The following is a 63,521-nucleotide window of genomic DNA, read 5'->3' as shown; positions in this document are numbered from 1 at the left end:
CCATTCACTATACAAGCCCTCTGTGCTTGTGACTTATCTGTACTTCAGCCTCTCTGTTACAATCATGTCCTCTGTAATGAAAACTGATAGTATTCTGTAGGAAGTCAGTACACAGTGATGCCCGTCCTAATGAGAATGAGGTTACTATTCACTCTGCAAGTGTGCTGATTTGCCTTTCTGCACTACCCCTCCAGAGCTTTGAAAACTCAAGTGCAGCAGGGAGACGGATTTGATTTCTATTTCACTCTTTAAGCAACCGTAACTTTTTTGAACACTGCAACTCAGCAGTAATGCTGAGTTCAGGACTTAAACACAATATATCACAGCTTCTAAAGTTAGAACTTATAAACAGAACATGACTGCTTAATGCAAAATACTCCAGGGGCGCCGGGGTGGCTCAGCTGGTTAACCATCCGACTAGGTTTTGGCTCAGGTCATGATCTCGGGGTTGTGGGATGCGGCCAGGTGTCCAGCTCTATGCTCGACATGGAGTCTGCTTGAGATTCTCTCTCCCTCTCCTTCTGCCCCTCCTGCTCATGCTCTCTCAAATAAATTTCAAAAAAGTACTCCATATCAAAAAACTGAACTTTAAACAGGCTATAAACTAACAGTTGTCTTCTCCCAAGATACTGTTTCTTCCCATCCCGTTGTAGTAATGTTTAACTTTGAGAAAATGTTGTGTATTTTAGAAGACTTTCTTTGATGAAGTGATACCATCACTGTCATGATACGTGAAATACAATTTACATAATCTGGAAATTATTTTGGAGTTGTACGACATTCATTGTTAACACAATGGTAATTTTGCTGACCGTTAGAATCACCTCAGAAGATTTAGAAATCCTGTTGCCCACGTCACACTCCGTACCAAGTAGATTACAATGTATGGGAGTGGGAGCCAGGCATCAGTATTTTTCATTATCTCTAGATTTCACTGTTGCCGTCAGGTTTGGGAACCAGGTATCTGCCATATAGATACAATCAAGGAAGGCTTTATGTCCGAGGATCTGTGTCCTAACATAGGCTTTTCTAAAATGTTCAGTGGAAAAAGGTAGTTTGAGATGTATCTATTAAGTATTAAAATGGGTTTCTGAAAAGCCTACATACTGTAGATTTCATCAGTTTAGTCTACTAAAGTCTCCTCATATTTAACATCTCTGTAAGCAGTCAGTCTCAAAGAGTCTTAGCTGTGTACTAATGCCAACAGTGCTGCCCTTGTTCAACATACTTTTGAATTGCTTCCTGGAGCACTGCCTAAAATTTAAAACACAATTAATAGAGGCAAGTTTTCTGCTGAGGAAGATTTTAGTTTTACAAATAGCCAAGTCACTTGAGGTTAATAAACCGATGTGAATCAAGCTAGATAATGCCATATTTGGTTCAAAATGAGATGTGGCTATTAAATTCACACTGGTTTTGAGACCTTCATAATGAAACTGGATGTGGAAGCAGTTTCAAAAAATTTCAACAGTATTTTTGAGCTGTGGCAGCAGAAACTCACATCGTGCTGATGTGCCTCAGCTTAGTGTTTTTAAGAAACTTCAGGGTGGTCTGATCCATTGCCTATATTACAAATAAACTGAGGTTCAGGAACAAATGGACTCCTCAGTCTCAGTCCAGCTGATCAGTGGCAGACCTAAAAACATAGTTTTAGGTCTGCCTCCCAATTTAGTTTTAGCCTCAACCTATATTCCCTCCCGTCTAAAAAAAGGCGGGGGGGGAGGACAGGGCGGCGGGGGGGGGGGGGGAAGTTAGCTATCCTATCATGTAATGATCCTTACTTTCTCACAAACTAGATCTTAAAATGTTGTAGAATTTTGCTGTGTTTTCTTCAGGTTCACCAATCTATGGAAACCAAAGTGAGATGTTGGACATGTTCCCTGTGTCCAGTCTTCCATCATCCTTCTTGATTCATGTCTGTCCATATTATAGATAATATTACAGATAATGTCTGTAATTGTATTTTGACATTCTTGTACACAAACTGTCTCCATCTAGATGCCTGAATCTGTTTAATGTAGCAAGATAATTTATACTCTATTACCAAAAGAATTTCAGATAGTTTACGTAATCTAAGTGAAAGCCAAAAAAAATAAAAAGGGTAAGAGAAAATTAGGCAAAGAAAAAAAGACAGGATGGCAAAAGACAAAAGCATACAGACTTTGTAACAACATTGTAAAGTGTCACCAAATAATTAAAATTCAGCTATAAGGTCTGGTTTTGAATGTCTTAGAAGCCAAAGCAAAAAAGGTAAGTTGATCAGTAATGAGATTCATATAATCCAGTTTACCAGCTGCTTAGAAGCAACAAAGCTTTTCCTAGCATTCTGTCAAGAGGAATAGCTGTGTCCGCATGTCTAATCATAGGTGAATGTTTTCTTAGACGTGAGCTTTCCAGAAATCGAGGGATCAAGGGCCTGGAATTATGAGTATTCTGTTTCATCACACAAAGGCAATATTTTTTACTTTACCTGTCAAAGTAGGGTTGATACCCTCTCATGAAGTTAAAGAACCAGATCACCTACAACTTCATATATGCTTGGAAGAAACATTTAGGAAAAAAAAATCTTCACCTATTTGGGGCTTAATTTTCTATTAATCCTATTTGTTCTGCATTTTCAAATTGAAAGATGATTATTCTTAGAATAGTTAAGAGTGGGTTGTTACAACATTCATGAATATTTTAAGACATCAAGTCCGATGCCCTTCCCTTTCTTGCTTTGAACTTTTGAAGCAAGGTTCATTGACTTGTATCTTATATAACAGTTTATGATATTATTTCACCAACATCTCACAAATCTATGGGGTTGACAGGGCAGGTGCGAAACAATCCTCTGTGGATGAGAGAACTGAGGCCCTAGAGGCCCTAGAGACGGAGCAACCTGTTGAGGGCCATGCTGGGCAGAGCTGTCTTCACTTAGAGCCCAGGCCCCTCTGTTTGATGTTACTTGTTTTCCCTCCGCTTGTTTTATTTTTTTTTAATTAAAGATTTTATATATTTGACAGAGAGAGACACAGCGAGAGAGGGAACACAAGCAGGGGCAGTGGGAGAGGGAGAAGCAGGCTTCCCGCGGAGCTGGGAGCCCAATGTGGGGCTCAATCCCAGGACCCCAGGATCATGACCTGAGCCAAAGGCAGACGCTTAACAACTTGAGCCGCCCAGGCACCCCTTCCCTCTGCTTGTTTTAGAAGCTCCAGTCCTCTCCCACTCTGGTATCTAAGCCCCTCTAGATGAAAGCTTGCCTGTGCTGTATTTTTATACACGTCATTAAAAAAAGCTCTTTCTGCAAGTACATTCATTTTTTGGATGCCTTTCCTTTTCTAAAACTGAAATCAATTAGGATTATGAGCATGTGTTTTTATCTTTTTAGAATTTATATCTTGGATATAAACTTCCTCAAGCCTAAAACTCATTATCTAATTATATGCAACATTCACTATTATAAAATCTTGGATGTTTTAAAAAAAATGGCTCCAGTACAGAATATCTGCATCAATTTCTTCCTCTAGTTTGAAACACTATTAGAGTAACTGTTCTTACTGCTTCCTTCTGAAAAGAAGTATGCAAACAGTAATAGATGTTCTACTTTTTAACTACTTTATTGGAATAATGGAGATCTGCTCTTTCAGCTGCGATTTGGCCTCTGTATCTTGCTTCTATTCTATATTGCATACGTACTACGAAGTATTTGCCTTATATTTGACCATTTTTCACTGGAACAGATCTCTTCCTCCCCCACGTATCACTTCTATCTCCAGCTGTACTCACTCACGGCCAAGGGAACATGTTGGTGGGGAAAGAAGCAAGCATTTTGGAGTCAAGACAGACCTAGGTCTGAATACTGGCTCTTCTATTAGCTGTCACTTTGGTCAAATGATCTGATGTTTTACATTCCATTTTAAATTAATAGTTGGAGAAAAATTAATTCAGAGTAGTTGAAAGATCGTATTGAAAGCTCTTGGAGCCAAAGGTAAGGAACTCAAATGTTAGTTTCTTCTTATGTATACACCATTATTCTTTGCTTAATGAATGAAGTGGTCACTCCTATTCCTTTCACCTTGTAGAAGGCAATCTACTGAAATAGGGCACGGAGAAAGAAAAAAAAAATCCATTGCCACTCTCATTCTCTTCGAATACACACAATTTACTTCTCTTTTAAGACTCTTCTTATGACCACGGGTAAAATATGCGATATAAAAGGAAAAGCTGAACCAAAAGGTACAGGGGGGTGGAATAAGAGAAATTCATTAAATGGAACATGCCTAAAAATTTACAATACAGATTTGTTACTTACCATTCTGCTTCTGGTTACTCTGATAGACCTAAGGCAAAGGTGTCTACAAAGACTTAAAAGGAAAACTAAAATATGAAGTACAATCCAACAAGATTTAATATACTACTAAAAATTGTTTACATAAAATGCTCACATAACTCCATTTTAAATAAAGACAAATACAAAACCATCAAACAGAAGCATACTGCCCTAACTCCAAAGGATAACTCAAGGAGAGTTCCACTGTAATTTTCCCCCTATTTCCTTAATTTATAGGCACATTATAATCACATGGTTATTTCCAGCTTTTTTGCTCATTAGCATTCCCAGCCACCCCTAGTCTAACCCTCAACCCATAGCCTGTTAATTCATGTATTGGTGGACAACATTTGAAATGCAAACATTATTTTCGCTTTCATTCTCATCCGGATTTGCTCTCTTGGAGCTGTTGTGATAGTTTCTCTTCAGGTTGGTGTACTTTGGGGTACGCAAACAATATTTAATGTCTGTATCAATCAGTATTTGGTTTCTCAACAGTGATGATGGTACCATTATCATGCTAAGATTTGAACCAAATGACAGTTGGTACAGATGTTATTCCGGCTAGCCATTCCTTCCAGGAAGCCCCAAGATTTTGTGTATACAATGTACTGAAAACCTCATTTATTTCAAAAGTAGTTCTAATGCAGAATATTTGGGTGAACCATTTTGCAGAACTCCAACCGTGATCCCTAGGGATACTACATAAGCATAGCATAGATGCCTTCAATGTGCAGCTACAGATCCACTTAAAAAATGAAGGTCTGTGCGTAAATGGGATACTGTGGGTCACCATGTTAATAGTATTAAAAGATCAAATCTACTCCCAGATTCTTTTTGGACTAAAAAGACAAGATACTAAAATCACTAGCTTTAAAAGACCATTTATTATTCTTAAATATTTACAACTCATGGGTTGAAGTATTTATCAATTTATTGCCAATAGGTTATTTGTTGGGATTTTGCTTGAAAGGGGCTTCACCTGTTATATCGTACCACTTTTATTTCTTATGGAAGAGAAGTCCAAGTTATCTTTCTAACGTTTTACATTCTTCTTTCTAGACATTTTGACCTAGCCACTTGGCTCTCTTAGATTTTAAGGATAGCCTCATTAATAGGCTTTCTAGTTTCCTATCTCTGAAAAGAAGGCCCCACTTACTTTCTTAGCTACTGCCATATAACAGTTCCTAAATAACCTAGTGTGAAAAGCACAGTCCAATACAAACAGACATTGAGTGACCTCAAATGTGTATCATAGCATTCCAATGGAAAGCTATAAATGCCTACCAGTGATTCAATAATGAAGACTATGGAATCTAAGAAACACAATAATGGGAACATGGAGGCATAGCAAGGATTACTTATGAAGAAACTATCAAGGAGACCTGATATTTCCACTTAAATAAACAAAAAACCCTGTCAGGCTAGTCCCTTTATACACTAATATTGTTAGAGATCCCAAATAAAAAGATCTTAGAGATTTAAGAAAACCACTATAAATTACTCTATAACTTATGTTTTGCATGGTTTTAAAACGTTCACAATGCTCTATTTATTTAATCTTATATGAAAATATAAAAAAATAAATATTGCCATGCATATCTTGCTGACATTTTAAAAACCACAAATAAATAACTTGAAGTGCTATCTAGAGAAATTGCTCCTGTATACTTGTTAATTATGGAGGACTCAAGCAAGTCTATTTTTATATAGCATTCTTAAACTGAAAAAGCTACAAAACAAGCCTCATTTTTAATGCCCTTACATGATCCAAATGTAATGCTAAGGGAAAGAAAATAATACAAGCCAAAACTGGAGTGCAAACACCTTCTTTGCTGTAGGTTTTAATGGAAAAGGTTTGTGGATTAATGGGATTCCTTCCCAAGGGCATGCTGGAAACATGGAAAATGACATTAAAAAAAACTGGGAATCCTTCCTCAGGCAACTTCTTATCCTATTTTGGTTTCCTGAAACATCCTTGGTTAAGACTCTTGTGATAAAAAAGACAAGCATTTATAAAAGTCCATCAGGTTCCTCATTAAAGCTGAAATCACACACTAGAGATAGGTGGTCTGAAGGATAATTAAAAGATGGTAGCCGGTTGGGTCCAATCTGTTCTTCAGTGAGCAAATCAAGAGCTGACCTCACACTTAGAGCATGTTTAGAATACCAGATATAATCCAGTGTATGCCGGCACTCCCCTGAGGTCCGGATCTTCCAAGTAGTATACGGAGGTTCTGACTGCCCGTCAGCACTCAGCAGCTTGTAGGCACTATTCAGGTTGAGGCTGGAGGAAGCAAAGTGTTTGTAGACCTCCTCTGTTGGCTCTGCATTGAAGTCCCCACAAACAATAAGGGGAATCTTAGCTCCTTGGGTGATGTTCTGCAGGTTCTGGAGGAGGTCACAGCCTTGAGCTGAGCGAAATCGTTCCCAACCAGTACGTGCTTTTAAGTGGGTGACAGCAATACAGAACTGCCGACTGGACTCCTTGCATTCTAGAGTTTGTGCAATGGCCACCTGATTGGTTTTCAATGTCATGGCCGTCAGCCTAATATTGGCACTGTTGACTAGCTTGAACCGGTTTTGGAGGAAAAACAAGGCACAGCCATCTGGTCCATTGTTGTGTTCTACATCTAGACAAGGTGACCAGGGCTTTGGGAAAAACGTGCCCTGATAGCCCAATCTACTGAGGAGTGGTTGGAAGGTATCAAAATAGTGGTCCACCTCTTGGAGGCACAATATATCGGGCTGGTAGGCTAGGATTTCTTCTAGGATGAGACATTTCCTTTCTTCCCACTTGAGTGCTTCCACAGGGCATTGTACAAAGTTGTCTTTTCCTTCTCCAAGAGCTGAAATAAAAAAGCCAGTCAGTTGTCACAGGTACTTAGAAGTCATGGTTCTATAGCAGCTAAGTACCTGGAAGTCTCCTTCAGTTTAACACTACTCAAAACCCTCAGAATGCTTTCTCTACTTCAGATACTTTGGGTGATTCTTCTCTGTCTAAACTGTATTAACCAACCAAACTGGGGCGCCTGTGTGGCTCAGTCAGTTAAGCGTCCGACTCTTGATTTCGGCTGAGATCATGGTCTCAGGGTCGTGAGACTGAGCCCTGCATTGGACTCTGCTCTTGAATGTGGAGCCTGCTTCAGATTTTCTCTCCCTCTACCCCTCCCGTGCTTATGTGTGTACACATACATGTGCATGCTCTCTCTCCGTCCAAAAAACCCAAAAACAAAAACAAAACCTACCAGCCTAAATAACCTCTTAATATCGAGATAAGGCAAGCAATTTATTTTCTTTCATATTAAAACTGTTTCGTGTGACAATATTCTAGGACAAAAAAAACTTTTAATTTTTAAGTTTGAGCCTTAAACAGTGTTCTTTGTAATTCTGGGATAGAAACTGTCAGATGAAATAAATATATTTAACTTTATATGCAAACTTTCTTTTTAAAGATTTTACTTTATTTGAGAGAGTGAGTGAGAGATCACGAGCAGGGGGAGGGGTAGAGGGAGAAGCAGACTTGCTGCTGAGCAGGGAGCCCGATGCAGGGCTTGATCCCAACACCCTGGGATCATGATCTGAGCCAAAAGCAGCCACTCAACTGACTGAGCCACGCAGGCGCCATATGCTAACTTTTTTAAAAAAAGATTTTATTTTTAAGTAATGTCTACAAGTAATGTCACATGCTCTACTGACTGAGCCAGCCAGGCGCCCCATCTATACACTAATTTTAACCCTATAAATGAGCCATATGAAGTGATATGGAACCTATCTTAAACAGGCAGCTTTTCCTACTTATGGACGAACACACCTAGGGGAAAAAAATCTAAGATTGAAAAGTCAGGGTATATGCCCTTCTTTAAAAAGCTACCTTTGTTTCTTTTTCGTATAAATTTCAACTGCTACATGAAAGGCAACACTACAGAGAGTTCAATGATACATCTTTTTAATTCAGCAGGCCTAGGAAACGTGTTTTTTCTACCACCATAACAAAGTAATATCTTAATCAACAGAGAAGTAAAGCAATATCCCTTTGACCTCAAGTTATACAGATGCATGTGGGTGGGAATCTGGCCTCAAGAATACCCCGACTCACTACCACCCCCACAGAGCTCCCATTCCTTGCAGAAAGTTCTACCTGTCACCCATTCAGCAGATTGTTTCTCCCTTACAAACGCTGTCTTAGCACGGTGGACTGGGAGTTGGAGGCAACAGAAGTTTGAGGCTGATAAAAGACAGGGAGGGTCCTTTAAACATGGAAGGTGAGGTATAAATCTTCAGGGCTGGGTTTATTCCTGGAAACCGGACGGCCTTCCTTCTTACCTCCCCCTTCGGGGAGCTCCTCGTGCTGCCCTAGTCACCCCATCCTCCTACATCTCTATCTGCCCACACCTCTTCCCTCCACATAACACGTCAGTGTTCCAGGCGGTCATAGCAAACTTCACAGCTCGGGTACAAAAGCATCAGGCATACCTTGGGCGAGGATGTTCCACTGCATGACTCGAATAGGTGGGTGGCTACTGGGGCAATCTGTCCTCAGATCCACAAAATCCCTCTGGAACCGGGGAGGTCGAGTGTGCAGGACAGCCCTGCATTCCTCAAGGAGTTCTTTAGGATCAATGGGCTCCAGATGTTCTGGGTCAGGTGACACCAAATATTCTGGGTGCTGGGAGGCAGCACTGCTGTTCAGTGCCTTGGCGAGAGCACTATAGAGTCTGCTCGTACCGTTTCCCATGGAACACACTACAGAAAAGGAAAGCACAATTATACACTCAGCTCCTTTTTCTGCCTTTCTTCCATTTTCACTCAGCTCAACTAGAAGATAAAACATTTACTGTCCATAGAAGCCAAGAACTCGACTGAGGGCAATGTCGCCAGGTTCATGTATGAAGCCATGTCCGCAGAGGTGGCTTAAAGGAGTTTCCAGGTTCTGACTTTCTACTACGACAGGTTAACTGAAATACTACTGTTAAAATTGGTCTCTGATTAACTAGGATAATTCTTTTAAGGGAGAAATACCTTGATCTTTATGGTCCCTTCTAATTTAGGATTTGTCTTTATAATTTATAAACCCAGTCTTATTATGAAAGCACGGCTCAACAGAATCCACGTTCCTTTTTTTCTAAATATTTTAATAAAAACTTGAAGGCCAGTTTGTAAAGAGCCAAATGTTAGAAAGCCCATGATAAGCTTGGAGAAAAGCCAGGCTGCTACTCTGGCTACCTCATCTATACAGATCGCTCTGTTACGGAAAGTAACAGCTGCGTTAAATCCGTATCCATTTCTCTTAGATGTTAACTATCCATCAGCGCTCTGGCTTTCCGTAGGACTCTGAACATCACGGAGCAATACAGTCTATAATATCAATTGCCAGATTTTTTAAGAATCCAGAAAAAGGGCTGGAGGTAGAAGGGGTGAGAGAGAAGGCTGCCCACCGGTGCTGGGATTCTGCAAGGAGAAATGGTATGGAGGGCAGCAGGAAGCATGCCTGCTCTGCATTTTCTAGTGCTTCACTTTTTATCCTGATAGATTATAATGCACTTAGGAAAGGAGAGCACAATCTCCCATTAATTAGCCTGAGGGAAGTTCTACCTGTAAGCAGGTAGACTGCTCTTTTTTACTCTTCATTACAGTATAAATTATGGTCAAGTTTTACTGAGAATCACCTCCCAAGATTCTGTGTAGGATGAATCGTATGGAGGAATCCTGATTTCCTTGCCTTCTCTTGATAAAGACACACAGTTTTCTTATAAAATACATTACCCGGCAGGCTGATTGACTGCATCTGAAACCAGAAGTCAATCATATTCACTGTGGCAGGTCACAAAGGCAAGTCCAAATATTTACCAACAAGTGTCCTTAAACATCAAGGTCAATAAGCATGCAAGCATGCTCTCTATTGTTCCTTTTCATCCACTCAATGTGGTTGTAGTTTTCTCCCCCAGGAAGACTGCTAGATTAAGGCAAAGAAACACACCATACACTTAAGTGTACGTTCCTCTTGAAGCAAGCCTGTTCGTTCTCTCACACATACATGCGCAAATGCATGCACACACCTGTTTCCAAAGTGTCTGATCTGAATATATTAAATTCTTTTTAATCAATCTGCTTGCCTATCTGAGTACATGGGTCCAAAGGAAGAAATTTTCTTCTTGGCTGGTAGTACAACTTTGAAAATCTTTCTTCTGTACTTCTTGTTTTTAAGAAAAAAAGAAGTTAAAAGTCTTCCTGGTTGGTTTCTCAAGTGTAGTCTCTCCAGAAGAGTAGCAGCACCCCAGCTGTAAACCCACGTGTCACACAGGCAGCACAGCAAACTCACAGGGCACCACGGGCCACCTTACATGTGAAACATATGGCATGCTTGACCTAGGTCAACCTCTAAGCACACCACTAGCCGGATGTCCTTCAGTTTCAACAGGGCTGCTCCATATCTTTTTGATCTATCTTTGTCAAGCTGAGTTTTGGGTGGTTATTGTGACAAAAAGCAAGTACGTAAAAATGAGCATGAAAAAGAGAGTAATAGTGAGGCGCCTGGGTGGCTCAGTCGTTAAGCGTCTGCCTTCGGCTCAGGTCATGGTCCCAGGGTCCTGGGATCGAGCCCCATATTGGGCTCCCTGCTCGGCAGAAGCCTGCTTCTCCCTCTTCCACTCCCCCTGCTTGTGATCCCTCTCTCGCTGTGTCTTTCTCTGTCAAATAAATAAAATCTTAAAAAAAGAGTAATAGTGTCCAACAGGAATTTATGTATTTGAGGAGTTATGTGAAGCCAGAAAAACCATCTTGAACAGCATTTCCTTCTACAAAGTTAGGAAAACCTTCACATAAAGAGAATAAGGAACAGAAAAACATCCATTTCAGACAATGAAAGCATACCAGAAAGACATGCCCAGGAACCAAATCAAAACTATCTTATTGCAAATGAGCTAAAAGTCATTAAGAAAATGAGAGAATAGCCTAAATCAGAATTAGGAAACTCAGAAATAAGGCAACAAAAGAGCATTAGGAGATAAAGCATTTGAGAGATAGTGGTGAATACTATGTGCTTAACTTAAGCAAAGATCCAATATTGGGGTAACGGGAATTCTTGTAGCAGGAAAACCAATGCAAGGAAATGAAACAAATACTAAAAACTACATGTAAATTAAGAAAACTTTTGAGAGTAAAAAATTTCAATCATGCAGGGTTGAATTAAGTTCTGGAGATCTAATTTCAGCATGGTAACTATAGTTAATATTGTATTGTATTCTTGAAATCTTTTAAGAGAATAGATCTTAAGTGATCTCAACACATACAAGGTAAATGAGGTGACAAATGTGTTAATTAGCTTGATTGAGGTAATAATTTCACAATGTATATGTATACCAAAACATGTGGTATACCTTAAATATATACTATTTTATCTGTTAACTGTATCTCAATTAAGCTGGAAAAAAATGAAATGGTTTAAAATAAAAAAATATATAAGGTTAAAAAAAGGCATGTATCATGGATATATTTAAACATCAGATAAAGGTCTGCCTTATCTTTTTATTCTAAAAAAAAGAAAAAAACTGAAAAAATTACTCAAAACTACATACTGAAAAACACATCACATACCTGAGAATATCAACCCAGAATGACCAACACCAACTGGACTGTAAAGAAAAAGAAAGAAATCCCTTGGGCGTCTAGGCAAAAACGTCCAAGTAACTTATAAGGAAAATAAAATTAGACTATCATGAGACTGCAACTGCAATGTTTTATGCCAAGAGAAAATGAAGGTACATATTTTAAATATATAACTCAAACTTTTTATATATGGCTCATCTATATGTGAACAAGGAATTTATATCCAGCAACACTGGAATACTGACTCCATGAGCCCTTCTTGAGGAAACTGTAGAGCAGGGCTGACAAAATGTAGCTAGAGGTATTTTTGTATAGTCCTCGAGCTAAGAATGGTTTTAAAGGGTTGTTAAATACATAAACATGATCCTGGAGTCCCAGGATTGAGTCCTGCATCAGGCTCCCTGCTCAGCAGGGAATCTGCTTCTCCCTCTGACCCTCCCCCATCTCGTGGTCTTTCTCGCAAATAAATAAAATCCTTAAAAAAATAAACACACAGACACACACACACACACACACACACACACACACACACACACACACACACACGGAATAGGATCACTTTTGGCCTTCAAAGCCTAAATGTTTACTATCCAGTCCTTGGCAGAAAAATTTTTGCCACTTCTGGAACTAAAGCACAAATTCAGAACAAAATGATCAGCAAGACTTAGATATAAGATGGGTGGTAAGCATTAATTAAACATACAGCTACTTAGAAAATCAAGTCTAAATGAGGTTGAAAGAGTACAATATATAATGGTTATGTGATCCCACAAGGAACTTATGAAGACTTAATACAACTGAAAAGGGGGGGGGCAGAGACCAGAATGAGGAAAATATATTCAAGTAAAAAATTTCAAACTGGGGGCACCTGGTTGGCTCAGTTGGAAGAACATGCAATTCTTGACCTCAGGGTTGTGAATTCGAGCCCCACATTGGGTGTAGAGGTTACAAAAAAAATTGAAAAATAAACTTAAAAAAATTATAAACCGTTTTCAGTGATCATAATCAGCAGTGGTAGTATTTGGGTTGTTATTCTGAAACTGTTGTGTAGATGTGAAACGAAGCAAATGGATATTCTAATTCCATCATTCTGTTGTCCTTTTTTTGGTTTAGTTTTGAAAATGCATTTATAGGCTATTAGCCACACACTCAAGGAAAACTCTTGCCAAAGCCAACTCATTTTGGACCACCAGCAGATTATTAAATTTGATCATCTTATTTGTGACTGGGCCTCTCAAAGTGTTCTGGTGGTTTTCAAAAATTAAAACTACCCTCAAAAGACAAAGCTTTGCAGCAAGAAAGATGAACACACTGTAGCATGGCTAAGTAGTAAGGCCTTGAATGGGATAGGCATCCACAGACCAATCTCAGTCCTGTTCTTTTACTGTTTCGCTGTGCACAACTCTCTAGACCTGCTTACAGACCTTTCAAATGAGGGCTTGTTAAAGGATCCTAATTTCCTCAAGAATTTTTGGGAAAAAAAAAGCAGGGAGTCTGCTTCTCCCTCTGACCCTCTTCCCTCTCGTGCTCTCTCTCTCTCATTCTCTCTCTCTCTCAAATAAATAAAATCTTTAAAAAATTTAAATGCATAAAAAAATAAAGACTTTTTGGAAAAATGCATCTAGGTTACAACAGGTGGCAACTTTAAAATAACATCTCTATTATTTGTACTAGAGACATACATATTTCTATTAAGAAAACTTGCACATGGGTGGCTCAGTCGGTTAAGCGTCTGCCTTTGGCTCAGGTGTCCCACATTGGGCTTTGCTCAGCGCGGAGCCTGCTTCTTCTTCTGCCCCCACCCCCCACATGCTCTTGCTCTCATGCACACTGACAAAATTAAAAAAAAAAAAAAAAAACAACTTGCACGTACCATTCCTCTATTTGAGACCCAGGATGGACAACTGCATGTGTTAACAGTACAGCTAACTCTGAACAACACAGGCTTAAACATGTGATCCAATTATATGTGGATTTTTTATAGTACAGTACTCTTAAGTATATTTTCTCTTATGATTTTCTTAATAGCACCTTTTCTTTAGCTAGCTTTATTTTGCAAATACAATATAAAAATAACATATAAAATATGTGCTAATCAACTGTGTGTTATCAGTAAGGCTTCTGGTCAGCAGCAAGCTATTAGTAAAGTTTTGGGGGAGTCAAAACTTACATGCCAATTTTTGACTGTGCAGGGGAGGGGTTTAGTTCCCCCACCCTCCCTATGTTGTTCAAGAGTCAACTGTACTTAGGTATGGAATACACTGAAAATAGCCTTTAAAAAAGTTTTACTAGCACAGACCTTTTGTTCTTATTTCACTGCAGATTCATTTACCTGAGAAAGATGTCATTAGGCTCAGTTTCAAATAAGAGACTAGGTAGAGGGATATTATTAAGGAGTATTTATTACAGTCCTGTCTCTGTTGCTTAGATCTTACAGGAACTAAAGGACTGGTCCCTAAGGTGGACTAATGCAAATGTGAATATCAAGTTATGCAGTAACAAAGTGACATAGCACATGTCTTCTAATACTAAAGTACCTAGGAAGCTGATTAACAAATCAACCTGTCGTATAGTGAGTCTGAATTAGGAGAGAGCCAGATGATTCTGAAAGATGTCTCTACCAGTCCACCTTCTCCCGCACACTCGAGGGCCCCCTATGTGTCAGGCTGTGTCCTCACAGCACACTCTGCAATTGAATCACCTCTACCATTCACTCTCTTGGGTGTGGCCTGGGGCAAAACTCTAATCTTCATAATCTAATTTCACAGTCCTCAGGGATCATTTACCAGCAGTATGTTGATTTTACATCCTTATTTCCCTATTCTCAGAGCTTTGAAAAGGGCACTTCATACCAGTAAGATACATGTTATCTTTTCTCTCGAGAAGTTACCAAGTATTTGGGGAAAGATTAATACACATGAACTAATGAGGGAAAAACTGAGTGCTTACTAGCATATAGAGTATAGTAAGGGTTAAAACAATCAGGACAGGTAACAATAATCAGAAAGACTGTAAAAAAAAAAAAAAGACTTAAAATATGGAGCTTTAATTCCTGAGTAAACCACTTACTCGGTCCATCACAGATAGGTAGCCACCATACTTTCTTGCCTCACTCTCCCAAACGCACATATGCACACTGGACACCAGACTAGTATTCTAGCCCACTGGAGGTAGATCAGTGAACAAACAGACTAAGATCTCTGTCCTCTTGGAGCTTACACTGCAGTGGGGAAATACAAGACGATGGTCATATGGTGAAAAGTGCTATGGAGAAAAATAAAGGAGGAAGAGGAAATAGGGAATGCTAGGGGGTGGGGAGTTGCTGATTTACGTGGGATGCCCAAGGAGGTCTCACTAAAAGACAGAATTTGAGCAGAGACCTGAAGGTGGTAAGGAAATAAATCTGGAAGTCTTAATGTAGATACAGTGGAAGAACATTCTGGAGAGAAGAACAGCAAATGCAAAGGCCCTGAGAAAGGAACATGCTTGGCAAGGCTGATAAACAGCAACACACGAATAAAACGATGAGGTCAGGGAGGCAGTGAGGACAGGGGGGCAGATTATATAGCCCATTGTAGTCCATTCTAAGGACGTGAGGTTTTATCTGATATGGGAAGCCACTGGAGAATGTTAAGCAGGAATAAGAACCTGATTTACATTAAAAAAAAAATCTCACTGGGGACATCTGGGTGGCTCATTTCGTTAAGCATCTGCTTTCAGCTCAGGTCAGGATCCCAGGGTCCTGGGATAAGTCCCACATCAGGCCCCCTGCTTGGCAGGGAGCCTGCTTCGCCCTCTCCCTCTGCTGCTCCCTCTGCTTGCGGGCGCACACTGTCAGATAAATAAAATCTTTAAAAAAAAAACCCAAAAAACGTTACACTGTAGGGAAGTAAGGGCAGACATAGAAAACCCATTAGAGGACAATTAATAATCATCCAGTGGTAGCTCCGACAAGTGATAGCAGTTAAAGTGGCTGGATTCTGGAAAAATTCTAATTGGAGCCAATAAGTTTTAGTGATACCCTGGATATGGTTTGAGAAAGAATAGCCAAAAAAAGTCCCAAAGGTTGCCAGCAGAGCAACTGGATGAAAGTTTCAAGTACTAGCTAGGAAGATTTGATGGGGTTGGCAGAAAAGAGGAGTTTGGTAATTAGATATGACTGAGGCTTAGGAGAGAGGAGCAAACTGGAAATAAATGTTTGGGAGAAGTTAGTGGACACTTGAGACTAAAGTGAGTTGAGAGAGGAAACAGGTCAAAGGACCGAGCTCTGGGGTAAATTGGGGAAGACGTGGGATGAAAATCCGAGGATGTCATGCCAGAGAAGTTGGAAAAGAAGAAAGGGAGCATGATCTTCCTGGGAACAAAGTAAAGAAAGCGTTTCGTCCTTGAAGTAGTAGTTATCTCCTGTGTCAAATGCTACTGATAGTTCAAGAAGAGTACAGACAGACCATCTGGATTTAGCAACATGAAAGACTTCAGTGGCTTTACCAACAGTGATTTCCAGTTTTTGGTGGAGTGTGGGGAAAAGAGGAAATAGGTAGGACAGAGCGGAGAGGTAATTTGAGGAAATTCTGCCCCGAAAGAGGAGAGAAATGGAGTTGTGGCTAGAGATGGAGGCAAGAGAATTTTTGGAGGCTGTTGTGCATGCCTGTTTGCTAGTGGGGGTGACACAAGAGAGGGAAAAACCACTGAAGCAGGAGGCCTTGGACATGATAGGCATGAGGAAGCCCACAAAGCCTCTCCCCCAAAGCACTATAAACCTGAACAGAACTGTCAAAACCAACCATTCCAATGCTCTGGATATAGACCAAAGGCATATAGCAAAGAGAAGCTTTTATTCACAGAAGCTAGTGAACTTCAGCTAAGAACTGTGTAATGTGTCATTCCTGCACCGGAGCTCATCCTGCCAGCCCCTCGAGCTCTACAGGAGTATTTCAACTAGGGCAGCAAAGATACTGCATTATCAAGCCCAGGCCCTGATGGCTTTACTGGTGTGTCTTATCCAACATTTAAATATGAAATACCACTCCTTCACAAACTGCCATTTATTGCTTCCCATGTAGGGCTCCTCTGGAAGACAGTTTGGCAGGTTTTTACAAATTAAACACAGACTTACCATATGCCTCAAAACTCATGCCCATAGGTATTTTACCTCAGTCAACGGAAAACCTATGTTCATGCAAAAAATATGTACACAAATGTTAAGAAGCAGTTTTAATAATCACCCCAAATTGGAAGCAACGGAGAAAGGCCCTCACCTTGTGAATGGATAAACAACTATAGTACATCCTTATAATGAAACAGTATCCAGCAAGGGAAAGGAACAAGCTGTTGATTTGCAAGCTATACCCAGGCAACATGGATGAATCTGAAATGCATTTTGTAAGTGAAAGAAGCCAGATCCTAAAACTTACATATTAAATGGTTCTGTTCATACGACCCTCTGGAAAAGGCAAAACTATACGGATTGGTAGCTGCCAGAGGATGGGGGTTGCGGGGGAGCAGTGGCTGACTAGGGGAGTTGAGGGTGACGGAACTGCTCTGTACAGTACTAGGGTGGTAGATACACACCCTACACATTTGTCAAAATCCATACAGCTGCCCATCAAAAAGAATGAACTTTAACGTGTACAAACTGAAAACCAGAAGATGGAATGATCTCAAAACGGAGTGCAGATTCTGACAAATGAATCCATTACCAATGTATGGCAATCTCACAAAAGGGGTTCATTAAAAAGGAGCTGTGACCTGAGTAATTTTGGAAAACAGCGTTTTAATGGAAACTATCCAACTCAAGACTAAAGGAACTGTATGTAGTTAGTAAAGTTTCTCACAGGGGTAGTAGGTGTTAACAATTCCCAAACTGCTTCATAACATACTGGGGTTGAACAAGTGAAAGGACAGTAGATGGTGCAAGCCATATTTCTCACTGACAGAGAATGAAGTTACAGATAATAGGCAAGGAAAAAAGGCTAGAACGAATCATGTGGTACTGAGCTAGAGTCAGAGAGGTCAGGATGAATTCATGTTTCACTTGCTATGCACACAAATATACAGATACAGAGCTAATTACAGATATGTGCATTGTAGGACTGGTTTTCCACTTGCTGTCTGCCATTAGCTAACCATTTAGCTATCTCTAAAAGAAGAAGAAAAGAAGAAGAAAAGCCATCTACCTACCTGCTTTTCTTCCCATGCCACAAACATACATCTTATATGTCCAGGATTATTGTGAGGATAAAAATAAAGACAGGAGTCTAAAACTTTTCAAAAATATTTTATTTATTTATTTGCCAGAGAGAAAGCGAGCACAAGCAGGGGGAGCAGCAGGCAGAGGGAGAAGCAAACTCCCCGCTTCTGATGAGGCACTCGATCCCAGGACCCCGAGATCATGACACTTGACCAACTGAGACACCCAGGTGTCCCTAAAACATTTTTTATAAAACCATTACACCTAGGAATTTTGCTTGGGCTTATTTATTTATTTTTGGCCCAAGGTGGTCCTCATGCCTTGTCTAATCACTCCTCAGCAGATACTGCATTTCTGCAGTGATGAACACTTTAAGTTAAAAATGTCATTTCACATGTTACCATGTGAACATATAGAATAAATGCACATATTTATATACTTATATGTATAACTTGTAAGATACATATTTTAAGCCAGTCAATGTAAAAATTCACGTGACAAAGCCAACATTCCCAACTCAGTACACACCTGTGGCATCTCTAATGGGTTTCACAAAATTACTTTTTCTACAGTGAGTATGTGCTACTTCCTATGGTATTCCCTTTCATTTTTTAAAAATGCTGGTCTTGACCCACAGAAATTCAGTTTACAACCCACTAATGAAACTATTCTAGTAGCAGTTTTCTGAGAGTACAGATATGGACCCTTGCGGGTGTCTGAGACCCTCTCAGAGGTATGCATGGCCAAAACTACTTTCATAATAATACTAAGACACCACTTTCCCTTTTTACCGTGTTTGCTATCTGTTTTACCCACAAACGTGTTAAAACTGCTGCTGCCTTAGCATGAATCAGGCACTGGCATCAGACTCAACAAGTAGCCATAGTATTCTTCACCACCACACACTCTCAGTTTTAGAAAAGTCAGTTTTACTTAAAAATGTCCTTAATGAGGAAGTAGTGTTTTTGTTAAATCTGGAACCTTAATGACATGTCTTTTTAATATGTGACAATGGAAGATACACATAAAGCACTTTGGCTGCATACCAAAATACAACATCTTATAGAAAAGCACTAGGGTTGCAAAATGAACTAGCCCCTTTTTTGCATGGAACACCATTTTTCCCAAAGGTAAACCTGACAAACTGTAGTTAATCAGATATGGAAGAATATCAGGTATTTTCACTGAAATGTATTAAGTGAGCCTGTCACTTTAAGGAAAACAAGACTGTTTTTGTGTCAATGATAAAAATTTTCAAGGGAAAACTTTGGAAAACTTTTATCTGCCATCAGGAGCAGGACAGGTTCCCAATAACTTAAAGACTTCTGACAAGATGGGTAGTATTATTAACTAATGCTGTTTTCTGGTATTGTATATTTGAAAGATCTGCATAGCCCAGTTAACCAACATTCTCCAAGTGACCGATACAAAATTATTCATGGGTAAAAAAATCCATTCAAAATACCAGACAAATCAATTGATTTTAAATAAGTCACAGAATACAAAAAGTTCATTGATACGGCACCAGATTCCATGTTGCAAATAACTAACATAGAATCTACCACAAAGTATATTTACAATGATCTAAAAACGCTGTTAAAATAACTTTTTCCAACTACATTATCTGTGAGACTGCATTTTCTTCAAAGACTTTAACCAAAACAATATATCACAACATACTGAATGTAGAAGCAGATATGAGAATCCTAGCAGTCTCCTATTAAGCCAGACTTCAGGAGATTTCAAAAAATGTAAAACAGGGCGCCTAGGTGGCTCAGTTGGTTAAGCGACTGCCTTCGGCTCAGGTCATGATCCTGGAGTCCCAGGATCGAGTCCCGCATCGGGCTCCCTGCGCAGCGGGGAGTCTGCTTCTCCCTCTGACCCTCTCCCCTCTCATGCTCTCTATCTCATTCTCTCTCTCTCAAATAAATAAATAAATAAAATCTTTAAAAAAAAAAAAAATGTAAAACAATGCCATTCTTTTAACTAATTTCTTTTTGTTTTGGAAAATATAGCTACTTTTCCATAAAAATGTTATTTATGTTAATATTGATTTTATTATACTACATGTTCTTTCTAACATATCTATCGATATGCATATGAATACATAACCCACATAAACAAAAAGTTCTTTGGGTCCCCCTCAAAATTTTTTAAGAATGGAGTGCCTGGGTGGCTCAGTTGGTTAAGCAACTGCCTTCGGCTCAGGTCATGATCCTGGAGTCCCAGGGTCGAGTCCCACATCAGGTTCCCTGCTCAGCAGGGAGTCTGCTTCTCCCTCTGACCCTCTTCCCTCTCGTGCTCTCTATCTCTCATTCTCTCTCTCTCAAATAAATAAATAAAATCTTTAAAAAAAAATTTTTTTTAAGAATGTAAAAGGATCCAGAGAGTAAAAAGTGAGAATTTCTATTCCAGATCAACGATCTTTTAAGTGTGGACATCCTGTTCTGGGGGACATGAAATAAGGCAATCCCCTGGGAAGAAAATGAGAACTTTTTTATCTTAAAAAAAAGAAAAGACAAGACAAACAACAGATTGAAAGCAGACAAGTATATAATTCATATGAACACAGAGCACATACGTAAATTTGTTTTAAACTGGCAGAGCATACAACCACAGAAGCTGGGAGGTCACTGCTGTAAAGCTACCTCCATGCTTCTCCAGAGACTACAACTATCCCCGAATCAGGGATACTCTTCCCTTACCTCTTTTATTTCTGATATCCAACCTAGATTTTTCTATACTTCAAAAATATTCTTTTCATAAAGTCATGAAACCAGAGGAATCAGAAAGGATTTGGGGAAGTCCCAATACATTTTCTTCCCATGCGTTCGGTTTTTCTTTTCTGCTTCTACTCCCAAGAACATAGAAGCTTACTTAGTTATTTCTCAAGGCTGTATTTTCTAAAACTTTCTGGTATCATATAGACATCATGTCAAAACAAGTGCAAAATCCCAAGCTAGGGAATTAAGTAAAAGTGAACACTGAAGACTACACATATTATTTTTGTACTTGAAACAGTGCCAACCAAGGCTTAGACCCACGTAAGGACTGCAGTGTAGTAAGGCTATGTAAATTTGAAAACAAAAGAAAGCAAAGATTATGGGGCACCTTTCTTCCCTCCCCCACCCATCCTAAAAATGATGCCAGTGACAGCTAAGGATTACTGAAGACTTAACATGCACCATTTACAAATTCTGCCTGTTTTGACTGCATTTTCAATTAAATCTCATTACAAATCCTAGAAGCCAGCTACTCTATGAGGAAGTAACTTAGTAACCATTCTCATTGTTTCTCACCCATTTTTGAAAAAAAAATAACCTAAAGTCCTTATGAGGTTGTCCAAAACGAAAAAACATGTTAGCAGGGCCTATGGTGGTTCCATGTGTGCTAAGTGTGTTTGTGACAGGATCAAGTGTGCTTTCCTTATCGAGGAGCAGAAAATCTTTGTGAAAGTGTTGAAGGCCCAAGCACAGAGTCAGAAAGCTAAAAAAATGAAGCTTTTTTGAGTAATAAAAAAAACAGAAGGCTTGAAAAAAAGACCAAACATTTTTATCTTTTAGAGTATGAACCAATTTAAAAAAAATCTTTCCACACATAAATACATGTCTGATTCCCAGATTTCAAGCCATCCTACTTAACTAAGGTTTATGCCGTAAAAGGGGTTGCTATATGTAGCCTTGAAAAAAAAAATCCAAGGTTCAGAACAGCTCAACATCCAAAGCCAATTTTCTCCAGCGAGACAGCACAAATAATTCATCCCCATGGTAATTAAGATATTGAAAAGTACAAAATCTTGACAAAACCTCTGTTAAACTTTATTCGGCACTCATACTGGCTTCTAGGTCTATTTTACATGTATTTGGATATGGGTATTTTTGATTTGACCCCATACTGTATTTTTTCCCCCAAAGTTCATTTCTTTCCCCAGCATTTACTAGGAAAAGTATCAGCCATCATCCTCGGTGTGATACACATTATATAATTTATACAGGCAATAGGCAGATCAAAATAGCTTTATTTCTTATGCTTAGCTATGATTTAACAATACCACTCCAATCCCCTGCCTTTTCTTTCTATAAGCATATTTCCATTTACATTTAGAACTGGATGCCTTCATTCCTTACATTAATACCTCACTGCTATTTTACTTTATAGGAACAAATAACTCTTCCCTCCCTCATAATAGCCTTTAAAGATTTGCCAGAGAATTGAGATTTAGATTCCTTAAATACAGTAGTAGTATGTAAACATCCCCTCCTTTAGTCATCTCTTTCCTAGAAAACAGAGCAATAAGTAGGCTAATCACTAAAATATAGAATACATGTTTATATCACCAATTATACATACTTCTGAAGCAATAGGCAGACCACAATATAAGTTCCTAAGAGTGCCAACCATCAGAGGGAAATGACTAGCGTTTAATGAAACATTTTCACACCAATAATCAGAATGCCGGACGAGAATCCTAACAGTTGAGTCCCAAACTGACTGGGCCTACCACTCCAAGCAGTCCTAACAGTACTTAGAAATCATACCAGAAAGACATCTCTCCACATAATGGGTCTCTAGTTACCCAGCAGTTGCATACACTGCAGTTTGCCCAAACAATTCAGTCTGTGAATTTCTCTCACAATTAGTTTGAGCTTAGTCTCCTGAAACTGTGGCTTGGCCAAAAAACGCTGATTAGACACCAAAAACTAAACAAAAACCAGGATAATCTGCATACACACCTGGGAAGCTGCTGGAGCTGACCAACCTCGGCCCAAGGAAAACTCAAAGCGCACAAAAACTGTAAACGACAGACGTCACAGGAAGGCATCATGGAAACAGCAATCCTTTGCTGCCATCTACTGGCCATGTGTTGAACCACCTCAGAAAGTTACATCATTGTAGCAAGCTGATTTTCATTAGGCTTCTTAGAGTTCCTGAATAAAGGTAGACACCTTCAAGACAAATGAGTGGTAATACCCACAAGATAAGCAACATAACCAGCTTGGATGCTGGGTATGAGGTATATTTATTTAATATTTATTGAAGAAATCAATAAATAAAGATTTTTAGCTTCCCTGCCTGCACAGCTTTGTGAATCAAGCCCTAGTGGCTCTCTCTTCCTTCCACCTGGCCTGCTTCTCTTACTTAAGTTGTCCTTGACATCTGAACTACAAACGCTGTCCTTTACTTATTAAACTCTAAGTTCCAAGAGGACAGGGACTGTGTCTACCTTGTTTATTACCATTTCCTCAAATACCTAGACCGGTACCTTTAAAAATGTTGATAAAAGATGCTGAAACTTTACTCTAACACTGTGTGCTGACGATACTGGAATTAAATAAATAAATAAGAAAGAAACGATGCCAAGAGACAGCAAAGTGCCAAGGAACCTGTCAAACACTGACAGGGGAACTGCCCCTTACACTGGAAGAGTAGAGCACTTCATGGTATGCTGAGCACTTTTACTTGTGATACCTGTTACTCTCAAGAACTCCTTGGCTCTTTCACAGATGAAGACACTGAGGTTCAGAAGTTCAAGCGACTTGTCCCGAGTCACTATGAAAAGTAACTATCTTTCTAGAATTTTGTGAGACTGCAGCTGGCGCCGGCCCTCGCTCTGCGTTAGTATGCAGGTCCACCTAGTAAATGCACATAAGCACCTTCAAATTTTGTATATGACCGTGGACATGAAGTACATTAATTCCTGGATCCTGGATTCTAGGTGCCAATTTAGAAGATACCATTTTCTGGTGAGGATTAAATATTTTAGTCACTGTCCAGTCTTCAAATTTGTTATTGAGCATCACGGATAAATGTGACAGGCATGCACAGAGCACTTAGCTATCAAGTATGTTAGTACGTGAAAGTCCTATGGCCAAAGCCTCAACTTTTCTCAGTAACATCAGGCTACAGTTCAGCGGAAGCAAAAACAGTCTTCAACCCAGGGACTCAAGTTAGGCTGGCTTGTGTCAAATCCCAGCTCCTCCTTTTACTAATAAGATCCTGAACAAGTTATTCACCTTTTTTGTGCCTCAATTTCTACATCTGGGGATCACTCTAATTTACTTCACCAGGTTACTGAGAGGATTGAGTTAAACTAGATATACCTAGTAATCCTAAGTGGTCAGTTAAATGTTAGCTTTTCTATTCTATTTAGCAAAGTTCACTTTGTGTTTAAAGAGAAGGCTGTTTGTTAACATCTGAGAGCCTGGCATATGCCATACTATTTCCAAGTATTTTCATTACTCTTTACAACAATCCATCAAGTAGGTATTGTAGTCATCATTTGATAGAAACAGATACTGAGGTTAAGAGATTAGTACACAGTTTTTCAAGACTGCACAACTACTGAGCGGTCTGGCCTCGGAGAAAAGTTACCTGCACCTTGGACTGCTGCTCATCAGCATCTCCGACAGGACTGACAGGACAACTGCAATGGTGCCTTGCCAGGGCACACACAGGAATAAACAGAGGTCAAATTCCACCTTCTCCATCTGCCAACGTCACTGCCAACACGGCACACACTGGCATGGCACAAAGTGTACAAAGCAGTGTAACAACCTGCATGGCCTTACTAGAGATACCAAGTGAAGGTCATGACTCTCAACCTAACGTGTCTAAAAATACAAACACCTAGACACAGTGTGACAATCCAAACGACCTTTCTTCACTAAGCAGCAGTCACACACTAAACAAGAATGCCAAAATGTTTTCCAGGCTGAGCCATACCTTCAGTCATGTCAGATTCATCTAGAAAATACCACTAAGGAAAAAGAAATCCCTCCACAATCAAAGCTTAGGTTAACTGTTTTAATTGGTGCTCAACTGTTGGTTGACCAACCATTTCTATAAACTGGGTTTTTCTAGCATAATGCTCTGAAGTGAAATGTGAAAAGGTAGAAACTGACAGAATCTGGTGGGACAACTGCTCTCCACTAAGACATTAAGTCTGTGTTACTACATGATGCCCAAGAAAATGGTCCATTTTTACAGTTATGAATGGAAACATGAAAGCTAAAAGGAAAAAAATCTGCTGATAGTACAGACTTTTTACCTTGTGATCAGGAGTCCACCAACTACAGCCCATGAGCTGCATCTAGCTGGCACCCTGTTTTGTGCTGCTGGTAATCTTGCACATTTTTTAATGTTTGAAAAAAATTTCATGACATGGGAAAACTATATGAAATTCAAATTTCAGGATCCATAAGCTTATGTACTGTCTAGGGCTGCTTCCACACCACAACGGCAGAGTTGAGTAGCTGTGACACAGATGTATGTCCCACAAAGCCTAAAATATTTCCTACTTTACAGCAGAAGTTTGCTGACCCCTGTCCTAGATTATGCTGAAATGAAATTTTACAGCCACTTTGTATATATTTCACAAAACCAATGGAAGATTTTCAGTCACTTGAAATAGGGGAAAACAATTTTCACATATAAATTTCCATGGCCTGCCTTGAATAATTAAGGCACACACAGGAAAAGAATCATCTTTCACAATCTGAAGTGAAATTGTTAACAGCTTTAAAATCTCTATTCCTGGGACGCCTGGGTGGCTCAGTCAGTTGGGCGTCTGCCTTCGGCTCTGGTCGTGGTCCCAGGTCCTGGGATCGAGTCCCGCATTGGGCTTCCGACATTGGGCTCCCCGCTTGGCAGAGAGCCTGCTTCTCCCTCTGTCTGCCACTCCCCCTGCTTGTGCTCTCACACTCTCTCACTCTCTCTCTGCCAAATAAATAAATAAAATCTTAAAAAAATAAAATCTCTATTCCTACCACTCATTTTTAAAAATGGGAATTGAGGGGCGCCTGGGTGGCTCAGTTGGTTAAGCGACTGCCTTCGGCTCGGGTCATGATCCTGGAGTCCCGGGATCGAGTCCCACATCAGGCTTCCTGCTCAATAGGGAGTCTGCTTCTCCCTCTGACCCTCTTCCCTCTCGTGCTTTCTATCTCTCATTCTCTCTCTCAAATAAATAAATAAAATCTTTAAAAAAAAAAAATGGGAATTGAAACAAATAATTTTAAAAAATGGTAATCGGTATGTTACACTCGATAGGTCACCAGGTATGAAGTAGAACATACATTCACTCTCTCCTTCCTAAGAGCTTTCAGGAATAAAGTATGTGTATTCAAATTTTTAAAAAGAATGAAACAATAATATGGGAAGACAAGAAAGGACGACATCAATGGGCCAAAAATTTGGAAGAAGTCCAGGAGGGCAGAAACTGACAGGTTTGCATTAGCAGAGAAATCAGAGTGGAGGAAAATGTAGTATAAGTTACCAAAGGTCCATTAAATACGGTTCTTCCCAAGGGAGCTCTAAAGAAACTCCAAGCTGAGTCAACAGACAAAGGGCAGGAGAAGCTGAGGGGCAATTGTTAGGGTAATTCATTCAACTATGACTTCTGAAACAGCTGTGCTACTACCCCTCTCAGACAGAAGCCAGCAAGGGTGGCTTCTGGGATAGAACCAGAGAATGCTTCAAAGAAAAGTGGGATTTATGCCTTGGAAGGGCTACCAAGGGTGACAGATCTAAAGGAAAAGCAGACCGGGGGCGCCTGGCTGGCTCAGTCAGAAGAGCATGAGACTCTTGATCTTGGGGTGGTAAGTTTGAGCCCTATGTTGGTGTAGAGATTACTAAATAAATAAATAAAAACTTAGAGAGAGAGAGAGAGAGAGAGAGAGAGAGAGAAAGAAAAGCAGACCAGATCAAAGTCTAACTCTGACCTCAAGAACATTTAAAAAGTAGAGTTACACAGATTAGCAAACAGAAGTCTTCCTAGCTTTGGCTAGGAAGGCCTCCAGCCTGCTCCCTCCTAGGGGAGCCTACCTGTCCACCCACCGCATAACCCTCCCACTTACAGAACACATAAACTGCTCTCCCCTTTACGAGAGGCCTGTGGGAGAAACAGGCACACATATCTCCATATCTTTAAAGCTACAGGAGAGGGACGCCTGGGTGGCTCAGTTGGTTAAGCATCTGCCTTTGGCTCAGGTCTTGATTCCTAGGTCCTGGGATTAAGCCGGCGACCGCCCCACATCCGGTTCCAGGTCCCTGCTCAGGGGGAGCCTGCTTCTCCCTCTACCTGCCACTCCTCCTGCTTGTGCTCTCTCTCTTCTGACAAATAAATAAAGCTACAGGAAAGTAATATGGACACAAAACAAGAATAGGAGTCTATCAAAAAAGGCGTACAGAATTAGAAAATGTCTAGACATTTAAAATGACTGCAAAATAGAAATATCCAGAAAAAGTCACAAAATGGAGAGGAGATATAGACATTAAAAAAAGAGAGAAGAGACACAGAAGATAGATCCACATGGCCATCTGTCTAACAGGAGTTTAAGAACATGAGAATAAGAGATGACAGAGTTGATAAAATTATTCAGAAGATTTTTATTAATGGGCATGTGTTACTCCTATAATTTTCTAAAAACTTTATTTAAAAAATCATCATGACTTTTTTTCCAAATAAAATTCAGAATGATGAACCATCTGACAGAGAAACTAATTCCCGAATATGTCTCAGCAAAACTATTTGACCTATTAAGATTTGAAACTTCTTTCAGCAGTCTCTCAATAATGGTTGATATCGGGCGCCTGGGTGGCTCAGTTGGTTAAGCCACTGCCTTCGGCTCAGGTCATGATCCTGGAGTCCCGGGATCGGGTCCCGCATCGGGCTCCCTGCTCGGCAGGGAGTCTGCTTCTCCCTCTGACCCTCTCCCCTCTCATGCTCTCTCTCTATCTCATTCTCTCTCTCAAATAAATAAATAAAATCTTCAAAAAAAAATAATGGTTGATATCTATGACAGCAAAACATAAAAAGGAAATATAAAACTATTATATTCAAGGTATCTTTAAAATCTGCAAACTGATTTACTTTGTACCCTGACACAAGTGTATCTGTAGACTGGCAATGGACCTGCTCAAGGACTGGAAGCTCAAAGGGCTGGAGGAAAGGAAGACAGTGGGAGCAGGAGGAGCAGACTAAAGGACTCTCTGGACATCCTACTGCAACAATTCTTTACTGTAATTTTGTCTCACTGTAACTTTTACTTTGGTGGACTTCTCATACTATTCCAATTCTGAAGATGGAATAAAACTGGCTTTAAAATTTTCCTTTCGGGGTGCCTGGGTGGCTCAGTCGGTTAAGCATCTGACTCTTGATTTTGGCTCAGGTCATGATCTCAGGGTCCTGAGGTTGAGCCCTGGGCTCTGAGCTGGGAGTGGAGCCTGCTTGAGATTCTCTTTCCTTCTGCACCCCCCTTCCCGAGCTCTTTCTCAAATAAAAGTGTACATATACATACATATTATACATATATACACATACACATATATACACAAATATATAAAAATTTTCCTTTCTGCACAATCCCTCATAATCCAATAGCAGAATCTAACTTTTGGAGGCATGGGAATCAATGCATTGGTAAGAAACTTCTAGCAGGCTTCTGTGCATTTAGTAAAACAGATCTCCTCACTGGCTGGCTGTCCACCTGTGTCTGTGGTCAGTAAGAAGTGGCTGTCTGGCTGCACTGTACATCAGAATCACCAGATGCTCAGTCCCCATGTTAAAATTCAGAAGATCTGAGTGGGCCCAGGCATTTGTTGATACTGGATGGAAAAAAAAGTATTTTTTGGGGGGGGGCATTCAAATATGACAGTAATAATTTTCTTTATTCCTCTTTCCCCTGAGCACTCCTGCCCACATCCCTGACACAGAACTCATGGTAACCAGTACGTTGTGTTGCTTTGACACCACGTGGAGACAGCGGACAACTAAAATTATCCACTTGAGGTCTTACTCCTTCCTGTGGGAAGGCTGGTTTTGCCTATTCTTTTAAGATTTATTTATTTTAGAGAAAGAGAGGAGTGGTTACAAGCTAGCAAGTGGGAGGGGCAGAGGGAGAGGCAGAGAATCTCAAGCAGAACCCATGCTGAGCGAGGAGTCCAATGTGGGGGGGGTTCAATCATATGTCTCTGAGATCATGACCTGAGCCGAAACCAAGAGTCAGACACTTAACTGACTGAGCTACCCAGGCGCCCTGGTTTTTGCCTATTCTAACAATAAATCCCAAAGGTTTTAACTGCTTTTCATGAAAGTACAAGTGAGTTTAGTATGAAGCCAAATACCCGTGCACATCATCTTTGAATTTCTCAGTATTTATTCAAGTATGTAAATCCTGATTAGAATTTAAGCAAATACAGATGCTTCCTCACTTCCTCCTCCTCCAAGAAATCAGAAAATAATTGCCTCACATCTTCAATAGTAGACATCATTGAAACCTACGTGGTATTATATTTACCCACCTACCCACTCCCAAAGTTGTACAACTACACTGATCCACATCCAGTACAATGTCAGTCTCAAGTTTTCCTCACTGAACACCAACTCCTTCCCTTTCATAAAGCCTGCTTTTGTTCAGGTAAATGTTCTTGCTCAGAGGCCTCCTAAACTGCGTTGGGGCCCAAGCTCAAAGACTTTAACACTCTTCCAGAATCCTCTCCCAAACTTCCCAGAAATAAATATCTTTGGAAAGAGGAGTGGAACTTGTAAAATACTCCCCCAAGTTTTTCAGGAAGAATCACCCGGGGCACTTGTTAAATATACAACTTAACCAGGCTTCTCCTGGAAGTAACTGACTGAAGTACATAGGTGAAAGACAAGAAACCTGTATTTTAACAAGCATCCCAGATTCTGGAAGTACCTCTTTTTCTAATGGTGTTCATCACTGCTCCCATACCTGCCACCTTCTCACATGGTCTCTCCCTGCCTGTCATCTACCGTGCTCCCTTCCATGGATGTACCCACCTTTTACCTATTCAAAGCAGTTTTTTCCAATGAATCCAGCCACACTGATTTCTTTCTTCTCAATTCCTGCCACACTTAGTCATGTGATACAATATTTGACTTTTTAAGTGCACTGTCTTCAATAAAACTTGTGGATTGAATAATAATTTTTTTTCTAGGTAAAGTCCAGTGTTGAGACATCAAGCAGGATGAAATGATTTACAAATGTTCATATATTTTAAGTGTGTTGAATGTGATTCTGAAGCCATGGTTATTAACTCAAACGCCCCCAATAGCTTACTACTTAAACTCTTAGCACTGAATGCCACAGGAAAATGATACCTTAGTTCTCCCACAAGGAAAGCAATTTATTCTGTAGAAACTTGATAATTACAAGCTTTCCCATTTCTTCTCTCTCATAAACAGCTTACTCACTGAGTTAAGGGACATACTAAATAAAGCTGCCTCCTGAAATTAGCTGGTATTTGCTTTTAAAATTGTACCAAGAATAAAGCAACATGTTCCAGTGGTGGTGAACAGTAATTCAGCCAACTCTTAATTATATGAGGAGGAGGGATCTGGAAGACAGCACTTAAAAACCCACAGATGAGGGCGCCTGGGTGGCTCAGGTGTTAAGCGTCTGCCTTCGGCTCAGGTCGTGATCCCAGGGTCCTGGGATCAAGTCCTACATCGGGCTCCCTGCTCGGGGCGGGGGGGGGGGAAGCCTGCTTCTCCCTCTCCCGCTCCCACTGTTTTGAGTTCCTGCTCTCGCTGTCTCTGTCAAATAAATAAATAAAATCTTTAAAAACAAAACAAAAAAACCCCCACAGATGACTCCCGACTGCATTTCATCTAGTACAGTAACTGTGGCAATTGCTGCTTCTTTATGGGGGTGCTGTCCTTGTGTGAGAAAAGATAACAAAACACTGAGATTGTCTCCAAGTTCCCCTTTAAATTCTAATAACCTAGGATTTGATGACTGCACTCATCTTTCCAGTAACCTTTGATTGCCAAGGGGCATAAGTCAGGAAGGAAAGATTATCAAATGCAGTCAAGGGTCAGGACTCATTACCTACTCCCAGCCTCTCAACAACAGACTCTCTTGGAGGGAAGAGTAGCTTTCAGCACCTGATGACATCTCTTGCCAGATGTCTAAACTTTGGAACATATAAGAATAATCTGAAATCTGGGGCTCACCAATAACAAGTCTATTAATAGGTCTATAGCAGGATCCATTAATCTGCATTTTTAAAAGCACCTAATGCTGGTTCTGAGGGTGTTTGGAAAACATTTTACAGTTTCTTCTCTCACCCTGTTGCATCCATGCTTCATGCTTTTCCCTTTCTGCTCCTGCCTTTTCCCAAATAAAATGTTTTAATTTCTTTCAATCCTAACCATGTTTCAAGGCTGAGCTCAAATATCAACCATCTCTTGAAGGCTAAAAAGATCACCTTTGCTGAAAGGGACTTCCCAATCTCCAGCACCCTTGTGCCATGTGCAAACTTTAAGAGAAGAAAAGGTGTTTCATTTCATTAAACAGTTATTTTTTTTTGTGCAAGCTCTTCTCTCTTGTTAGGGAGTAAACTTTGTAAAGGCAGACTAAGGCTCACATTCTTTTTTTTTTTAAGATTTTATTTATTTATTTGACAGAGAGAGACACAGTGAGAGAGGGAACACAAGCAGGGGTAGTGGGAGAGGGAGAAGCAGGCTTCCCACTGAATAGTGAGCCCGATGTGGGGCTCGATCCCAGGACCCTGGGACCATTACCTGAGCTGAAGGCAGACGCTAAATGACTGAGCCACCCAGGCGCCCCTGAAGGTTCACATTCTTTTACCTCCTATAATAAAGCACCCACAGTGTGTGAGGCATTCTGCAAAAACTTCTTCAATGAAGATCAAGCAATAAGCAAATGAACGTATTCACATGTTTCTTCTAACAAGCAGCTGAAGCTAAAACTGCAGGAAAAAGGAAAATTGCCTAGATTTTGTAGTAACTAAGTTTAATTACTCATAAGTCTTTCAACTTCTTTATTTGTAAAACTAGGGTTTTCAGAGACTTTTAAAAAGTTCATTAAACACCTTTCTGTGTCAAAAGCCTAACATTCCAAATGCTCTATCTAACCGGACCTTTTTTCCTCAGCACAGTTATCCGCCATCTGTGTTATACAAGCTATCTATATTCCCAAGATGTACCTACTGACTACCTTGGCCTGAGGGACTCTTGAGATATGAGCTGGTACAGGAGACACCAACTGGTTTTCTTTTTTACTTCTCCCACCTCAAACCTAACAGCGACCTGTTGAAAATTTCCCGCAAGAAAGAACACTAACAGTTACTAGGTGGCACCCATTCTAACGGCTATTTCACAATGTGCCAACTTCCTATAAAGCTGCCACAGGGGGAAGAAAAGAAATCCTGGGAATAGGAACAGTGTAATTTCATGTAATGAATGTGTTCATCGCAGAATAAAAACCAAAAAGCCAAAAAATCTGAATAGGGCTGTCAAGTCCACCCTTTCTAAAGAATATGGAGTTTAGGGGCGCCTGGGTGGCTCAGCTGTTAAGCGTCTGCCTTCCGCTCAGGTCATGGTCCCAGGGTCCTGGGATCGAGCCCCACATCGGGCTCCCTGCTCCGCGGGAAGCCTGCTTCTCCCTCCCCCACTCCCCCTGCTTGTGTTCCCTCTCTCGCTGTGTCTGTGTCAAATAAGGAAATAAATCAATAAATCTTAAATAAAAAAAAAGAATATGGAGTTTAGAGTCTAAGTAACCAGGTGAGCCACCCTAATTTTAAAAGTACGTCTTAGCCTAACCACCCACCAATAATAATCTGAGAAGAGTTTAAAGTCTTAGTTCCAACTCACTTTTAGATTATCACTTTCATTAATAAAAGAAAGCCACATTGTTCTTTCTACTGCTCAATTTGTCCTAATTAAATTAATCCAAAACTTTCTTAACAAAATGTAGTTGTTTATAATGTAGGATGGTTAGACGAATGTCTTGAACAGCAATAAGCTAACTTGAGCACAGCCAAAATGCACCTTTAGTGTGATGAATTGCCAGTTTTGAAAGAGAACCTTCATTTTAAAAAGTATCATTGATTTGTAATAATTTGTGGACACGGTAATGTGTCTTCAGGCAGAAACGGAGGTAGCAAAAAAGGGAAAAGTCCAGGGTATGTGATGTATAAAACTGGCTCTTGACAAGCGAAAGGCATCACCTATAAAAGATCTTAACCCAGGTATACAGGACACAGATTGACGAAGTAGTAAGAGCGGAAGGCTCCGAAAAAAATCCAAATAAATGTAAAACAAGTCAATGTGTGTTACTATACGATTAACATGACTTAAAAAATCGTAACATCTAAATCATACAAAAGCTACATGATCAAAAAATATCATTTTAGGTGACTTTTTTTTATACAAAATTTCCATAAAACAGACACAAGTTAACTTGCGGCCTTGGAAGGGGCAGGTTTAGCGTTAAGTCAGGAACGCGAAATGCCGAAGGCACCGCATCCAGGGATCAAACGGGACCCTGAGTGTTCCAGTTCTTACTGGACGTGATGCTAAGCCCCAGATAGGTAGGGGAAGGGGAAAGCGGAAAAAGGAGGAGGAGGAGAAGGAGGAGGAGGAGGAGGAGGAGGACCCGCTTCCCGGCCCGACCCCACACCCCAGCCGCCCGGGACCTCCCATTCATTCCGCGCCGTCTCCAGGTGGCGGCCGCGCGCGCGGGCGGTCGCGTCGTTCTCCGCCCGGCACCGTGCACTCACCTGTTTGGGAACACGACCTCGCGGCGCCCGAGGCCGCTGAGGCCGCCGCCAGGAGCCGGGGGGACGCGGGCCGGGGGGCGGCCGCGGGCGGAGGCGACTGGCGGCGCAGCCCGGGGGTGGTCAGGCGGCGCAGGCCGGACGCGTCTCTCTGCAGCAGGGCGGAGCAGAGCCGCCGCGGGCTCTGATACATGCCGGGTGCCGCCGCCACAAACGCCGAGGCCCCTCACGCGCCGGAGGAACGGAGCCGGGCCGAGGTCGAAGCCGGCGAACCGAACAGACTCGGGGGCCGTCCGAGCGGATGCTCTCAGGGTCCTCGTCGCCCGGCCGAAGCCTAGGGGCAGTCTTGGGCAGACGAGTCCGAGAGGGAGACGCGGGAGCAGCAGCAGCTGCGGTAGCAGCGGCGCCGTCTGCCGCGGGTTGGCGAAAGCTGGAGGGTAACCGGCGAGCGCAGCGCGCTGACAAAGCGGGCGCGACCAAGCGAAACCAGGGGGGGGATCCGTGGGACCGGACCCTGGCGCGACCAGGCTGGGGTTCCCGGACTCGGGGTGATACTACTTCGACAGGAAGGAGATATTAAGTTTTTTGTAGGGTGGAGGCTGTAGGAGGTCTAAGGTAGCAAGTATCTGTTAGAGGGTTTTAAAGAAATGGAGCCTCCCCTTCCGCTGGCTGGAATGGAAGCGCCCACAGGCTGACAGTCCCGAGCCCGAGACCGTTCAAGGGCTGTGGCCCTGGGGACACGTGTGTGTCCAGGTGGAAGACCGCATCCGTGTGTGCGTGTGAGTGTAAGTGTGAATACAGAAAAGGGCATCCGCCCCCATCCCTTCGGGAATATATGTTGCGTTAAATGAAATTAAGCATATAAAGCACCGACTGTGTGCGAGGGCCATGATGGATATGACACTGTCCCTTTCTTCAGTGGTGTTATACTCAGGCAAAGGGGGCAGAAGGTAGCAAGAGAAATCAGACCATAAAGATCTACAAGGCAGATTAAACTAAGTGCCACAACATCCAAAAAAAAAAGATAAAATTTGAAATAAAATAAATGTTTAGAGGAAAAAAAAAAACCCAGGCTTGAGGATTCTTGAAGGTTTATTGGAATTGGCATTTGAGTTGGGCCATGAGTAGGAGGTCTAGAATTTAACACATGTGGAATTTGGGAGGGGAGTGGTGGTGATTTATACAGGAAGAAAGGAAATAAGAAAACCCTGGGCATGTTTGGAAAAACAACAACTCTTAGTTTTGTAGGATGGAAGCTAAGGAGTAAGAAGACAGATACTTAGATAGGTTATAGTGTGGTTGGCAGAGATTATACCAGACTTAATTTGGTAGGAAACGTGATTTGTTAAAGTTTTGTGAGCTACACAAAGATGACTAGGGTCGTGTTTTAATTGGAGGTCATGTGCCTCTGGCAAATGAAAAGGCAGGAGAGAGTAGACCAGCTGAGATGAAAGATATTCTAGATCTGTATCTGGTACTGGAAAAGAATGGATGGAAGAAACATCTCCCATCCGGTAGGAAATGACTAACCAGGAATGAAAGTGGAGTGAGGGGGAGGGCGACCCAAGACTGGAATCCTCTTTGGATGACTTATGAGCTAGAAATGTTTTCTTGGTGGGTTTCCCATAATTTTGCTGCTTCTCTTATCTTGTGGAATTGGAAGCTTTTCATTAGCAAGGATATTCAAAATATTTTTCAGACCCTGGTTATATATCCAATACCCAGAGGGTATGGATGAGTCAGCTGGCACAAGCTGATCACAACTCCAGGAGATAATCTCCTTAACAAGTCATTAAGCTCTCTTGGTCTCAGGTTCCTTATTTATAAAACATAGAATCATACTTTAGTCATTACATGAAATAAAGAGTGATAATAAAATTAGCTCATAAAAAGTGTTTTGCAAAGATAAGAAAATGTCGAATTAGAATTTAGGTGATGGGTATGTGGGTGTTCACCTTTTTTTCCCCTATGTAAGGAAATACTCATAATAAAGTGTTGGGGGATAAGTGCTTTGAAAAATTAAAAGTACTGTTCAAATATAAACTGTCATCATTAAAAAGATTTCAAAGGACAATTCTATCCTGAGAATGGGTCAGTAGTATTATTTTTTATTTATGACATATTAAACACTGTATACTTTAAGCAATCAGAAAAACATAAAACTTTGGGGTTGGGGGGATGGGTTAGCCTGGTGATGGGTATTAAAGAGGGCACGTACTGAATGGAGCACTGGGTTATACGCGAACAATGAATCATGGAACACTACATCAAAAACTAATGATGTAATGTATGGTGATTAACATAACATAATAAAAAAACTTACTTCAAAAATTCATTCAGTAAACATTTATTGAGTACGTATTATGTGCCAGGCTCTATGTTAGGGCATACAATAATGAACTGAACAGTCTGTTCACAGGCTAGTGGGTAAGACATTGTATAAACACATATAATTATCTGATAATAAATATAGAATCATGATATGAACAAGATACTGTGGAAACACAGAAAATGCCTAATTGTCTGGAGAAGACAGGAGAGGCTTTTGGAACAGGGTGACTTCTAAGCAGGAAGGGATGAGGGGTGATATCCACTGAAAACAGCACGGCAAAGAAAGGAGGGATGCTCCAGGAACAGAAAGTACCACACTTTGATAAGGCTTGAGGGCAGGGTGCCCTTAAGGGAGTGGCAGGAGATGAGGTGGAAGGCTGTGGGCAAGAACCAAAGTGTGAAGGTTTTTCAGAAGAGTTTGGACTTTATCCTGAAGGTTCTGAAGAACCTCTGAAAAAATAAGCAGAATGTTTGCACTATTAAGGTTTCATTTTTGAGAGATCATTCTGTCAGCAGTGTGGAAGATGGACTGGAGGCTGGGGAAGAATCAGAACAGGGCAGGTAAGGAAGAGCATATGCTGGTTTGGAATCTCGGGAGGAGGGGCAGGGCAAGAATGCTTATTTATTTATTTATTTAACCACATAGGTGATTCTGATGTACATCTCTCCTCAGCAAATCAATTGGGGGCAGTGATGGTGGAAAAGAGTAGGGTTTAAGAACTATGAAGGAGACAGAACCCACAGGGTTGAGTGGCAGATTAAATCTAAAGGTCGAGGGAGGAGAGGACAGAGTCTAGGTATGACTTGGGTGACTGATGGATAACAGTACCAAATAAGGAAAACAGGTGGAAATGCTGCTCTTAACACTGAGTTAAGGTCAGAACATGTTAATTGTGATGTGCTCATGGAAAACCCAGGGGGAGTCACTTTGTAGACAAATAAAAACTATGGACTTGGCGTTCATAGCAGGGTCAGGGCCAAACACTCTTAAGAGCTCCGGAGTTGAAGCCATGGATAGTGAGGTCACCCACAAAAAGACTTTTGAGTGAGATAAGAAAAGCACTAAGGATGAAATCCCTGTGAAATGGGACGCCTGGTGGGCGCCTGGGTAGCTCAGTTGGTTAAGCGACTGCCTTTGGCTCAGGTCATGATCCCGGGGTCCCAGGATCGAGTCCCACCCACATCAGGCTCCCTGCTCAGCAAGGAGCCTGCTTCTCCCTCTGACCCTCCCCCCTCTCATGCACTCTCTCTCTCTCATTCTCGCTCTCTCAAATAAATAAATCTTTAAGGAAAAAAAATGGGACGCCTGGGTGGCTCAGTCCGTGAAGCGTCTGCCTTCAGCTCAGGTCATGATCCCAGGGTCCTGGGATCGAGTCTCCATCGGGCTCCTTGCTCATCGGGGAGCTTGCTTCTCCCTCTGCCTGCAGTTCTCCTTGCTTGTGCTCTCTCTCTGACAAATAAATTAAAAAAAGAAAGAAAGAAAGAAAAATCCCTGTGAAACGTGTGCCTTTAAGGATTGGTAGAAGGGAAAGAGACATGAGACCTAGTCAGAGAACAAGGAGAGATTGGTGTCTTAGAAGTAAGGGGACAGAAAGTTTCTAGAAGGGTGTAGCAGTGATGAATGCACCCAAGAGATCAAGGTGGGGACTGAATCCTTTGAATTTGACAGAAGGCTGCTCTCCAGCTCACTGTGAATAGTCGCAGGTAGGCGTGGTTGGTGGAGGAAATCAGATTGCACTGATTAATGGGATTAATGGGACCAGAAGGCAGGAGACCTGTGAAAAACAATGGGATAAAGCACCATAGGAGTTTTCTTTTTCTCTTAAGATTGGAGCAACCTCAAAATAGAAGTTGAGGAGAAGGTGCCCAATAAACATAGGAGACATTGTAGTTTTTCTACTATTGAGACTTTCTGCTTAGTGCTACTGTTTGCCCAGCAGTTCTGTTAGTTTCTCTATTAACATCCCCTATCTGAAGCAAAGCCACATTAAAAGAGCACACTTGCAAGCTGGAAGGCAAGGGAAATCTCTTTTTTTTTTTTTCAACTAATCTGTATGCCCAACATGGGCCTCAAACTCACAACCCCAAGATCAAGAGTCACATGCTCTATCAACTGAGCCAGCCAGGCATCCTCTCTTTTTCTTGTGAGGCCACCAGTCTTTTTGGATTAGGGCACTACCTTTATGACCTCATTTTGTTACAGGATTTTTTTCCTCTGTCAGTACCCACAGTTCTTGGTCATGCCGCTTCAAAGAATGAAGAGGTAGACCAGACAGTGGTGGATAGCAAAGCAAGGTTTATTGAACGATAGCAAAGTGATAGTACAAAGTTCCCAAGGAGAGAGGGGGTTGCCACCAGAGTTTCTAAGTCTAGGGGTTTTTATGGGCTTGTTGGCCCAGTATTTTAATCTGATTAACCTTCCCTGCACGTGTCATCCGATCAGATTTTTGTCACCTATTTATCATACGGGAAAGGGTAGAGGGCTCCTTCCAGGTGTAAAATCCTTTTACAGGTGGTTTCCTCCTAGGGTAGGGGCCCCTTGTCCCTGCCTGCCTGCCTTGCAACTATCCTTCATCAATTTAACCTTAATTACCTTCCTAAAGGCTTTATCTCCAAATGCAGTCATGTTGGGGGTTAGAGCTTCAGCACATGAATTTTGAGGGACACAATTCGTACATAGCACTGTCAGAGACTAGAAATATATGAGTTGATGAGTAGCCAAACAAAATGAAACAAAGTAATAAGGACCCTCAAGTTCTATCACTATAAGTTATTCTTTAGTTTTTAATAACTAAATTAGTAAACTGAATTTATTTATTTTTAAGGAGACTCCACACCCAACATGGAGCCCAACGCAGGGCTTGAACTTACAACCCTGAGAGATCAAGACCTGAGCCCAGATCAAGAGTCAGACACTCAACCAACTGAGCCACCCAGGCACCCCAATAAACTGAATTTAATAACTGATATTATTTTGAGCATATTTTAAAATGCAGAAAAATCCCAATTGCTTTGACTAAATTTTTTATAGTTACTATATTCACTCAAAAATCTGTGTTAGACTCCTTTGGAGTTTTTTCATTCATTATGTGCTTTTTCTCAGAAGGTCACACTTTTTGTAAGTTGTCTTTTCAGAGGCGGGAATCATCAGGCACCCTGAGTCAGAAGAATGTGTCTTCTTACATCTACGGTGACTGCAAAGGTGTGATTGCTCTGACCCCCATCACCGCTGGGGTCTTGCTTCCTACAGCACAGCTGATGTTCACTGAGCCCCCCAGGGGCACCAAGGCAGTCGGCTTCCCGCAAAATGTAGGACTACTTTGAGGAGTAATTGAATTTGGCTCGGTTAACCCCACACTGGCCTTACCAAATTCTCTGAGAACTGCGTTGCCACCTAATGTTCCTTCTTCCTTTCTTCCCTTCCCGCTTTCCCTGTATCCGGCCTCAGACCTTCTTCAGGATGGCAGCTGTCTCAGCCTCCTCCGGGTCCTTCCCGTTTCCTTCACAGAGCTTGCCCTAACAAATCTTTTGCACGTATTAAATGCCAGTTCCCAAATATTATCGACAAGATAAACCTAAGTTTATTGCTCACTGGTGTACAGGAGAATTACCACCTCAAGAGAGCTTTATTGTGTCTCAAAGTGGGAAGGGCGAGGCGTGTTTTTAGGGAGATTTTGAAGTTTGGTTTAAGGCAGGTCTCTCAATGAGGTGAATAGGTACACATTGTGACATGACAGTGATTTAGGATTGGGGGAAACGGCAAGGGAAGGAGGAGGCTGGGAGTCAGAAGAGTGTTGGTAGGAAAAATGTTGATGCTTTCTATTAAAGAGTTGATGATCTTTAAAACAAGTTCTGGAATGAACAATAAAGACATTTGCCTGGGCAAGAGTCTCCTGCGATAGTAAAGTTATGCTAATGAAGAGAGACAGTGGAACAGTAAATCAGGTTACTGTAGACTGTGGGGTGGCCACTTCAGGTTTCACAGTTAATCACTTCTTGGCATCTACTGCTTGGAGAACAGACTTACACAGCTACAAATATAAAAGCAAATTTCAAAAACCTTTCCCTGTTTTCTTTGACTCAGTAATGGACACTCAAACTTTTGTAGTAGTCCATGGCCAGAAATTAGATTTTAATCTCTTATCCTGCGTGGCCTCAGTGAACCATCAGATTTCCTCTTTATTCCTGCATTATAACATCCAAAGGTGTTTCATGGTCTTACGGAAGGCGAGGTGCAATGATGCCGTGTGAAATTATTAGTATTCCCTGCCTATTTATGAACGAAATATTCTTTCTTATGATTAAAATTAAAACATGGTGATTAGTTCGGAATAAAAAGCCTATATCTTATTCTTTAGAAGGTAAGTACATAAAGCAAAGGATTTTATTATTTTTTTTAGGTCACCAACTTTTATTATAATTCACATATTTCATAGAAACAGGAATGTAGCAAACAGGGTAATATAAAAAAATGTTTTAAAACTGCAGGTTTGTACACGTTGCTCTATTTACATCTGGAACGGGCTCTCGCCCACATCAGGCACAGCAGCTGCACTTGCCCGATGGCTCCTTGGCAGATGCAGCCCTGGGCACGCTTGGCGCAGCCCATGGGGCAGCAGGAGCAGCAGCTCTACTTGCAGGGGTGCACTTGCCCGCTTCGCATGTGCAGGAGCCCCGGATGGAGCAGGAGGAGTTGGGGTCCATTTTCGACCCAAGGTGAGGAACGAGGTCCAAAGCAGGCGACACAGAGAGACACTGGTGCAGCTGGAGATATGGTCAATTTCTCATTTTTATTTATTTTTATATTTTTTTAAAAGAGTATATATTTATTTGAGAGAGAGAGAGAGAAAGTGAGCGAGAAATGGAGCAGGAGGGACAGAGGCAGAGGGAGAAGCAGACTCCCCGCTGAGCAGGGAGCCCGATGTGGGGCTTCATCCCAGGACCCTGGGATCATGACCCGAGCTGAAGGCAGACGCTTAACCAACTGAGCCACCCAGGCGCCCCCTCCTTATTTTTTTTTGTTTAAGATTTTATTTAACACAGAGAGAGCACAAGCGGGGTGGGGGGGGGGGTGGCGGCAGAGGGAGAAGCAGGCTCCCTCCTTAGCGGAAAGCCCCCACTCAGGGCTCCATCCCAGGACCCTGGGATCATGACCTGAGCTAAAGGCAGACGCTTAACCAACTGAGCCATGCTAGGGACCCCCTCTCCTCATTTTTAAAGAACATTCATAGTATTATTGAAGTCTTCAAAGCTTTATGAAAAGGTCAGTGTTTGTAGTTTATCAGTTTGAGATTGTGTTTAGCTGATAAGAAACCTGAAATAACTGGTTTAAAACAAGATAGTGCTTTTTTTCTTATGTAAAATAGCATAGAAGCAGGCTGTTGGGGGTTGGTGTGGCTGACCAAGAAAGAATTCATTGACATTGTAGTCAAACAGGGATTTATTTGGGCAATTAGAATTGCAATTTGGAGACAGATTCAGGTGGAAACCTGACTTGTGTTCCAAGGAAGACAAAGAAGGGGCAGAGTTACAAAGATGAAAGGCCATGGATGCATTTCTTATTTAGGATCTGTACGCAAAACATGGATTGAAACTAGGTTAACTGGGATTGGTTGGGTTAGTATGCAAGAGAGGGATTGAAACTTGTCCCCAAACTGCGTTAGCTCCTTTAGAAATGAAAAATGTGTTGGGACGCCTGGGTGGCTCAGTCGGTTGAGCGTCTGCCTTCGGCTCAGGTCATGATCCCGGGATCCTGGGATCGAGTCCCGTATCGCGCTCCTTGCTCAGCAGGGAGCCTGCTTCTCCCTCTGCTTGTGCTCTCTCTCTCTCTCTGACAAATCAATAAATAAAAAATCTTAAAAAAAATAGAAATGAAAAATGTGAACGAATGACTCAAGTGTCCTGGTGAGGGAGTTAAGTCCAGGCAGAGGGCCTGCAGCTGGCAAAAAGTTCAGTTTCTCTGATGAGGACATGCATAAATTCCTCCCTTATGGCCTCCTGACCCTATTTATTTTATTTTATTTTAAAGATTTTTATTTATTCATTTGAGACAAAGAGATACAGAGAGAGAGAGAGAGAGAGAGAGAGAGCACAAGCAGGGGGAGCAGCAGAGGGAGAGGGAGAAGAAGGCTTCCCGCGGAGCATGGAGCCCGATGTAGGGCTCGATCCCTCATGACCTGAGCCGAAGGCAGACGCTTAACGACTGAGCCACCCAGGTGCCTCCTGACCCTACTTAAAAGAAACTCTTAGCTTGCTCCATTTCAACATCTTTTACATCTTCACATCACCAGAGATTCTGATTCTGATTAAGGGTAGTAAGAAGAAAGGCAGGCCCGGGCAAGGGGCCCCGCCCTAAGAGGAAACCACCCTTAAAAGGATTTTACACCAGCCTGGAAGGAGCCCTCCACCCTTTCCCACGTGATAGGTAGATGACAAAGACCTGATTGGATGACAGGCACCTGGAGGGTTAATCAGATTAAAATAACCCACCAACAAGCCCATAAAAACCGCTAGACTTAGAAACTCTCAGTGGCTGCCCTCTCGGGTCCCCTCCCTCTTCAGGAGCTTTGTATTATCACTCAATAAACCTTGCTTTGCTGCCCACCACTCTGTCTGGTCTTCCTCTTCATTCCTTGAAGTGGCATGACCAAGAACAGCTGTGGGCACCGAAGGAAAAGAAATCCTGCAACAACATGGCTTCTCCTTTGGCATGTTTAATTGTGATGTTTAACAGACATCCTTGCAGTTTAAGATGACACTTTTAAAATAAAACTTTCTCCTAATGATGACTTGAGCCCTGCCACTCGATGGGAGAATGAGCAGAACCTGTAGGATCTTATTTGGAATTGACATTCTCTATTGTAATTTTATTCCTGTTTTTTAAATTTTCTTTTTGTTTCACTGGAAAGATGATGCTCAGTTTCAAACGTTAAAAGTGTACAAGTTGCTTTGTTACAATTAAACTAAATGTGTACAAAAAAAAAGAAATCCTGCAACAATTCCTTATATCTTACTGCTCTATCATCCACTGAACAGAGTTTCCATCCTTAAGTTTACCTTATTGTACAAGATAGGGCTGTTGAGGGATGCCTGGGTGGCTCAGTAGGTTAAGCATCTGCCTTCAGCTCAGGACATGAGCCCAGGGTCCTGGGATCAGCCCCGCGTCGAGCTCCCGGCTGAGCAGGGAGCCTGCTTCTCCCTCTGCCTGCCGTTCCCCCTGCTTGTGCACTCTCTCTCTGACAAATAAATAAAATCTTAAAAAAAAAAAAAGATAGGGCTGTTGGAACCATCATGTTCACTTTGTAGGCAGGAAGCAGAAGAAAAACAAAGGACCACACCAGCTATTTGTTCTCATTTTAAAGAGCTTTCCTAAAAGGACTTCCAACAATTTCCATGTATATCCCATCAGTCATTTGGCTACACCTGTCCGTAGGGAGATAGAAATGGGGTCTTCTAGCTGAGGACATTGTCTTCAAAAAAAGCAAGAGAAACTGAAATTAGATTGGGAACTAGTAGTTTCTGCTACATATGAGCACTAAGGAATTCAACTTTTATATTTGAAGTAAGCATGTGATAAATGATTAAAGCATCAATTGTGTCATGATAAATAATACCAGAGAATGGGATGAATATAGGGACATATTCACTTGCTAGTGCTGTTACAACCTGCTATGGAATCTTGCCACTTGAGTGTCGCAACTGAATTTGTTCTTGAAACAAATATTTAAATGTTTTCTGTCAGGCACTGTTCTAGATGCTTGAGATATATCAATAAATTGGGATTCCTGCCCTTGTAGAGCTTGTATTCTAACAGGGCTATATAGACAATGAACAATGAATAAGTAGATATTTCTCATTTTTAAGATTTTTATTTATTTATTTGAGAGAGCGCGTGCACGCACGTGCACTCATGGGGAGAGTAAGCGCGGGAGCAGAAGGAGGGGGACAAGCCGACTCCGTGCTGAGTGTGAGCCCAGTGTGGGACTTGATCCTGCGTCCCTATGATCATACCCTGAGCCTAAATCAAGAGTCAGATGCTCAACGAAATGAGCCACCCAGGTGCCCCAATAAATATTTCAATGATGAAGACCTAACTTAGAAATTTCAGGTCTCAACTTATACTTTGTTAACACACTAAATCTATCTTAACTATCTCTGTCAAATGACAAAACTATAATAATTTAGGAACCAGTTTGATGTCCTTTATTCAAGGGAAAACAATCTATGTATATCTAGGGAAGTACAGTGCCTCACAAACAATGGGATGCTCTTCCTGAGGGATTTGGGGCAAGAGCAAGTCTCACAGGGGCGCCTGGGTGGCTCAGTTGGTTAAGCGACTGCCTTCGGCTCAGGTCATGATCCTGGAGTCCTGGGATCGAGTCCCGCATCGTGCTCCCTGCTCAGTGGGGAGTCTGCTTCGCCCTCTGACCCTGCCCCCTCTCATGCTCTCTCTCTCTCAAATAAATAAATAAATAAATAAACAAATAAATAAATAAATAAATAAAATCTTCAAAAAAAAAAAAAGAGCAAGTTTCACAGAGCCACAGAAGGAGCAACATGATTAGCTAGGTCAGGGATTTCCTTATAAGGTTAGGAGGTCCTATTTTCTAGGGTAAGGTAAGCTTGCTAAAGCTGAGTTGGATGATTATGATTGGTGTACATTGGGTTTCCTTGACATGTGTTTCTGGTCTGTGCAGGCTGACTTCAGTTTAGATTTGTGACTTGGACTGGGCCACTGGGTAACCTCCATTTTGTGGGTCCTGATATATGAATTAAATTAATGACATGACTTCTCAATATAAATGTAAATTGGTACAACTTCTTGGAAAATGCTATGAAATGGTCATATCCTTTGATTCATTAATCTTAATTCTTAAGAATCAGAACCTATCCCAGGAAATAATCCTAAATACCAAAAGCTTTCTGTGTAAAGATATTAATCTTTTTCCCCATTACTTCAGGTAGGGGAAAACTGGAAGCAGTCTATCTGTCCAGTGATAAGGCAATGGTTAAATAAACCTCCACTGGCATTAATTGATGTTTATAAAAACTACTTAATGACATGGAGAAATACTTATAGTGTTAAGTGAAAAAAAACTACAGTGCAAAATTATTGGGAAAAAATAAATGGAAATATTAATAGTGATTATCTTTAAAAGTTGGGCTCCCTCTCCCCCTACTTGGATATATTTTTCTAATTTTCTTGATTGGTCACTTATAAACAGGGTAAAAATAAGAAATGAACACAACTACTGGAGACTTGATTTACTGTTCTAGTATGAGTCCTAGGTAACTGACCTCCACAAATGTTAAACTCACATTGTTATGCATCTGTATATACAAAGATCTGCTAGAAGTTTTTCATAATTGGCCCTGCTGATCATCTAAGTAAACTCAAATCATATCAGATTTTGTCTATTTGGTTCCTTTTTTTTTAAGATTTTATTTATTTATTTATAAAAGATTTTTATTTATTTATTTGAAAGAGAGAGTAAGAACGAGCAGGGGGAGAGGCAGAGGAAGAAGCAGGCTTCCCACTGAGCAGGAAGCCCAATGTGGGGCTCGATCCCAGCACCCTGGGGTTATGACCTGAGCCAAAGGCAGACGCTTAACCGCTTAACTGACTGAGCCACCAATATGACCCTGACTGTTTGGTTCTGAGGAGAAAAAGAAAACCAGCACTTCACTGACGGAGTCTAAGCTCTTTTAGTGTCACAGAAAGAACTTTCAGAGATCATTTGCACAATCCTTTTTCTTCACAGATGAGAAAACTGAGACCCATAGGGTTAGGCTGATATTAGCTAAACATTGGGAGTTAGGTTTACTGACTTTCTAAAAAATCAAGCCAATTCCTACACTCTTAACAAAAGCCTCATGATTCAATTCCCCAGTACTGGCTATAATTTAAAAAACAAGATATCTGAGAATGCTGATGGAAAGGGGAAACGGAATGACTAGTTGTCAATTTGATATTTGGACATCTGCTTGAAAATGTAAACAAAGACAATTTAGGGTTTTCTTTTTAACAACTTTTTGAGATAAATACCATACAGCTCACCTATTTAAAGTATACAATACAATGTTTTTTTGTTTTTGTTTTTTAAAGATTTTATTTATTTACTTGACAGAGAAAGACACAGTGAGAGAAGGAACACAAGCAGGGGGAACAGTAGAGGGAGAGGGAGAAGCAGGCTTCCCGCTGAGCAGGGAGCCCGATGCAGAGTTTGATCCCAGGACCCTGGCATCATGACCTGAGCTAAAGGCAGACGCTTAATGACTGAGCCACCCAGGTGCCCCAATACAATGGTTTTTAACAGACTTACAAAATTGTGCAACCATCACGGCAATCGGTTTTAAAACATTTTGATAACCCTCAAAAGAAATCCCATAGATAGAGCGGTTACTCCTCATTTCTCCACAAACCTCCCATCCTCGGGCAACCATGAATCTACTTTCTGTCTCTATAGATTACCCTGTTATAGACATTTCATATAACTGGAGCCATGCAATATGTGGTCTTTTGGGGCTGCTTCTTTCACTTAGCATAATGTTTTCAAGATTCATGTACTTCATTCCCTGTCATGGCCAAAAACTATTCTATCGTAAGGATGTACTGCAAGTTGTTTACCATTCATCAGTTGCTATATTTGACTCATTTCCACTTTTTGGCTATTATGAATAATGCCGTTGCGAACATGTGTATACAAGTTTTTGTGTGGACATATGTTTTCCTTTCTCTTGGATTTATACATAAGAATGGAATGGCTAAGCCATATGGTAACTCTATATGTAGCCTTTTGAGGGATTGTCAGACTTGTTTTCCAAGGCAGCTGTACCATTTTACATTCCACCAGCAAGTAGGAAAGTGCCCGTTTTCCCTGTCCTTAGCAGGACTTGTTACTTTCTGTTTGTTTATAGCCAGCTTAGCTAGTGAGTGTGAATTGTTATTTTATTGTTTTTGATTTGCATTTCCCTAATTATTAGTGATGTTCAGGGATATGTTTATTTGTATTTTTGAATTTAAAAAAATTGGGTGATGTGTCTTTTTATTATTGAGTTGTAAGAATTATTCTTGTATTCTAGATAGAAGGCTTTTATCAGATATATACTTTTCACATATTTTTTCCTATTCTAGGATTGTCTTTTCAGTTTCTCGATGGTATTATTTCAAGCACAAAAGTTTTAAATTTTGATGAAGTTGAAGTATTTGTTTTATCACTTGTGCCAGTGGTCTCATAACTAAGAAACCATTGCTTAACTCAAAGTCACAAAGATTTACCCCATAGTTTTTCTATTTTATTTTATTTTTATTTTCTTAGATTTTGTTTATTTATTTGACAGAGCAAGAGAGGGAGAGAGAGAGAGCACAATTAGGGGGAGCAGCAGAGGGGAGGGGAAGCAGGCTCCCCACTGAGCAGGGAGCCCAATGCTGGTCTCAATCCCAGGACCCTGAGATCATGACCTGAGCCGAAGGCAGATGCTTAACCCACTGAGCCACCCAGACGCCCCACCCGTATACTTTTTTCTAAGAGCTTTGTAGTTTTAGCTTTTACATTTGGATCTATGATCTTTCTTTTTTTAAGTAATCTCTACACTCACCATGGGGCTTGAATACTCACAACCCTGAGATCAAGAGTCACATGCTCTTCCAGCTGAGCCTGCCATGTGCCCCTCTATGATCCATTTTGAGTTCATTTTTGTATATGGTGTTAGGTAAGGGTCCAACTTTGTATTGTCTTGGCATTCTTCTTAAAAATCATTTGACCATGAACATAAGGGTTTATTTCTGGATTTTCAGTTCTATTCCATTGATTTATATGTCTAACCTTTTGCTAGTACCAGACTTTTTTTTTTTAGAGGGGGAGGGCAAAGAAGGAGGGAAAGAGAGAAACTTAAGTCGGCTCTGCCCCCAGCATGGAGGCCAGTACTGGGCTCAGTCTAGTAACTCCAAGATCATGACCTGAGCTAAAATCAATAGTTGGATGTTCAACCAACTGAGCCACCCAGGTGCCCCCAGACTGTCTTGATTACTGTAGCTTTTTTTTTTTAAAGCTTCATGAGTGATTCTTTTTTTTTTTTTTTTTTTAGGATTTTATTTATTTATTTGTCAGAGAGAGAGAGCACAAGCACGGGGAGAGGCAGAGAGAGAGAGAGGGAGAAGCAGGCTCCTTGCTCAGCAGGAAACCCGATGCAGGGCTCGATCCCAGGACCCTGGGATCATGACCTGAGATGAAGGCAGACGCTTAACCGATGGAGCCACCCAGGCATCACTTGATTACCATAGCTTTATGGCTAAGTTTTGAAATTGGAAAGTGTGAGCCTTAAGCTTCATTGTTTTTCAAGATTGTATTGGCTATTGTTGGTCCCTTGAATTTCTATATGAATTTTAGGATCAACAACAATATCTGCAAAAAAAGCCAGCTGGGATTTTGATAGGGAATGTGTAAATTTGTAGATCAATTTGGGTAGTATTGCTATTTTATTTATTTATTTATTTATTTATTTTTTTTAAGATTTTATTTATTTATTAGAGAAAGAATGAGAGACAGAGAGCACGAGAGGGAAGAGGGTCAGAGGAAGAAGCAGACTCCCTGCTGAGCAGGGAGTCCTATGCGGGACTCAATCCCGGGACTCCACCATCCTGACCTGAGCCGAAGGCAGTCGCTTAACCAACTGAGCCACCCAGGCACCCAGTATTGCTATTTTAATAAATCTTCTGAGCCATGAACATGCATGGACATCTTTCCATTTATTTAGATATCCTTTAATTTCTTTTAGCAATATTTTACAGTTTTTAGAGTACAAGGACTATCTGGTTTTGTGGAAAGAGCTATAGCTTTGAAATCAGTCAGTTTGGATTCGAATTCTGATTTTACCATCCAGGAACTGAGTGACATTGGGAAAGTTATGTAATTTCATGGAACTACTTTCTTCACCTGAATAATGAGAGCCACCATACCTATTTTACAATTAATGTTAGGGTTAGATAACCCTTAGCAATAGAGTCTAGCACATAGTAGATATTCAACAATATTAATTTCTTTTTTTAAATTTTTAAATTTTTATTTTTTAAAGATTTTATTTATTTATTTGACAGAGAGAGACAGTGAGAGCAGGAACACAAGCAGAGGGAGTGGGAGAGGGAGAGGGAGAAGCAGGCTTCCCGCTGAGCAGGGAGCCCGATGTGGGACTCGATCCCAGGACCCTGGGATCATGACCTGAGCCGAAGGCAGACGCTTAATGACTGAGCCACCCAGGCGCCCAACAACATTAATTTCTTTGGGAAATTCCTCAGCATTACATCATCTATTCGTTCTTTCTTTCAAGTAGGCTCTTTGCCCAACATGGAGCTTGAACCCACGACCCTGAGATTAAGGGTCCCATGCTCTACTGACTGTGCCAGCCAGGCACCCCCCATGGTGTACTTTTTGATTGATTGATGTCATTGTTTTGTTTTTGTGTGGACCTGTTTTTAAACTGTAAGTTCCCTGTCTACTCTTGTCTATTTTCTGCACCATGGTAGCCAGACCAATTTTCTACAATAGTGTTTTCAATTATATTGTATTCTGTTGAATAGCCTGCAGTTTTGCCCTGGTACTTTCTCTATAGAGTCCAAACTTCTCTAACTTTCCAGGTCTCACATTACCCAGTTAGCATTCTATTCAGGGTAGTTTTCTCTCTCTCTAGAAATTAGATCAGAGATTCTATGTTGTGTAGGAAAGCAAAGAGAGTTGGGATGCCATCTTGGGCTTTCTGCCACAGACATCTGTTTCTCCATCCCCACAATATGTGCTCAATAAACCAGGTTTGGACAATGCAGGCAGCTAGACAATTAAGAGCATTCTATCTTCCAGGCTTCAGGTTGCATGGCTCTATTATTAAGCAGAACTCCTCTTTATTGATAGCAAAGTAGCAAAATATAGATGGTCTCAGTTATACAGACAGTTGACAAGATTGGAAATTTAGAATATTAAAACCAATAGTCCAAACCAGTCATTCAAAATATAAATAAATGAGCAGAGAAAATATACACTGTAATTATGAATATAAACATAATAGGATAGAATCCTTTTGACTAGAGTTATCAGTCTCCAGCTGACAGAATCCCAGGCCTACCATGGCAACCAAAATTTATTTAAATCCCCGGTGTCCATCAGTGAAACCTATAACAATAAAAAACAAGAACAATAGAAAAACAACCCTATAACATACCATTTGGTTTAATGACCATGTGGGTTCCACACTTCCTTGAAGATGTTTTTTGGGAATAAGAAACCAATTGAAAATTTCTCTGTGCATCTCTCTCTAAGACTAATGCAGTGAGCTTAGAGGTAGGTGTGACTATTTCAGTACAGACTAATGACTTCACAGGGCTTATATACTGACACAGATCCTCTTCATAATAGACTCTAGTATAATAATAGTCCTCCCACTCAAAGCTCCTAACTAACCTGGCCTACAGTTTGTTCTGAGCACATACCCAGTTCTGAGTCTTGTCCCAACAACATTTCTGTCACCCTAAAACAACCCATTATGTTTTTACATACATTTCTCTTTGGCCTCTTTCCCAGTTAAGGAAATGTGTGCCTCAGTCCAGTCCTTGTCTCCCATGCTATATGTCATCAATTTTTTTTTAACGATTTTATTTATTTAATTGACAGAGAGAGAGAGAGAGAGACAGTGTGAGAGGGAACACAAGCAGGGGGAGTGGGAGAGGGAGAAGCAGGCTTCCAGCTGAACAGGGAGCCTGATCTGATGCGGGGCTCGATCCCAGGACCCCGGGATCATGACCTGAGCCAAAGGCGGTCGCCCAACCAACTGAGCCACCCAGGCACCCCATATATGTCATCAATTCTAAGATAAAGGTTTGATTTTTTTTCTCCTTCATACTTTAACACCTTGCAATTTGAGATGATTTCTTAAATTCAATGAAATTCAGCATTTACATTCATCAGAGGTATAATTATAAGCAACGTTTTCCTAGATCTTTTTTGCGATCTGATTTTGTTCACCTAATACTGACTTGGAAGTTTATGATTTTCCTGCCTTATGCTAAATCCTGGTTGAGTGAGCCTAAGCTGTGTTAGTGACAGGGTCACTGTAGAGCCAGGAGTCTTGGATTCCAAAGGACAGAACTTCTATGACTTTCAGGACATTCTTAGACATTTTTCCCCCACTGTCTAAATATTCTGTCTTCCAGTGTAGCAAATGCCATGGCTCCAACCTTACTTTTTTGTTTGGCTTAAATATCATCACATTTATAAGAGCCCAAGCTATTAGGAAGTGCAATTTCCCATGTCTAATATTTCAGATGTTCCCTCCTCTCTGTTTTCCCCACCCAACCACCTCGAAAAACTGTTAGTCCTGAGGCAAACTGACCAAGCTCATTTTTGTTAACATTAGAAAGTCTCTGAGCTACTTGTCCATATAAATTATAATCCATTTATCTCATCAGAATCAAACTTCGGTATACTTTGATAAGCCCTTGTGTATCTGTGCCTTAAAAAAGAAATATGTTTTTTATGTATAGCTCAATCTTCTCATTTGCATACCTCTCCGTCAGATGTCTGGAACCAATTTCATAGTCCTCCAAATTGTATTCTTTTTTTTTTAAATATTTTATTTATTTATTTGAGAGAGAGAGAGAGAGAGAGCATGAGAGGGGGGGAGGGTCAGAGGGAGAAGCAGACTCCCCGCTGAGCAGGGAGTCCGATGTGGGACTCGATCCCGGGACTCCAGGATCATGACCCGAGCCGAAGGCAGTCGCTTAACCAACTGAGCCACCCAGGCGCCCCCTCCAAATTGTATTCTTAAACTTTTCATTAGCTTGTATAATAATTGTAGGGAACAAACACCAAAATTGGTAGTATTCTACGAAAGCTTTATTTAAAATTGAACCACAGCCTTTAAGCAGACATCATAATAGGATCTCATCAGCCACATGAAGCTATGCAATTAAAAGTTCCACCCATGAAAGATATATCTGCAGGAAACTTTGTCTGGAAATTTAGCATCAAATGAACTGCTTAATCATGAGTTAAGACTGTATACCTTCAGGGTCACATAGAATTATTTATCAGAATTGAGACCCTTCCTTGCAAATCAGAAGCTATTCTTTTTTTTTTAAAGATTTTTATTATTTATTTATTTGAGAGAGAGAGAGAGCACATGAGAGGGGGGAGGGTCAGAGGGAGAAGCAGACTCCCCGCTGAGCAGCAGGGAGCCGGATGCGGGACTCGATCCTGGGACTCCAGGATCATGACCTGAGCCGAAGGCAGTCGCTTAACCAACTGAGCCACCCAGGCGCCCAAATCAGAAGCTATTCTTAAAGCTGTGTGAAATGACTGGGAAATTATATTTTGTAGCAATAATAATATTGCTACAATAATAATAAAAATAATAATATTATTATTAACATAGTAATAATAATAATATTATTACACAGGGACTCTATCCAGATGGGATCTCCGGCCATTTTCCAACTTAGAAATGTATTAAAAATCAAAGTTAAAAAAAATCAGTTGGCAGTGTTAAAAAACAAAAATGAATCAAGTTAATCTTGAACATCTAATTGGCATTATCAAATGATTAATGAATTGGGCAGCATCCCATCTATCAAGTAGAGGACAGTTCCTGAGTTGTACAAAATAGAGGGTTTTAATAGGAAGGAGGGTGGGGTAAGAAAGCTATTAGCAAATTGTTTCAGGCCAGATCACCTACCTTCCCTCACAGGGGAGGGTAAGTGTCTTATGTAGATTACCTCATCTTTCTTTGGAGGGGTGGGGATGGAGAATGCCCTTGGAATAGATTACCTTGTTGGTATTTATGGGAAAGTTCCCAACTCACCCATTAAGACTTAAAAGAGTTCTAGAGGAGGTTGAAATTGCAATTAGGTTGGGTATTAAGCCCCAGTTTAGTGACTTGGCCTGGCCCAAGCGACACCATTTTGGGTCTATAGTTTTTTTTCTTTTTAGAAAGACATTCTTTTTTGTTTGTTTTTTTAAGATTTTATTTATTTATTTGACAGAGACAGACACAGGGAGAGAGGGAACACAAGCGGGGGAGTGGGAGAGGGAGAAACAGGCCTCCCGCGGAGCAGGGAGCCCCATGCAAGGCTGGATCCCAGGACCCTGGGATCATGACCTGAGCCAAAGGCACTTATGGACTGCTCCACCCAGGTGCCCTGTAGTTTTCTTTTTAACAGCAGCTCGTAAAAATCAACACTATGTAAGAGGTGAGTACTATTGGAATGCAGGGGGTGCAGGCTCCAAGTAGAGTAAACTCTGCAATTGACAAGGTCAGAAAACAGAAAGCTATAACTAGACATGTAGCAACAAGCAGGAGGGTGTAGTGGAAACAGTGCAGGGCAGTCCACAGCGACTGACCATGGTGCAATTTCTTCAAGTCTCTTGTTTCATCAGAAAAGTAAGTGTGAATTTGTACTTGGGACACCATAACATGTCTGTTTGTTTTAAGTAAACTTATTTTATTCCTAAATCCTGGAGTAAAATGTGTATCACATAAATGTGCTATTTGCATTGTGTGGCCTTGTTACAGGATTTCTTTCCCTTTGCTGCCTGCTTTGAAGAAGGAAGAGGCAGACCAGACAGAGTGATGGGCAGCAAGGGAAAGTTTATTGAGTGATAGTAGGCAGTTCCTGAAGAGAGAGGGCACCGGGTTTTTATGGGCTTGTTGACCCGCTGTTTTTAATCTGATTAACCCTCCTTGTGCCTGTCATCCAATCAGGTTTTTGTCACCTATTTATCACGTGGGAAAGGGTGGAGGGCTCCTTCCAGGATGCTGTAAAATCCTTTTAAGGGTGGTTTCCTCTTGGGGGTGAGGTTGTCCCTGCCTGCCTGTCTTCTGACTACTCTGCCTTAGCTTCATTCTATTTTTTTTTTTTTTAAAGATTTTATTTATTTATTTGACAGAGAGAGACCCAGTGAGAGAGGGAACACAAGCAGGGGGAGTGGGAGAGGGAGAAGCAGGCTTCCTGCCGGGCAGGGAGCCCAGTGTGGGGCTCAGTCCCAGGACCCTGGGATCATGACCTGAACCGAAGGCAGACACTTAACGACTGAGCCACCCAGGCGCCCTACCCTGCCTTCAGAGAAGCTGGCATATTGCTGAGCTCCAAACTCTTACGCTGAGGGTGAGCCAGGCTAGGAGTGGGTGTTGGGAAGTCTGCCGGCTTTGGAATGAGAGAGATCTGAGGTGCAATTCCAGCTGTAAGTTGTACAAGCTGCGTGAACATGGGCAAGTTATTTAACCAGTCTGAGCTTCAGTTTCCTCAGCTATAAAATGGTTTCAGTAATGCCTATCTTAGAATGGCTGTTCATTTTCCCCTTCCTCTTGAGTAACAATACCCTGAGTTTTAGCAGGGCACCACATCCTGGGCTCAAAGACTACATTTTCCAGCCTCCTTTGCACGAAGGTGGGGCCATATGACTAAAGTTGGGTTAACAAGGTGTGGAAGGACGTGTTATATGGTACTTCTGAGAATTCTCCATGGTGTTTCCTGGAATGTGGGTGTGACGACTGGAACTCTGGAAGTCCTTTTGAACCGTGAGAATAAGCGTAACACTTTACAGATGGTGAAACAGAACTGAAAGGACCACTTTATGGAGCTGCCATACTACTTCAGAACTGCCTACCTAAGATCATCTTTTACATGAGAGAAAATGAGCTATTAAAAAAAAATGTGGGGCACCTGGATGGCTCAGTCGGTTAAGCATCCATTCCTTGATTTCGGCTCAGGTCATCTCGAGGTCGTGAAATTGAGCCCTGCATCAGGCTCCACGCTGAGTGTGGAGCCCACTTAAGATTCTCTCTCTCCCTTTGCCCCTTTACCCCACTGCTCATGCAGTCTCGCTCTCAAAAACAAAAACAAAAACAAAAACACACACACACAAAATACAACAGGAGGGAGAGTTTTTTTTATATTCAGTTGAACCTAATCCTAACAGATAACTCCCTCTCTCTCTCTATATATATACACACACATACACATATATAACATATAATATTAGTATATTATATATATAGTATTAGTCAAAGGAGGTAAGTTATTTAGTCCATACAAGATCTGGAACTCAATTAATAGCTTCTGCAAACCAGCATCTGTTGATGATTTTGTCCTAAATCAATTATTACTATGATTTTTAAAAATAATAAATTTGACTCCATCATTCTATCTACATTAATTGGCATTCTAATTTAAAGAAGAGCTTTCCCTTTTCCCTCACTAGTGAATGTATGTATGTAAGTGAATATGCATGTTTGTATGTGTGAGTATGAATTCATGGATACTTATTTTAGTCTAATTAGGTAAAAGCCATTATTTTAATTTATTTTCATAATTAAATTGTAGCATATTTTGCCAGTGGTAGCCCCTTCAAGCAAACTCGTGTGTCCTTTCATATGTTCCTACCATTTGGGGGGCTTATCTTCATTTTCTAGCACAACAACATATTGCAGGCTCATTGTGTACTTTCCTTGCCCCAACCCCAGAAGCATCCATTTCTTTAAGGAGGCTTGGTTCTTTTCAGTGGGAAGTGGTATAATTACTTTTTAAAGATTAATATTTTGGGGGTGCCTGGGTGGCTCAGCCAGTTAAGCATGTGACTCTTGGTTTTGGCTTAGGTCATGATCTCAGGGTCCTGTGACTGAGCCTTGCGTCGGACTCTGTGCTCAGTGGGGAGCCTGCTAGAGATTCTCTCTCTGCCTCTCCCTCTGCTCTGCTTCTCTCTCTCTAAAATAAATAAATAAAATCTTTAAAAAAGATTAACTCTTTGAGTGATGAATATATTCATATGATAAAAAATAAAAAAAAAGCATGAAAGGTGACAGGGAGCAAGAATGTCCTGTCCCCTTCAAGATTCTTCTAGCTGGACTAAGAATCAAAATGACATGAGGCAGATTAACAGGAGAAAATAAAATATAATAGCGTATGTATGGGGAACCCACACAGACATGGAAATTCCAAAGACAGTCAAGCAAAAGGCAATATATATGTCATCCTGAACTAAGGAAAGAGGGGTAGATGTTTGGGACTTCAAAGGGAAGGAATGCAATCCTCAGGAAGATAAGAAAGGGTAAATGTTTGGTAAACAAATGTTTGCTGGATCTCAAAGAAACAATGGGACAGGGGCGCCTGGGTGGCTCAGTTGGTTAGGCGACTGCCTTCGCTCAGGTCATGATCCCTTAGTCCTGGGATCGAGTCCCACATCGGGCTCCCTGCTCAGTGGGGAGTCTGCTTCTCCCTCTGACCCTCTCCCCTCTCATGCTGTTTCTCTCTCTCAAATAAATAAATAAATAAAATCTTAAATACAAACAAACAAACAATGGGACAAAGGGAGGATTTTGATCAAAGGAGCCTTGTTAGCTGGTATGGGGACAGGTCCCCATACCTAGTTCACATCATACTGTAGTTATCTATGGTGATAGCTCTCTTCCTGGACCAGGTCCTCTATCTAAATTACTTTAGGCAGTTTGTGGAGAAAGTAGAGCTTTTCCTGAATCTGATGGGTTTTGATTGCTTTTTAACTCAAAATACTCGTCATGCCAAAGTGGTCTATCTTGGAGTGATCTGTTGTTGGCCCCTACAAAGGCAATAGAGTGAAAAAGTAGCCTCTTTTCTTCCATTTTCCCCTCACTCACATATTCAGTTCCCCTCTAGAGACCATTTCTGTTACGTTTCTTGTGTTTCTTTCCAGATACTCCACACGTATACAAGCACATATGCACACACGCACACATGTATACATAACTCTGCACTTTGCCTTTTTTACTTTATGTATGTATCTTGGAAATCTTTTTTTTCTTTACTCTAATGCTATTGTTTCCATCCTAATTTCTTGATCTGTGATTATTCTTTCTTGACTGGACTGTCCTAAAAGTACCCAGAGTGACCTGTACCAATGGCAAGTATTAGTTAATAATAACAAATACATGTCCCATTTTTAGATTAATGAACTGACAATGCGGTTTTATAGTGGTGGTCTCATGTGTTTGATTATCCTGAACTTGTCATCTTTCCTCCAGATAACAGCATTACCAATTACCATTTCATCCAATTCTGAAACCTGGTATCTACCCTTGCTGGATTTAGTAAATAAAAATGCAAGTGCTCAGTTAAATCTGAATTTCGGATAAACTAAACATAATTTTTTAGTATAAGTATGTCCTGTGTAATATTTGGGAATACCAATACCACAAAATTATTCATTTGTTTTGGTCTGAAATTCAAATTTAATTGGGCATCCTCTATTTTATCATTTAGCTCTAACTTCTCAGAATCTCCCAAAGTAGCACAGACTGCTATCTGAACTTCAGAATGCTCTCTATCTCCCATTTGGCTTGCCAGCTTCACAACATTTCTCAGTCTCCCTTCAAGTTAGATAGAGCCAGGTGGCTAAGTTTTCCAAAGGAATGTAAATAGGGCAAGATATGTGCTACTTCTAGGCCTGGTCCATAAAATATCCCATGTGCTTTCCTTTATATTCTTTTTTTCCTCCTCTCAGGAGCTGAATTGGGCTTTCCAATGATGACCAGAGTGACTTGGGAAGCAACCTATTAAAGATGGCGGAAACTCAGGACAATGTGAGTGGCTTAGTCGGTGGGGTGGCTGCCTTCGGCTCAGGTCATGATCCAGGGGTCCTGGGATTAAATCCCGCATTGGGTTGCTTGCTGGGTGGGGAGCCTGTTTCTCCCTTTGCCTTCCATTCCCCCTGCTTATGTGCTCTCTCTCTCTCTGACAAAAAAATAAATAAAATCTTAAAAAAAAAAAAGATGGTGGAAACTCAGTCATCCTGGGTTCCTGAATGACTGTGTGACCCAGAGCCCTCACCAACTTGGGATCTCTGCCCCTGAGTGTTATTTGAACAGGAAAGAAGTCTGGTTTTGAACGAAAATTTTAAAATCTGTTTGTTAGTGCAGTTTGCCTTACCCTAGCTAAGGCACATATTTTAATTGGTTTTCTCAAATCTAACAATGCCCTCTACCCTGTTGTGTGCTGGGGCGGGCTTGCATGGGCTTGTGAGAGCTAATTGCGAGCATCTCTTTTCAGACCCTGTTCAGTAACGTCACATTGGCAGCTTGAAAATGGCCATGGTGGGAATATTTGCACCAGGGAAATGGGCAGATGCTACAAAATCAGGGCTCCCCCCACCCCAGCTGTTTGCTAAACATTTACCAGCACACCAGTGCCCTTATTTCACTGTATTTCACTAGTTCAGGCACTTAATCCGCTTACACGTGGCATATTTCATTACCTCCTAAGGGGTTTCTTTGCCTTTCTACTTACCTAAAAATCTCTTTCATATTTTCTTGATGGCTTCAGGTTTATTTCCGATTCCTTAAGCTTCTTACAATCCAGTGTCTTCAAAATTTGCCTCCATTTCTAAGGGTACAGTTCTAAGTTCTGACCATTCTATATACTTCTGTAATCACCAACACAATAAAAATGAGGACACTTCCAACCCCCTGAAAAGATCCCTTGTGCTCCTTCCTAGTAAATCCTCACCCCCAAATCCTGACCTCAGGCAATCAATGATCTCCTATTTATTATTATAGATTCAGTTTGTTTTTTTTTCTGGAGTTTTATATAAATGTATTTATATACAATATATACTCTTCAGGGATGCCTGGGTGGCTCAGTTGGTTAAGCGTCTGTCTTCAGCTCGGGTCATGATCCCAGGATCCTGAGATCGAGTTCCGCATCGGCTCCCAGCTCCTTGAGGAGACTGCTTTTCCCTCTGCCTCTGCCACTCTCTCTCTATCATGAATAAATAAATAAAATCTTTAAAAAATATATATATATATACTCTTCAGCATAATGGTTTTGTGATTCATCCATGTTTTGTGTCTCTTTAGGTCCCCTCATGTTATTACTGGAGAGTATTCCATATATACTACAATTATTCACTCACTTGTTATTGGATATTTGGATTGTGTCCAGCTTTGGCTTTTAAGAATAAAGTGCAATGGACGTTCATGCGCTAGTCTTTGTGTGGACTTATGTCTTCATTTGCCTTTGATAAATGCCTAGGAGTGGAGTTGCTGAATTGTGTGGTAAGTGCACATTCATAAAAAACCACAAATTATTTTTCAAGTGGCTGTTACCCAGGAAGACAGTCTCATTCTGAGAAGATAAGTTAGAGGGTTGTTTCTTTTTAAGTTTTTATTTATTTATTTGTCAGAGAGAGAGAGAGCGCGCAAACACACGCAGGGGGAAGCAGCAGCGGGAGAGGGAGAAGCAGGCTCCCCGCTGAGCAGGGAGCCCGATGCGGGGCTCGATCCCGGGACCCTGGGATCATGACCTGAGTGGAAGGCAGACGCTTAACGACTGAGCCACCCAGGAGTCCCTAGAGGTTTGTTTTTAAAGTAAGATTATTTTCTCTTTTTATTATAAGTAATACATGGATACAGGCTCACTTTAAGATGTCAGATCATTCAAACGACAAAAGGACAGCCTCACTTCTCGCTCCCTTCCTCCCAGGTAACTCTTACTCAGTTCACCTGGGAGTGCCTGGGCCAGCAGAACACAGGGGAGAGGAGGTACCCTAAGGGAATAGCACTGGAGAAACCGTGTCTCTTTCTCAGTTGCTCCTTTGGCTTGCTAGCTTCAAAGGATTGCTTTTCACTTTTGCAAGATAATTATGTTTAAAGGAGGACTGGGGGCGGCGGCGAACGGGCCTGGAGGGAGCGGTGGGATGGAGGCGGAGGCGGCAGTAGTCCCCAGTGTGATGGCCTCCGGCGGGACGGGGAGCGTCTTCCTCGCTCTTCATCCCCTCGTCATTCTCAACATTTCAGACCATTGGATTTGCATGCACTCCCAGGAGGGGTGGCCTATGCAGGTGACTGGGGGCTCTGATCGGGAAACAGGAGGGCCGAAATATCGAGGTGATGAACTCCTTTGAGCTGCTCTCCCACACCGTGGAGAAGATTATCATTGACAAGGGGTATTACTACGCCCAGGAGGAGCGGTTCAAACAGGTGTTCAAGGAGCTGGAGTTTCTGGTTGGTATACCACTGGGGGGCCGCCTGACCCCTCCGACATCCACGTCCACAAGCGGGTGTGCGAGATCATCGAGAGCCCACTCTTTCTTAAATGGAACCCTACGACCAAGCACACAGATCTTCCCGTCAGTGTTTTTGAGTCTGTCATCGATATAATCAATGGAGAGGCCACAATGCTGTTTGCTGAACTGACCTACACCCTGGCCACGGAGGAAGCCGAACGTATTGGCGTCCACCACGTGGCCCGAATGACAGCCCCAGGCAGCGGGGAGAACTCCACTGTGGCTGAGCACCTGATCGCGCAACACAGCTCCATTAAGATGCTGCACAGCCGGGTCAAGCTCATCTTGGAGTACGGCAAGGCCTCCGAAGGGGCAGAGGTCCCCTTCAACCATGAGATCCTGCGGGAGGCCTATGCTGTGTCACTGCCTCCCAGTGCTCAGAACAGACAAGTTCAAGACAGATTTTTAGGATCAATGCAATGACGTGGGGCTCATGGCCTACCTTGGCACCATCACCAAAACCTGCAACACCATGAACCAGTTCATGAACAAGTTCAACGTCCTCTATGATCGACAAGGCATTGGCAGGTGAATGCGGGGGCTCTTCTGAGAGGGTACTTGAAGGGACAATGCACAGGTCGGACAATGGCCCCACAGGGGAGGGGTGTCACACTCCCATTAGAGAAACCTCCTGTCAATAATAAAAGGGGAGCAACCCCTCAGCACCCCTAAAAAAATAAAGAGGGACTGGCTATTTAGAAACAAATACGTGTTTCCCTAGAATACACAGTGTTTGAGAAACATAGGCAGATTCTTCCTTCTGGTGCTCATTGTTTTAGACTCCATTTGAACCACAGCCCTGTGTATAACTCAAAAGAGGTTTAAGTTTCTTAACATCTCTGTATTCCAGTCACGTCTTCCTGAGGGTACACCCTAGATGGAGATTTAGCAAGCACATGATCTTTTCAGCAACACCTGGAAGATGTGGGTACAAGCCATTATGTGTTCTCTTTTCAAATGGTAAATTTATCCCAATTTTATCTGTTTTGGGGGTGGGATAGAGACACCTTCTTAACAGTAATTCTTAGCACACTGAGCCTTTTTCTTTAAGAACAAACTTCAGACTATAATTCTTGGATTGCAGGATACTTGTCCCATGATGTGGTGTGCATTGGGGCACTCAGTTTCATGGCCACTATGATTTGGGGCAGAGGGTATAGGGATCTTTAAGCACTCGTTCATTTGTTTATCCACTAACAGTTATATTGAGCACCCACCTTACTCCAGGCAGTGCTAGGTGCTGTGGGTAAAACAGTAAACAAGACAGACAACGGTGCCTTCTGGAGTTTACATTCTAGCTCAGGGAAAAGACAAAGATAATAAGCTAGCAATTATACAGTGTGATCAATGCTATGAAGAAACTAAAGATGATGTGATAGAAAGTAACATTTGAATTGAGACTGAAGGTTGAGAATGAGCCCCCATGTGGGAAGAGCTGGGGCAGGGAACTACCAGGGTAATGGCCTTGGGGTGGGAAAATCCGTTTAATGATTTGGAGGGACAGAAGGAGCCAATGTGATAGAAGCCAGATCACAACTGTCATACAGAGTTTGGATATTATTCTAAGAGCACTGGAAAGCCATTGGAGGCTATGCCACAAAGAAACAGTATCTGATTTATGTTCTTAAATAGAAAACATATTTAAAAATGTATTTAAAAACATATAGCATATAAAACATATAGCATATAAAACATATAGCATATAAAACATAAAACATTTGGCTGTGGGGTGGAGAAGGGGTTGTAAGGGAGCATAGTAACAAGGGAATCAGATTCTGCTCTCTCCCTGGTGACTTCCGAGCTGAAGACAGCTTGTTCTATGCAAACAGCAGGAGCAGGAAGCTCTCCACTTTCAATTCCCCTTTTCATAACCACAGGAGTTTTTTCTCCCTGGATCCCAGCATTATGGAAAAGCCCTGTGTATGTGTGAAGAGAGCAGAGAGGTGACAAGAAGACTTGGGCCTCAGGGCCCTAAGGGTCAGGAGAGGTCTTTTCTCAACTCCCTTTCCAGACTTTTCTAGACTTTGACTATGGTTCTCTGGACTAATGGAAAGTGCCAGTTGCATGGGTGATGACTCAATGATCTAGCCACAGGACCTGTGTCACAGGAACTGGGTCAATATCAGTCCACGATAATGAAAATGACAGTGAATAATGAAATATGGGCAAAATACCAGATGAAATTACAAAAAAAAAAAAATCAGCCAGTAACAGGAAGAGGAACTCTTAAGTCTTTTGACCCAGAAAAGAAGCATAAAGGGAACTTAAAAAGCCTTGTCATCCCAGAAGCTTGATATATAAATGAAGTTAAATATAAAATAACTTCCTTCTCTGAAGTAAATTTGCAGGAGTATAAGCAGTCTTTAGGATGAGGATATAATTTATTCATGTTGCTCTAATGTGCCCTTGACTTCCTGTCCAGTTTATTCATGACATGACTTTCTATTATATAAATCTCAAAATAAAGATAGTTTTAATCTTTTAAGAAGTTTCTTAGAGTATTGAAAACAAAAGTGAGATATTAGACATGTTTTCTTTACTCATTTTTCCCACCTTTGGGGAGAGTTCATTGAGAGCTAATCCTTTTATTATAAACTAATAAAGTAAAATTTCTTATATAGTTATGTATGTGTATACACATCTCTATCTCTATCTGTGTGTCATCTGTCATCCCCAACTGGGTTATGTTTCAGTTGTGTTAAAATATACATAACATACATGAAGTTTACTTTCGCTGTTTTAAGTGTACATTTTTGTGGCATTAAATATATTTGTATTGTTGTGCAACCATTACCATCATCTAACCCCAGCTGGGTTTTTATTTTATTTTTTCTATGAAGGAAATAAGAACAATTTATGGTAAAATTATCACAGTGTCATAGTATTTGGGACACGTATTAAAGCTGGATCTTCTTCTCCATGTACTTAAATTAACCCTACAGAGTGTCTAATAAAACAATTTATTTAAAACCTACCTCTTCGGGTCACCTGGATGGCTCAGTCAGTTAAGCGTCTGCCTTCAGCTCGGGTCATGGTCTTGGGATTCTGGGATCGAGCCCCACATCAAGCCCTGCATTGGGCCCCCTGCTCAGTGGGGAGCCTGTTTCTCCCTCTCCCTCTGCCTGCCGCTCCCCCTGTTTGTGTGCCTGGGCACGTTCTTTCTCTCTGTCAAATAAAATCTTAAAAAAAAGAAAAAAATAAATAAGACCCATCTCTTCTAGGTGGCTGTTAAAGAAGTACAAAACAAAAAACCATGAACACATCAACCTCATCAGTAATTAAAGAAGCAAAACAACAACCACTACCAAAAAAAATCCCCATCATTTCTCACATATCATATCAGCAAAGGGGGGGGGGATAAAAGAATGATAATACCCAGCGTTTCCAACGTGATGGTGGAATAATGCATTTTTTGTGGGATGTGGTTTGACTATACGTATCAGAATTTTAAACATATATA

General features: G+C 41.2%; 1 protein-coding gene, 1 long non-coding RNA gene and 2 pseudogenes across 5 annotated transcripts; 2 read left to right on the top strand and 2 right to left on the bottom strand.

The window, feature by feature from the left end:
- Nucleotides 1-6,140: 6,140 nt before the first annotated feature.
- On the bottom strand, nucleotides 6,141-34,053 carry NOCT (nocturnin). Of its 4 annotated transcripts, XM_027598576.1 has the most exons (4): nucleotides 33,657-33,700; nucleotides 11,909-11,946; nucleotides 8,789-9,058; nucleotides 6,141-7,161 (listed from the first exon to the last, which is right to left on the bottom strand). In XM_027598576.1, exons 3-4 carry the CDS (start codon nucleotides 9,048-9,050, stop codon nucleotides 6,326-6,328), a joined length of 1,098 nt encoding a protein of 365 aa, XP_027454377.1. In that variant the 5' UTR covers nucleotides 9,051-9,058; nucleotides 11,909-11,946; nucleotides 33,657-33,700; the 3' UTR covers nucleotides 6,141-6,325. The 4 variants fall into 4 exon arrangements, with proteins under 4 accessions (XP_027454377.1, XP_027454373.1, XP_027454375.1 ...); XM_027598572.2 differs by lacking the exon at nucleotides 11,909-11,946 and having other exon boundaries at nucleotides 33,657-34,053; XM_027598574.2 differs by lacking the exons at nucleotides 11,909-11,946; nucleotides 33,657-33,700 and adding an exon at nucleotides 22,844-23,220.
- A 2,434-nt stretch (nucleotides 34,054-36,487) lies between these two features.
- Nucleotides 36,488-58,904, top strand: LOC113924600. Its single transcript, XR_003520730.1, has 3 exons — nucleotides 36,488-36,545; nucleotides 57,503-57,581; nucleotides 58,854-58,904. It is a non-coding gene; the product is annotated as an uncharacterized LOC113924600 (long non-coding RNA).
- Nucleotides 40,521-40,688, bottom strand: LOC113924599 (annotated as a pseudogene).
- A 734-nt stretch (nucleotides 58,905-59,638) lies between the features above and the next one.
- Nucleotides 59,639-60,611, top strand: LOC113925486 (annotated as a pseudogene).
- Nucleotides 60,612-63,521: the final 2,910 nt, after the last annotated feature.

Source organism: Zalophus californianus, chromosome 2 (genome assembly GCF_009762305.2).
Source record: "Zalophus californianus isolate mZalCal1 chromosome 2, mZalCal1.pri.v2, whole genome shotgun sequence".
NCBI lineage: Eukaryota > Metazoa > Chordata > Mammalia > Carnivora > Otariidae > Zalophus > Zalophus californianus.
The sequence above is the reverse complement of the archived record's forward strand: the minus strand, read 5'-3'. Positions and strand labels throughout refer to the sequence as shown.

Excerpts from the sequence above, each read along its gene's own strand:
- NOCT (XM_027598572.2), bottom strand. The coding sequence starts at position 33,846 with ATGTATCAGAGCCCGCGGCGGCTCTGCTCCGCCCTGCTGCAGAGAGAC. Across the intron at positions 9,059-33,656 it reads GAGGTCGTGTTCCCAAACAG|TGTGTTCCATGGGAAACGGT; the intron begins GTGAGTGCACGG and ends CCTTTTCTGTAG. Across the intron at positions 7,162-8,788 it reads GTGGAACATCCTCGCCCAAG|CTCTTGGAGAAGGAAAAGAC; the intron begins GTATGCCTGATG and ends TTTTTATTTCAG.